The sequence below is a fragment of the Eucalyptus grandis genome, chromosome 8, assembly GCF_016545825.1.
Source record: "Eucalyptus grandis isolate ANBG69807.140 chromosome 8, ASM1654582v1, whole genome shotgun sequence".
Classification (NCBI taxonomy): Eukaryota; Viridiplantae; Streptophyta; class Magnoliopsida; order Myrtales; family Myrtaceae; genus Eucalyptus; species Eucalyptus grandis.
Window position 1 is genome coordinate 58,241,822 of NC_052619.1, and position 70,629 is coordinate 58,312,450.

The 70,629-nt window shown below is 39.1% G+C and overlaps 8 protein-coding genes and 2 pseudogenes across 8 annotated transcripts; 5 read left to right on the forward strand and 5 right to left on the reverse strand.

Annotated features, from left to right (window-relative positions):
- Positions 1–20,467: 20,467 nt before the first annotated feature.
- On the reverse strand, positions 20,468–21,426 carry LOC120286857 (germin-like protein subfamily 1 member 7). Its single transcript, XM_039299432.1, has 2 exons — positions 21,256–21,426; positions 20,468–21,131 (listed from the first exon to the last, which is right to left on the reverse strand). Exons 1-2 carry the CDS (start codon positions 21,365–21,367, stop codon positions 20,578–20,580), a joined length of 666 nt encoding a protein of 221 aa, XP_039155366.1. The 5' UTR covers positions 21,368–21,426; the 3' UTR covers positions 20,468–20,577.
- A 1,286-nt stretch (positions 21,427–22,712) lies between these two features.
- LOC108954638 lies at positions 22,713–23,523 on the forward strand (annotated as a pseudogene).
- Positions 23,524–26,857: 3,334 nt separating this feature from the next.
- On the reverse strand, positions 26,858–27,803 carry LOC104417584 (germin-like protein subfamily 1 member 7). The gene is made up of 2 exons (XM_018860880.2): positions 27,641–27,803; positions 26,858–27,518 (listed from the first exon to the last, which is right to left on the reverse strand). The coding sequence occupies exons 1-2, from the start codon at positions 27,750–27,752 to the stop codon at positions 26,965–26,967; spliced, it is 666 nt and encodes a 221-aa protein (XP_018716425.2). The 5' UTR covers positions 27,753–27,803; the 3' UTR covers positions 26,858–26,964.
- A 1,285-nt stretch (positions 27,804–29,088) lies between these two features.
- LOC104415330 (germin-like protein subfamily 1 member 13) lies at positions 29,089–29,861 on the forward strand. Its single transcript, XM_010026612.3, has one exon. It carries the CDS (start codon positions 29,118–29,120, stop codon positions 29,787–29,789), a length of 672 nt encoding a protein of 223 aa, XP_010024914.2. The 5' UTR covers positions 29,089–29,117; the 3' UTR covers positions 29,790–29,861.
- A 941-nt stretch (positions 29,862–30,802) lies between these two features.
- On the reverse strand, positions 30,803–31,669 carry LOC104415326 (germin-like protein subfamily 1 member 7). Its single transcript, XM_039299425.1, has 2 exons — positions 31,518–31,669; positions 30,803–31,410 (listed from the first exon to the last, which is right to left on the reverse strand). Exons 1-2 carry the CDS (start codon positions 31,620–31,622, stop codon positions 30,838–30,840), a joined length of 678 nt encoding a protein of 225 aa, XP_039155359.1. The 5' UTR covers positions 31,623–31,669; the 3' UTR covers positions 30,803–30,837.
- Positions 31,670–33,568: 1,899 nt separating this feature from the next.
- On the forward strand, positions 33,569–34,575 carry LOC104417587 (germin-like protein subfamily 1 member 13). Its single transcript, XM_018860853.2, has 2 exons — positions 33,569–33,733; positions 33,916–34,575. The coding sequence occupies exons 1-2, from the start codon at positions 33,616–33,618 to the stop codon at positions 34,467–34,469; spliced, it is 672 nt and encodes a 223-aa protein (XP_018716398.2). The 5' UTR covers positions 33,569–33,615; the 3' UTR covers positions 34,470–34,575.
- Positions 34,576–38,440: 3,865 nt separating this feature from the next.
- LOC104417585 (antifungal protein ginkbilobin-like protein) lies at positions 38,441–38,842 on the reverse strand. The gene has a single exon (XM_010028836.2). It carries the CDS (start codon positions 38,840–38,842, stop codon positions 38,441–38,443), a length of 402 nt encoding a protein of 133 aa, XP_010027138.2.
- A 3,214-nt stretch (positions 38,843–42,056) lies between these two features.
- Positions 42,057–43,057, reverse strand: LOC120286793 (germin-like protein subfamily 1 member 7). Its single transcript, XM_039299306.1, has 2 exons — positions 42,928–43,057; positions 42,057–42,808 (listed from the first exon to the last, which is right to left on the reverse strand). Exons 1-2 carry the CDS (start codon positions 43,037–43,039, stop codon positions 42,255–42,257), a joined length of 666 nt encoding a protein of 221 aa, XP_039155240.1. The 5' UTR covers positions 43,040–43,057; the 3' UTR covers positions 42,057–42,254.
- Positions 43,058–47,777: 4,720 nt separating this feature from the next.
- On the forward strand, positions 47,778–48,884 carry LOC104415339 (germin-like protein subfamily 1 member 13). The gene is made up of 2 exons (XM_010026616.3): positions 47,778–47,974; positions 48,157–48,884. The coding sequence occupies exons 1-2, from the start codon at positions 47,857–47,859 to the stop codon at positions 48,708–48,710; spliced, it is 672 nt and encodes a 223-aa protein (XP_010024918.2). The 5' UTR covers positions 47,778–47,856; the 3' UTR covers positions 48,711–48,884.
- Positions 48,885–54,247: 5,363 nt separating this feature from the next.
- Positions 54,248–55,336, forward strand: LOC120286817 (annotated as a pseudogene).
- The last annotated feature ends 15,293 nt before the right edge of the window (positions 55,337–70,629 follow it).

Sequence of the window (70,629 nt, forward strand, 5' to 3'; positions counted from 1 at the left end):
GCAGGCAAATTTCAGGTGCCCACAAATGTTTAGAAAACTTTCTTTTAACACTATATTTATGAACTAATACTTGCATTGTAAAGAATTAGTTAACTTCAGTTGGTGTCAATGGATCTTAACTCTCTATTTATTATGTTAGGCATTTCATATAGGGAAAAGACCATAAAAAACTTCAAACTTTGCCCAAAGTGACAAATTTACCCTAAACTTTTTTTATGACATGAAAAACCTCAAACTTTACCAACTGCGACACATTTATCTCAAACTTTTTTTCGTGACACAAAAAACCCTGAACTTATATCCGTGTGACAAGTTTACCCTCAACTATAGAGCATTTTGGTCTCTTACTTTTTAATTTTTTTTTCCTTTTTTTCTTCTTCTTCGCTCTTCCCTCCGCCGGACATGTCGGAGACGGCGAAGGGAAGCCGGAGTCCGGCAAGGGCTGCCCTCACTGGCGTCAGGCGAGGGTCGCCCTTGCCTGGGCTGGCTAGCGATGTTGATGATGACTCAAAAAAGGGTTTCTTATTTTTTCAGATATATATATATATATATATATATGTGTGTGTGTGTGTGTGTGTGTGGGCGCGCGCGCGCACGCACGCGTAGTTTATTTAATTACAATCATATCGTCTACAAGCTTTTTATTGTATTTCTCCATATCAGCCCTCATATCGGATCATATACTTAAATCACATCGCACCAAATCCGGTTCCCCTCTAAGTACTGAGAAACCAAATGCCGCATTTGATAGATGAACTTATAAATACGTAATGAATACGGATAGAAGGGAAAATGAAAGCAAGTAATAGTAGCTTATACATATAACAACGGAATCGCCCATTATTCAAATAATTGCAATTCAGACTACTAACTTTTATGGATGGTAGCTTATTTGTATGGATACGTAGTAGAAAGGGTTCGATCTCACACCGGGCTTCAAACTTGATCATTCCTGAAATGGATAATCTTCGATTCTCATTCTACAGTCTTGAAGCTGGACTTGAGCTCCACGGCTCCGACCACAGTCACCATATATATAGTCTCGAGCTGCGGCTAGGCAGGTGGTGCAGTCATCTGCTCCCTCAAATTCGTTGCATACTCCATGGCCGTAGCAGGAACCATGTTGGTAGTAATAATTGTTACCTTGGCTTGATGTAACTCCCGTTAATTGGTATACGACAGAATGTTTATCTTTGGCGTAGGCGTCCTGCTCGGAAGGGTAGGTCCTTCCACTGCATATTTTGTACACCAATCTAATATCAGGAGTTTGACACTTGACAACATTGCCCGGGCAAAGTAACCAAAAAAGAAGCAGCAGTTTCACAATATGTTCTAAGAAGGTATTCATGGTTTGGCACTCTCTACACCTTTCACTTTCCTCGTTGATTTTTCTTGAAGTTGAAATGGTTGCATATATATAAGAGAAACTTCTTCTAGGTTTCTCCACCAACTAGTCCTTATTCAAGGGTGAAAAGCCTAGAGAACGTCAAAAAAAAATTATACATTGAAATCTCTTTGTCTAATTCAATTAATTTCTCTAGCTTTGGCGTTTAAATATCCATTTTCCTGGAGCAGATTTCGAGATCAATATTACAGGCAGGACGAATTTGTTGACATCATCTCTTACTTTACAACTAATAAAACTTATTCTCTCTCTCTCTCTCTCTCTCTCTCTCTCTCTCTCTCTCTCTCTCTCTCTCTCTCTCTCATATATATAAGACGAAATTGTGGACATTTTATCTTACCGCTGTGTTTCACGTAATCCTTCCTGTACTAAGGTAAAAAGTCCCGAAGGTTCATTTTGGCTTTTGGGAAGTTACTTTAGTCAATCTTACTAAGATGGATTTTCAGCATTAAAGAATGGATCAATCAAAATTTTGTGCCGATCTTTCCTTCATGGATGACATGCAATATGACATCGATTGTCCGTCAATTGATTTAAGGAATTTCGGCAATCAATATTACATGTTGGACGGCGAATCTGGAGACGTCATCTCTTACACCTATGCTTCCGTTGGATTCTAGTGATTAATCTTGTAAATAAAGCGGGGTGAACATCTCTGTTTTCATTCGCAAGTACTGACATACACATCGAGCGAGACAGATTTCGTGATGTCCTCCCTTATCATGATTGTTTCTTGTTATCCTTGTATTAGAGAAGAAACATCCGCTGGTTATTCCAATGTTGCCAACAAAGAATTCAATTTGTCTTTTATAACAAATTAAACTTTTAATATAGTTTTGGTTGCGCAATAGACGTGATGATATAATTAGCGCGATGTATTCTCAATTTAATTCTTAGGTTATCATGTTAGATACCTTCTTTCTCTCTTTTTATTATTGTTTAAGGTTCATATCAATTAATTAAGGTAAGGTTAATTTTTTTTTTTTTTTAAATCTAGTGAAGTTCTTACAATAATGTACTTAAGAGTTTGAACCGGTTGAATTTGTGACCTAGAATGCTCCCACAATTTCAAGAATGACAGAATCTCCAGATCCGAAGTCTCAAAAATGTAATGTCCTTGATTCATAAGCGTAGATGGAACTCTGCCGAGAAAATTAATGTGGGATAACGAAATTGCAACATTGTTTATTGAAGGTGAAATTCTGCCGATATCGGGGAATTTAACCCTAGAGAAAAAACTTCTTTGAAAATAACGGATTCGTAGGCGAAATTCAGGTGCCAATAAATGAATAGAAAACTTTCTTTTAAAACTATATTTATAAGGTAATGCTTACTAAGAAGCCGAAAAGTCTTTTCCTCTCTTTTATCTTGTCATTGTCTTCTCCAACCTTCAACCATGGGGAGGGTTTGAGCTAGTCTCACCCTCCCCTCCATCTGTTTTGATTTTCTTTGAGCTTTCTGTCTTTTTCTGTACTTTTTTCTTCTTTTTTTCTCTCCCGATTTAGATTTGGGAGTTGTGCTCTCCCCATTTAGTTCTAAATTTGAGAGTTTGAATTTTCCAATTCTAGATATAGATTTAGGAGTTCTTCTCTCCTGAATTAATTCTGGGAGTTTAATAATGTTTTTAGGGATTTGACACCCTCATGCTCTGTCTATGTACAAGTCATTTGTCTCTAGTTTCAGTGATAGAAAATTTGCTCTTCAGATTAGATCTTCTTTTTTTTTTTTTTTTTTTGTGACCCAGGGGAACCCCGCATAGCCGACAGCTGGGAGTAAACCCCTGGGGAGGCACGTAAGAAACCACCACCCACGCACCCCGGGTAAGTAGCCAAGTGTCTCCACCTGCCTCCCTGCAACTTGCGTCGCAGGGGCTTCGAACTCCAGCCTCCAGCGTGGAAGTCTTGGAGCCTACCAGCGGAGCCACCCTCGCGGGTGGTTTAGATCTATGTTTGTTCAACCTATTTTGATTGTCTCCATATGGCAATAGTGTAGAGAAAGCCAAACTTGGGCATCATTGCCACTTGGTAATGCCATAGTTACTGGAGAATGAATTTTCGGTGTGTACTCATTACTGACAATGATATAAGATCCAATGATTGGCCGCTAATTATTTTTCTTGATAGATTTCTTCTTTTGGAACGAGTGTGTGCTTAACTCTACGATCCTCCTTGTTTTCTAGTTTTGGCTTTATTTTGTAGTGGTTTGGCCTTTGCTCTACTTCAATTTACTTTACCATGAAGTTAATGTACTTCTTGTATACCTTTTTGAGCCATGAATATAATTTTTTCCAACCAAAAAAAAACAAGAAAAGTTAATGCTTCCTAAGTGAAGAATTAGTTAATTTTAGTTGGTGTTCATGGATCTTAACTCACTATTTATTATGATAGGCATTTTATAAATTTCGAACTTACGATAAAAAAGTTAAGTTACACAATTGTTTGTATTATTTTAGCTTTGTCCCTAAGGAAGAACTTTAACACTTTTATTAACCTAAGTAGGTACTTTCAAGTTTCTGTCCCGCCATTCTATGTATCTTTCTGTTTTTTCACATTTTGATTACGATACATTCTTTATATCATTCCAATTTAGTCACGTCTTTGAATAGACCTGAATTTTGAAAAATTTGTATTCAGGTAACATGTAAATGATCATGCTCAATGTTAATGGATTGCTTGTGCATCGTATGTGTCGTTGAAAAAAAAATGATTTCATTTACTGTGGATCCTTGTGCGAAGTTTGTTGATTCACAACGCTTTAACAACAAAATAATTTGACACAAAAGTGTGAATAATCGGCTTGAGCTTCACTTATTCAAATCTCTCTCTCTACATGCGATAGAGGTGACCAGCACGGCAACAGTATCCATCGACATTCGACCACCATGGTGGTCACCTGAAGCAGGGGTAGCGATGTCGACAACGGCTCAAAATAGAGTTTTCTTATATTCCCATGTATATATTTTAGTTTATTTAAGTACAATCATATCATCTGCCAGGCATTTTATTGTATTTCTCGCTATCAGCCCTCATATCAGATCAAATACTTAAATCACATCACACCAAATCCAGTTCACCTTTAAATACTGACAAACCAAATGCCGCATTTGATAGATGAACTTATAAATACAGGTAAAAGGGAAAATCAAAGCATGTCACTTATTTAAATAGTAGCTTATACATATAACAGGGGACTCGCCCATCATTCAACTTATTGCAATTCAGATTACTTAGCTTTATGGATGGTAGCTTATTTGAATGGATACATAGTGGAAAGAGTTTGATCTCGCACCGGGTTTCAAACTTGATCATTCCTGAAATGGATAATCTTCGATTCTCATTCTACAGGCTCCAAGTTGGACTTGAGCTCCAATGCTTGTGCCGCACAATACATAAATAGAGTCTCGAGCTTCCGCCAGGCAAGTGGTGCAGTCATCTGCCCCCATAGCTTCGTCGCAGTCTGCATGGCCATAGCAGGAACCATGTTGGTAGTAGTAATCGTTACCTTGGCTTGATGTAACTTCCGTTAATTGGTCTTGACAGCATATTTATCTTTGGCGTAGGGGTCCTGCTCGGAAGGGTACGTCCTTGCACTGCATATTTTGTACTTCAGTCCAATATCAGGAGTTTGACACTTGACAACATTGCACGAGCAAAGTAACCGAAGTAGAAGCAGCAGTTTCACGATATGTTGTGAGAAGGTATTCATGGTTTGGCACTCTCTAACACCTTCACTTTCCTGTTTGATTTTTCTTGAAGTGGTTGTGTTATATAAGAGAAACTTCATATAGGTTTCTCCACCTACTCGTCCTTACTCAAGGGTGAAAAGCCTAGAGAACGTCAAAACCAATTATTCATGAAAATATTTTTTCTTTAATTCAGTTAATCTCTCTAGCTTGGACGTTCGAATATCCATTTTCCTGGAGCAAATTTCGAGATCAATATTAAAGGCAGGACGAATTTGTTGACATCATCTCTTACAACTACTAATTAATCTTGCAAATAAAGTGGGATGAACATATCTATTTTTCTCTCACAAGTACTCAGATATACATTATGCAAGACATATTTCGTGACGTCATCCCTTACCATGATTGTTTCTTGTTATCCTTATATTAGAGAACAAGCATCCGTTAGTTATTCCCATACTAAAAGAATTAAATAATCACCACACACCAAGAATTCAATTTGTTTGTTACAACAAATTAAGCTTTTAAATAATTGGCTGCACACCAGTCGTGACGATATCATTTATGCAAGATTTTCTCAATTTAATTTTAAGGTTATCATTTTAAGATACTTTGTTTTTCTTCTTTTTATATTGTTTAAGGCTCAGATCAATTCATCAAGGTAAGGTTAACTTTTTAAATCTAGTTAAATTCTTCCAAAATTTGTGGTCGGGAATGCTCCCACAATTTCAAGGGACCCTTGAGCATTGACGGGTCGGGCTTGGACCACATAAATGGGCTCTGGGGCTTCCGTCGATTGAAATTTCAGTTGCTGGACCTGAAGTCTTGAAACTGTAATGTCCTTGGTTCGTAAGTTTAGATAGAACTCTGCACTATGCTGAGAAAATGAATTTGGGGTAACGAAATTGCAACATTGTTTATCAACGGTGGAATTCTGCTGATATTGGCGAATTCAATCGTCAAGAAAAGTTTCTTTGAAAATTGATGGATTCGCAAGCGAAATTCAGGTGTCAACGAAGGTGTAGTAAACATTCTTTTAACACTAAAGTTATAAGGTAATCCTTGCTAAGTAAAGAATTAGTTAACTTTAGTTGGTGTTCATGGATCTTAATTTACTATATATTATAAAAAAAAAAAAAAAAAAAACTTAAGAAAGAGAATTAAGTCACACAATTGCTGTGTTATTTCAGCTTTGCTATTGTCCCTAAAGTAAGAACTTCAACAGTTTTTTTTTTTTTTTTTTTTTTTTGTAAAAATATCTCGGTAGATACTTTTAAGTTTCCGTCGTGCCATTCATCTATGTATCTTTCTGCCCTTTCACATCTAGATTACAATAGATTCTCTATAACATCCCAATTTAGTCGGACGTCTCTGAACAGACACGGATTCTAACTCAGGTAAGGTGTTGATCACGCACACAAAGTTGATGGATTGCTCCTGCCCTCATATGTGTCATTGAAAATAATGATTTAGTTACCGTGGGTTCTTGTGCAAGGTTTGATGATTCACAACACTTCAACAATATGAAATTTTAATTTAAAAGCTGCTAAAACTTCGCTTATTCAAAAGACTGGAGCGTGCAATGGAGGTGACTGGCACGGCAACAGTCTTAGATGACATTCGACCACCATGGTGGTGGTCATCGTCGCCATCGGGATCACCTGGAGCAGGGGCAGCGATGTCAACGACAGCTCAAAATAAGGTTTCTATTTTTTTTTTAAATTATATATTTTAGTTTTATTTAAATACAATCATATCATCTATGAAGGTTTTTGTTGTATTACTCCATATCAGCCCTTATATCGAAACGTACATTTAGCGGAGGATTCTTCTTAAATCAAATCAAATCACATCAAATCCTACTCCGCTTAAAATGCCGACAAACCAAATGCTGCTGTTGATTGATGAACTTATAAATACGTACTAATCGCACATAAAAGAGAGAATTAAAGCAAGTCACTTCTTGAAATAGTAGCGTACGCAGATAATAGCGGACTCGCCCATTCTTCAAGTTGCTCTTCAGTTTACTTTATTTTTATGAACAGTAGCTTATTTGTATATATACATAGCAGAAAGAGTTTAATTTGGCACCAGGCATCAAACTTGATCATTTGGATAATCTTCATTTCTCATTCTGCAGGTTCCAAATTAAAGTGCTAGTATGAACACCTAGAGGGGGGTGAATAGGTATAAAAAACAGATTCTGCAAAATGCAGTAAAAACCTTTACTTTTAACCTGAGTCTGAATAACAACAGACTTTTAAAACTGAGTCTGAAGAGCAACGGGCTTTAAGCGAGATCAGACTTTAGCAGTTAAATAGAATTATGAACAAAATAAAGAGATTCAGGTTAGAGAATAAGAAGACAAAATTTATAATGATTCGGCTTAGATCAAGCCTAAGTCTACTTTCCCACGCTAACAACCTTCTTGGCTGGATTCCACTATGCAATCAACAAAAGATTACAACTTTGAGTACAAACACTTAGTAGTATATCACATTATCTCACTAAGTCACTCTTTTGATATTTCTCTCATGATCACAAACGTTTAAGCTCACAAGAGACAAGTGTATGATCGAAGGTCGCTCAGACTTTGGAATTATAAATTATATGCTCCGTCTCTTACTTGCTCATCGGTCCTTCATCTCCTTAAATACTCCTCCACTTCTAAACTAGCCGTTGGATAGTATCTTGAGGATCGTATTCCAATTTACCCATTGGATAGATCTGTATCTAGAAGATTTGGTAGCCATTGAGTGATAGAAATAGAATCCCAAATTGATTCTAATCGCCCATACAAACAAAATCTTGATTTCCATAAGTAGAGCTTCTTCATATAGAAAGTTATTGTCTTCAAGATCCAATTGTTAATTAATTAGATTGAGTCAATCAAATTAATCTTGATACAGAATCCAAACCAGATCCCTAGCTGTTATATGATTGGGGCTTATATTACGTTATGTCGAATCTGGATGTCAAATATGAGTGCAATAGACTTTACAATCTGAGTCTGAGTGCAATAGACTTTACAATTTGGGTTTGAATATAGTCTGAATAAGTTCATAGAGTCCGTCTTCTGGTTCAACTTCAGCATAGAGTCTGTCTTTTGGTTCTTCATTCATGTTCAGTCTGGAAGTCTTTAGACTTTGAAACGGAAGTTTGGAAATCTTCATAATATACGTTACGTTCAGTTTTCTGGCCGTCTTCAGACTTTGATAATATCATTTACATGTTCTATCATTTGCATAATCTATTACTTAACCATTAAACATGTTAGTAGCCTTTGATTTATTTTGTCATCTTCAAAACATCATAAGGGATTTCCCTAATAATCTCCCCATTTTTTATGATGACAAAACAATCTTTAAATATGCAGATTTGTAAACATACTTTTATAGATATTAATTTAAATCAAATGATATCAAAAGATAGCAAATAGATTGAGCATAACAATATATAGAAAAATAATCGTAGCTCAATAATATGCAATAAATAATATTAACCAATCAACACATATGCATATTCATATTCTCTCCCCCTTTTTGTCATAATCGAAAAGCGATAACAAAGAGTCACGTAGAGAATATAAAATGATAAATATATGTCTTGCACAATTTCCAAAAATCAGCTTTTATAAAGTAAATCGAATATTAAAGATATGCAATATAGCTCACTTCGATCATATATATCAGCAAATATCTAATAAAAATCATGGATGCGTTATAAAATTCATTTATCCTTTTTTGTCATAATAAAATGATAATATCAATAAGAGATTTGTTAATGACAAAAGATAATAAAAGATGCACTAACCGGATTTTTTAGAACTTGAATTCTGACACATTTACCTTCTCATTCTTTCCATAATAATCAATATTACGATCGACTCAAAAAGATTTTTCCATAATTGATCAAAGCTCCCCCTCAATTTGTTGCCTTTTTGAGATGATCATGATTTTTTTCCTTTCTCTTGGATTCACTTTCTCCCCCTATCATCATGACAATATTTTCGAATAGCACTAATTGTGGCTTGTACACGTTAAGCAGAATATTTTTCCATTATATCCTTCATAGCAACAATATCCACATTTTGAAATTCGAGACAAAAATTTATTTTCTTCAATCAAACTCTTTTTGAATTCAACCTGCATCAACTTAATAAAATTTTTGCACAAATAAGCTGTAATAATATCCACATAATATATAATGCCTTTTCTTCAAATAAATAAATTGAATAGCATATATAAAATTATCAATTATTAAAATTCAGAACTACTCAACCTTTTGTATGACACATAAGGGATTTCCTCAATAATTTGCAAAAACTTTGCATAAGGAAGGGAATTTTTTAGCCTCCGGAAGATAGTATAGAATCTTTATAATTTTCAGATCGAGCTTTCCAAAATCCATATGGAAAATTCTATTGCCACCTGCAAAATCTTGTATAATAGATAATAATCTTTGCAAAAATGTCATGTAATACCTTCATTTGATTTGCGGATCAAACTTGCTAGATATAATATATCTTCTAAGAATATAGCAAGAATATCCATGAATATGCAATAATATCTTTCGAGATCAAAGAGATTTCCTTGAGCATAAATCTCAGATATATATTATTGATGCATTTTGCAAAAGGAAAATAGATATTTCTCATGTGCCAAAATTGAAATGCCTTATATTTATGACAAAAGATATTTGCAATATAATAAACAATCATCCAAAATTATGATAAATGCACGTAGAAATTTATAAGGCGGGATGATAAAAAAATATTCTCTTACCTATGGTATATGTTTGCAATATACCACTAATTAAAAAAAAATTATCAATCTTCGCATGAGATTCTTTTCTTATTGCACCAAAATCTCCGTAGATTCGCAATCATTCTTGCCTTATTGAATTTCCTGCAATCAACTCATTTTCTTTTTGGTATCCATCAATTTGGATGTTTCCATTTCGTTAGAGTAAAATAGAAAATCTCTATAGATAAACAAATATTCTTTCTTAATTCACCATAACAAAGTATTCAAAGAAAAAATATTATGCACAATGATATTTTGAAAAATAAATTCTCACTTAGTCATAGTACGATAAAAACAGAGATAATAAAATCCTTGATATCTAAGAATATCTTGCATAATAAATTAATATCACATAAAACAGATTTTTCACTTTGCAAAATATGACAATTTGAGAGCATAAAATCAAATCAAATAAATTCAATTGTCTCTAAGCAAAATATCAAAAAATAATCACACGTATCAAATCAAATCTTAGCTTTACAAATCACAAAAACAAATCACACGATTCTTTCTTCAATGAAACAAAATATGATCATTATAAAATTTCAATCAACCAAGGATATATCGAATATCAAGTATAATAAGAAATTTTAAATTGTGTACTCAAACCAAATTGAGAATAAAAAAATATACATTCCTTACCAAACTTTCCTTCTTCTCTTCCTTTATTTATATCCTGGAAAAACAACTCACATTTTCTTAGGTACCCATTTTTTCTTGGGTCCACGAGAGTTAGTAGAATATGTTGTTTTTACCAAATCGATCTTAATAGGTCTCCAGACTTTAGGACATTCTTTTTCAAAGTGTTTCGAATCTACACAATTTGAACACTTGAGGGCATTTCCACCAACAGGTTTGACAAACATTTTTTGAAAATGATTTTTGTAAAATGCCTTTGGAGGTCTTTGTCTAAGTCTCTCCTTGACTTTAGGAAAATCAATTAGAGAATCTCTTTCCTTATTGAAGCCAAGTCCCGACTTGTTATAGTAAGGTACTTGTATGGAAAGAATATGCTCTAATGTTTTTGAACCATTTGAAAATTTTGTCGAAATATTTGAAAATTCTTTCTTTAAAGAATCATTTTCTTTGACAAATAAATCTCAATTTTCTTTTGTTTATAGAAAATCTTTTGCAAAATTTCAAAATTTTCTTTTGAAAAAGATCATGTTACCTAAGCCGAGAATTCTTCTTTTTAAGTTCGAAGATCCTTCTAAGAGAAGATTTGAGATTTAAGCAAAGCTCATTTATATACTTAAGAACTTTGATAGGAATTTTTGAATTACTTACCTCAATTTCCTCATCGGATTCTGAGTCTGTGTCTAAATCAGACTTTGATTCTAAGTTTGTGTCTGAGTCAGACTTTGATTCTAAGTCTGTGTCTGAGTCAGACTCAGATTCTGAATGTGCCATCAAGCATATATTTCCTTGCTCATCATCTTCTTTTATTGTTCTTTTTTGGCTATTCTACTTGTATTGTCTTCTTTCATCGAATTTCCTTCATTTTCTACTCAGCTTTTTGAATTTCTTGATCATAAAGTAAGTTCTTCGTCGTCCATGTCATTTTTTGAGTCTGTATCATCATAATCAGCGTTAGTTTTTAAAGCGATGGACTTTATACCTTTAGGATCTTCATCGTTGAGTTGTTCCACTTCATAGGATTGAAGAGTGCCAATCAATTCATCAACGGAGAGTGGCATAATCTTTTGAGTCTCCCGGATTGAGGTCTTAACATGGTTCCAATATTTTGAGAGATCTCGCAAGAGTTTGTTGACCTTCATTGGGGAGGAAATTGGCTGACCTTGATATGCTAAACCATTTACAATTTTTGTAAAACGGCCGAACATATCTCCAATCGACTCTCCTTGCTTCATCTTGAAGGATTCATATTTGCCAAGCAAGAAGTTTACTTTTGTCTCTTTTACACGATCGGTCCCTTCATATGTAACATGAAGTCTATCCCAAACTTCTTTTGCTGTTTCACATAAAGAGATTCTGTTATATTCAGTAGGAGACAATGCATAATATAAAGAATAAATGGCTTTCACATCAAGCGCTTCTCTTTTAGACATCTCCGTCCGAGACATAGGAGCATGGGGTTTGATTTCTTTGTCTTTGCCATTCTTATTTGATGTAGACGCAGCAGTGGGATTGATTCCTTTTTTCCACAACATCACATTGCAAGGGGTCTCTGCATCTTAGGAATGCTTTCATTTTGTTCTTCCATACTTTTTATTCATTTCCATCAAAATATGGTGGCCTGGTGTTGCTTTGCCCTTCCATAAGTCGTGATGCCAAGATACTAGCCATAAAAGATCTTTAGCTCAACAGTAAAAACACTTTTATAAACCAAGCACTTGGCTCTGATACCAATTGAAAGTGCTAGTATGAATAGCTAGAAGGGGGTGAATAGGTGTAAAAAATAGATTATGCAAAATGCAGTAAAAACCTTTACTTTTAACCTAAGTCTGAATAACAACAAACTTTTAAAACTGAGTCTGAAGAGCAACATGCTTTTGAGCGAGATCAGACTTTAGCAGTTAAATAGAACTACGAACAAAATAAAGAGATTCAATAAAGAGAATAAGAACACAAGATTTATAGTAGTTCGGCTTAGATCAAGCCTACGTCTACTCTCCCACGCTAACAACCTTCTTGGCTGGATTCCACTATGCAATTAACAAGAGATTACAACTTTGAGTGCAAACACTTAATAGTAGATCACACTATCTCACTAAATCACTCTTTTAGTATTTCTCTCACGATCACAAACGTTTAAGCTCACAAGAGACAAGTGTATGATCGAAGGTCACTTAGATGTTGGAATTATAAATTCTACGCTCCGTTTCTTACTTGCTCATCGGTTCTTCATCTCCTAAAATACTCCTCCATTTCTAAACTAGCCGTTGGACAGTATCTTGATAATCGTCTTCCAATCTACCCATTGGACAGATCTGTATCTAGAAGATTTGGTAGCCGTTGAGTGATAGAAGTAGAATCCCAAATTGATTATGATCGCAAATACAAACAGAATCTTGGTTTCTATAAATAGAGCTTCTTCGTATAGAAAGTTCTTGTCTTCAAGATCTAACCGTCAATCAATTAGATTGAGTCAATCAAATTAATCTTGATGTAGAATCCAAATCAGATCCCTAGCCGTTATATGATTAGGGCTTGTATTACGTTCTGTCGAATCTGGATGTAAAGTCTGAGTGCAATCAACTTTACAATCTGAGTCTGAGTGCAATAGACTTTACAATCTGGGTCTGAACATAGTCTAAATAAGTTCATAAAGTCCGTCTTCTGGTTCAGCTTCAGCATATAGCCTGTCTTCTGGTTCTTCATTCACGTTCAGTCTAGAATTTGTCAGAGTTGGTAGACTTCTGATGTAGAACAGACTTTGACACTAAAGTCTGGCAGTCTTCAGACTTTGACATAGAAGTTTGGAAATCTTCATAATATATGTTACGTTCAGTCTTCTGGTTGTCTTCAAACTTTGACAATATCATTTACATGTTCTATCATCTGTATGATCTATTACTTAACCATTAAACATGTTAATAGTCTTTGATTTATTTTGTCATCTTCAAAATATCATAAGAGATTTCCCTAACACCAACCTGGACTTGAGCTCCACGGCTTTGGGCCTCTGGCCACAGTCTTCATTGATGAGACCTCGATATGCATCTAGGCAACTGAAGCGGTTGTCTCTTGACAAAGTTCTGTCGCATACTACATGGCCATAGCAGGAACCATTTTGGTAGTAGTAATTGTAACCTTGGATTGGTGTTACTCTGATCAATTGGTCCATGACAACACCTCTATCTTGGGCGAAGGGGTCCCCAGAAGGGTATGTCCTTACATTGCATATTTCGGACACCATTGTAAATATAGGAATTCCACACTTGACAACATTGCACGAACAAAGTAACCAAAATAGAAGCAGCAGTTTCACAATATGTTGTAAGAAGGAATTCATGGTTCGGCACTCTCTACACCTCTCAACTTTCCTCCTCGATTTTTCTTGAAGTTGAAGTGATTGTGTATACATAAGAGAAACTTCTTATTGCTTTCTCCAACTCGTCCTTACTCATGGGGAAAAAAGCCTAGAGAACGTCAAAAGAAATTATTCACTAAAGTCTTTTTCTCTTATCAATTAATTTATCTAGCTTGGACGTTTGAATATCCACTTCCCTGGAGTAAATTTCTAGATCAATAATAAAGGCAGGACAAATTTGTTGACATCATCTCTTAGAACTATTAGAAGCGGATTTATAATCTCTCTCTCTCTCTCTCTCTCTCTCTCTCTCTCTCTCTCATGCAAGACATTCTATCTGACCGCTGTGTTTTGCGTGATCCTTCTCGTACTAAAGTGAAATGTCATTTCTGTTTAATTACCAAAGGCTGGACGAATTTGCTGACATCATCTTTTGTTAATTTCTCCAGCTTGGATGTTTAGCATTCATTCCCTGGAGCAAATTTCAAAGTCAATGTTAGTGGCAGGACAGATTTGCTGACATCATCTCTAATCGATATCTATAGCTCGGACTATTTTTCTTTTTTTTCAGAAGAAAATTGTATTTATTATTGAAAACGATTCATGAAAAGCATATGAACTTTTATGCTAAAACAAATCAAAGCAGACCAAAGGTCAGAATACTACAAAATAAAGCAAAATCCAGAAAACAATGATGATCAACATAGCACTAGCACCATTAATCATACACTTGTTTCATAAAAATGAATTTGTCAAGCAAAATAAATGACAGGCCAATCATTGGATCTCATATCTTGTCAGTGATGAGTATATGTCAGAAATTTATTCTCCAATAACTACGATATAGCCAGTTGGCAATATGTGCCTAGGTTGGGCTTCCTCTTTACACCATCACCATATATAAATGACCAAAATAAGTTAATTAAACGTAGATCTAATTTTTTGAAAAAAAAATCTTCGTAGTTCAGCAAGATGTCAGAGCTCCTATGGTCATCATTGAAACTAGAGGTGCAAGACCTGTACATGGAGAAGACACGAGAGTATCGAATTCCCAAAAACATTATTAAACTCTCAGAATTTAAAGCAAGAAGAAATCCTAGATCTAAAACTAAATTAGAAGAGATTACACTGTCAAATCTAGAATTAAACTAGGAGAAGAGAGCTCTTAGATCTAGATCAGAAGAGAAGTGTCACGACCCAAACCCCGGACACATGCACATCCATCAATGGTCGATTTTAAATTTGCAACATCCCAAGAACTGTTGCCAACCCATTCATTATTTTGCACATGCAGAAATGTAAAACAATCTCCATACAATAAAGCAGTGGGATAGAAACTTAGGATAATATTTTTTTTTTTACAAGCTACACCTACAATACCGTAGTACTTATGCATATAGACCAATTTAACACCCCAAGATCTGATACAAAAAGGGTGAAGCTGTTCAATTTCCCACGAGCTAAGCTTCTATTTACAAGACTGGGTGTACTACTACACTACCATACTTCTCGATCTCTCTGGGGTGAGCCGTCACCCTGCATCTAGTCTTGACAGATGACCCGTCATCGCTTGGAAGGAGATAACGAGAGTCATACTCTTCCTTTCTTGCAACCGACTGTACACGACCTGGCCTTCTTCCATCTAGGGACCTGAAAAATTTTAGCCCACAACGGAGTGAGATCACATCTCAGCGAGTTAATCCCCTAAATCCCGAGTAGGAGAAGGGTACCCTTACATACAATCTAGTCACGTTTCTTACCACTCTTTTATTGCCAGCAAGTTCCTGCATATTAGTGTCAGTCAAAACACACCTAATAGTATCGGGTTCACATATCATAGGAATACTTTAACATGAGCATATGCAAGGACATGAATATCAATGTAAACATACATGCCACAATCAATGCAACAGATAATAGTCTTCCGGCATAACCGGGCATCGCCTCGCACCGTCGAGCGTGGCAACGTCTACCTCTAGATGGCATTCCGATTAGGAGCATCGGTCCAGCATCCACTGCGACCGGCATCCGTTGACTTGAGGCATTCCCGAAGGAGTATCATCCAGCCCCAAAGGCTCGTGACGAACTCTCATGTCGTGTATGCATTCACTAAATGCCACAATTCAACGCTCAATTGCACGTTTCATTCACAACATCAATTAAATAATTTTACAACAAGAAACATCCCAAAGCAGTTTTAAACTTCCACTAACCAGAATTAATAGAAACTGTCCAATTACGCATTTTCGGGTTCAAGATCAGAAGCCAACTCATATGAGTTCAAAAAATTCTAAAAATTAAACATGTGCTAAAGGATATGTAAACAAACATTTTTCATGAAGACACTAAAGCCCAGATTTCTCTAGATTCGGCCCAGTAATTCACGCAATCCAGCACTAAAATCGGGTCCATTTCCAGCGGTTCTATTTTCCGAAATCAGCTTGGTTTGGGGTCCGAAAAAGGTCCGCTTGATTAGAAATTTGAGTATGTTAAATTAAAATACATAAAAAAAACAACTTTTATGAAGGCATCGTTAGAAGATTCGAACTCTAAATGTTGGTAAAGGCCCGTAGAATCCTTACCGGTCAAAATTTTCAGTACAATCTAACTTTTTGTTTAAAGCAAACGAAGCTAAAATCGTCTTCTTTTTAATTTCTAAAAATCATGAAAATATTATATGTCATACTTGAAGATGTGTAAAACATTTCTTCAGAATGAAATTTCTTCAAAATCATAACACACATCAGTCTACAAAAATAGCAAATCGCGCACGTCCAGAAAACAGTTTTAAGAAACAGCCCCTGTCTTTGGCCGAATCATCCTCTACGGTTCTTATCTTGTCCTTTAAACCACAACTAAGCCTCTCTATGGCTAATCTAACATTTCTAACTAACACCCATCCATATGTAATATCATCTACATCTTTATTACTTGTATAAATTTCTAAATAGAGGTACACAACCCCTAATCCAGTTTTAGAAGACAACTCATCTATTTAAAACTAAAGGCGGCTCTCATTGATGGCTGTAAAGCAACATAGAGACAAGCCTTGGGTCTCTCAGTAATGGTGTTGAGCCGAAACAGCAGAGGGGTGTGCTGCAGTGCGATGGCAATAGCAACACACAGACTTACAAACTTTTCGGTAGAGAGAACCAAACGTGAAGTTTGGTCGGCTGTGATGATCTCCTGCTGGTGAGGGGTTTTTTTCCTCACTTAGACTCCAAGACCAAGAGATAAAACAAAAAAAAAAAACATGAAAGGCAGCCCGGTCGAGCTCCTAATGGTATGCCGGTTTGCTATGCCAAAAACCTGAACTCCTCTAATTCGGTTTACTTGCTGATCGATTCAGCCAAAAACCAGAGGAAAAGAAGCAAAACAGAGGTGCTCGAACACTTAAAGGGGAAAGCAACAGCAACTTTCACAGTCAAGGAAAGAAGAATAAAAAAAAAAAAAGAAAGGACAAAGAAGGGGGAAGTAGCCAACGCTTGCTGCAGCTATTATGCTTCACGAGCAAATAGGAGGGAAAAGAAATGAGGAAAATACTAGGAAGGTTCCCTTTACACTTTCCCCAAGGCCAAGGGGTCATTTTTCCATAGAAATTTTCCCATCCATCACCATCAAGTGTCCCACTACTTTACACAATTCTATCTCCTCCAAATGAGATTCAAATTGAGGTGAAATTCTAAGCCTTAGGCCTTCCTACGAAATTACTTCATTTCTAGAAGCCTTTCCTCTTTTCATTTTACCATCTTACCACTTTAGTTAATAGGGTCAAGTCCCCATTCAAGTTCTTATAGCTCCTTTCCAAATGTCCCACATTAAAGGTCCAAAACCTATTTAAAATGTGGCATTTTCCTTATTCTTTTAATTTGCTACTCTTGCCCCTTTTCCGCTAATAATTCATGTCGTCCATAAACTTTGAAAAGATGCAACAACATTCCCCGGGATTTATTGTGACACGTGAAAGTTCTCAATTTCTGAAATCGGCATCATTTCCTCGGTTAATTTCAATTAAATGTGATTTTAGTGCAATCTAAACTATCGGTTAGTTTTTGGGAATTTTCGATGATGACCCGTGGTCGATTATTCCCGAGTCACAATGTACATCTTCAACGCATTGGTGACTTTTGGTTGTCGTGAAAAATCTTGAGGTTTCATTTACAAGCACAAGGTACCAAAACGACACAAAAATCGGTTTAGTGCCGATCGATGCGAATTTTGTAATTAGGTGGAATCACCCATACCTAATTATATATCTCATTCGAATCGACTTATTTCCGGTCTCTGATAGATTTTCGATTGTGCCAAAATGATCCTTGTAGACTAACACGGTCGAGCAATCGATTCCTAGTCAAATTCTCAAGTCTGTTGCATCAAAATCCTTTAATAACTTTCCCGACTAATCTAGTTATCTCATGAGTGATCAGCTCAGAGAATAGCACTATAGGCACGTCAATGAAAAGCCCGATTTATTTAATTGAAAACAGAAATAGAAAATCAAACTATCACAAGAAGAAAAAGGAAGGAAAAAATAAGAAAACTCAAATAAAATCAACAACAGATGGAGAGGAGAGTGAGACTAGTTCATATGCTCCCACCATGAAGGTTGAAGAATACAATGGAGTGAGAAGAGAGAGAAAGAGAAAAAGACTTTTCAGTTGTGGCTCCTTAGTCCAGCTTGGACGTTTAATAGTCATTGCCCGAAGCAAATTTCAAAATCAATGTTAATGGCGGGACAAATTTGTTGACACCATCTATTATTACCATGTTTTCGGTGATTCCTTGCACAATAGAGAAGCGGATTTACACTCCCTCTTTCTCCGACATATGCAACAAAAATTTGTCGGAGTTCTATCTTACCACTATGTTTTGCTTAATGCTTCTCTGTACTATAGTGAAATGACATGCCTGTTATTTACCAAAGGATCATAGGTATGGAGGGGATTTATTGTTCTTAAACAACTCTTTCATTAGAATCAAGCAAGCTTTGACCATTTAACCCTATCATAGCTAGGGTAACAAGTGATTTGGTTGGTAGAATGAACAATTTGCCTCTGATTCAATAAAAAACAGATATATCTTTTTCTCCATCTCTTATCCGAAGAAAATATGTGTTCAGCAAATCCCTTAATAATGTTTTGAAGATGAAAAAATAATCAAAGGATACTATTATTTGTATTTGAATATGTAGATTAACTTCTATATACACAAGCAATTATGTAAATGGTATCGTAATGGGACGTCTTAAATCATAAAAGAACCCGCTTCCATAGAAGTAGAACGAGCTATTGAATAAGAAATGTGTAAATCTATAATGACTTTTGTCAAAATATGAACAAGTTGTAGCGATGTTTAACTCAAGTAGAGTCATCGTTCTGATTAAAGCGCCTTTTTTTTTTAATCCTTTTTGGCAATCAATGTTGCATGTAGGACGACAAATCTGATGACGTTATCTTTTAACCCTATGTTTTGTTTACTAATTGATATTGTGAATAAAGTGGGATGAATATATTTGTTTTCACAGGCAAGTACTCACGTATACATCATGCAAGACAAATTTGCGTGACGTCCTCCCTTACCATGATTGTTTCTTGTTGTCCTTGTATTAGAGAAGAAGCATCCATTAGTTATTCTCATACAAAAAAACTCGATAATTGCTGCAAAGAAAGAATTCAATTTGTCTATCATAACAGATTCAGTTTTTAAAGTGATTGGTTGCACACTGGATATGATGGTATCATTTGGATGAGGTTTTCTCGATTTAATTGTTAGGTTATCATGTTAAGATACTTTGCTTTTCTTCTTTTTATATCATTGAAATTTATCCGGGAATGCTCCGACAATTTCGAGAATGACGGAATCACCCCAGAGAGGGGGCGCCCAAGGGACCCTTGCGCCGTGGTGGGCCGGGCTTGGACCGCCTTAGTGGGCTGCGGGGCTTTCGTCCGTTTTTCCTATTGATGTCACTACGCAATAAACAATGTTTAGCATCGCGCTTAAGCCTTAAACTTGAGTAGCTTGTTTTGCGCAGCTTCACAGCAAGAATGAAAATGACAAGCACATAAAGATCTTTCTAAATCATGCCTCTGTTTGGTCTCTGGTAATGCCAAAATTTGTGTTTTTACTTTCGCTGAAGAATGCAACTGGTAAACCAAACTGCCACATGACAATTACAAGAGGGTGGACGCCAAAAGGAATCACGAGTTCTAGGAAAACTCCCAAAGTGTCCAGTCAAAAAACCCATTTATGTATGTCCACGGAGTACAGCAATAGGGAGTTTGAGGCACAAGGTCCTTTTAGTCAGTTCATTGTGTGGGTAATTTGCACTGATATTAGCTGGTGTCATGGGAGTCAAACTTATGCCTTTTCAATACAACTGTTAAGTGTTGAGGTATCAGTCTTATCTTCATGCGCATGTTAATACTTGTCATTGCACTAGTATATTGACAGCACACTTCAGCAGCTAGCCCCATGGTGCATGTAAGGGCTAGGAGCCAGAGAGAGAGAAAGAGAGAGAGCGAGCGAGCGAGAGAGAGAGAGAGAGAGAGAGAGAGAGAGAGAGAGAGAGAGAGAGAGTCTACAAGAGAATGATCTTTTATTACTCAGTTCTTTATTGGGAAGAAATTTTTAATGGAAGCTATAATGTATGGAGAATATGGGGCAATCTCTGTCTTGCAGGTGTATCCATTTAGTTGTTGTCATACCAAAATTGCGCTTGAAGGTAGTCAACAACCTTCTTATCCACTTGGAAGGCCTTGGTGAGAACATCAGCCGAAATGGGTGGCTTTGATCCGAACACGGCATTAGCAATGGTAATCAGTCCTGGGTTCTGGCTGCTCAGAGCAGCAAAGGCCAATGCAGGAGTCTTTCCAATGTTCAGCTGGAAGTGGATGAGACCAATTGGGAACACAAACACATCCCCTTTGTACAACACTTTGGTGAAAAAGGTGTTGTTTAATTGGTTGGACGTGACGAAGCCGACAAGCAGTGTGCCCTCAGTAACAACCAGAATCTCGGTCCCACGAGGGTGAGTGTGGGGAGGATTCAGGCCACCCGGAGCGAAGTCAATACGAGCCATGGAAATGCCCAAAGTGTTGAGTCCTGCAAATTGGTCTACGAAAGCAGGTGTGACTTTTGATCCGAGCGGGTTCGCAGTATTACCAGGATATCTAAACCCCTTAAAGAGGAAATCATCTGCTGTAACTTGTTTTGGGTCCTTGCAAAACTTTCCGTTCACAAATACTGCATGAGAAACAGAAAATTCATGTTATTAGGCTTATCTAAGCAGAAACACCCTTCGCATAAATACTTGTAGCATCATTAAACAAAAAGAAAGATACGAATAATGCTTGAGTAGAGCTCTAACCTTTTGGGTCATTGATGGCCACACAGAAGTCCTGGAGAGGACTCGGGTCATAGGCAAAAGTGGTGGCAGTTGCTAGAGCCAAGATGAGAAGGCTAATTGGAAGAAACTTCATTGTGGTGGACAGGGTAGTCTCTGGTCAGGGCTTTGATATCTACCTCTTCTTTTGTTTGCTTGAGATGAGAGTACATGTTTTGCATGAAGATATGACCCCTTTTTATAGATGATGGTGGTGGTGGTGGTGTTGACCCTGTATTTGATGTTCCGTAATAGGCAACGCTTCCCAGATCTATAACTATACCAAGTCTCCTATGTGGTAGTTAATTTCTTATTCCAAGATACGAATTATTCCACAACTGCTCCAACAGAATGCCCCTTTCTTTGACCCATCCTCTTTCCCTGATAAGAAAAGGCATGATATCTCATTTGGAAGTTGACTTCTTCAATAATATGTAAATCTTCGGTTTTCTTTACTGTTTTGATGTCCTACGCATATTCAAGTTCAGCTGGATGGAGCGAGGGCCAATTATTCTCTTGATCGCTTCGTATGACCAAATCAATCTGCCAATTGAAAATGATGGAAGAACAATGTTTTCGCTTGCATCTCCATCCCTTACCATGAAAACACTTGCCAAGTTGCCGATTAAATTCCTATAGATATTGTGTTTACTTTCTTATACAAAGTATGCAAGGTTTTCACACCATCTAGTTGATGCGTACTTCCGTGATAAGATTTATAATCAGAATCTCTTTGATCACAATCATTAGATTGGAGAGGTAAAATGCATGGTTTGACTCATTTTCAAATTTGTTGCCGTGAACGTGTTGTAAACCGATATTTTACAAACTCATATGATTCATCCATCTCTAAATGCTAAATTTTACACCTTATTATAAGGACAACTGGCCTCCACCAAAAGTACAACTTGACAAACTCTTCATTATTCAAACTATTATCGATACAACTCCCCAAGAAGGTTACCAAGAATATCATCAGGTACATAATTTTTCAATGGTCGTCCTAAAGATGGGTTTTTCGAAAACATCCAACAAATGAGGCTAATCCATGGAGATCATGAGAAAAATAAATTGTTCGCTTTATTTCGTTTGATAGCCTAGAGTACAGTGATTCTCCCTCCAATATAATCACAGCAATCAAACAGGGGTAATGAGAATGTAAAATTTAAAATCTGAGAATGTAAAATGACGAAAAGTAAAGTGGGAATGCTTCATCGAATGACTAATTCTCAATAAGACCGGGTTTAGAAACAAGAGGTGGTTGAAGTTAGAGAATTGTTCACCAATCACACGGAAGAATAAACAATTGTTATAGACTTAGCACTGTTCCTTGCTTCAGCTGCTTCCTGCAGGCCTGTTGACTGGGACTAAGTCAAATGACTAAATACTATAAATAGATAAGCAGCGTTTCACAACAATCCTCAACAGAACAGAATTTCCGAGACAGACTAATCGAAGCTCGGAAAATATTCCATGATGAAGTTCCTTCTAACATTTGTCCTCTTGGCTTTGGCATCATCCCATGCCTTTGCCTCCGACCCAAGTCCTCTTTAGGACTTCTGTGTAGCCATCAACGACAGCAACTCGGCGGTGCTTGTGAATGGAAAGTTCTGCAAGGATCCAAAGCTTGCCGTAGCAGATGATTTCTCCTTCACAAAGTTCAGATATCCTGGGAACACATCGAATCCGCTCGGATCCAAAGTAATGACTGCCTTTGTCGACCAATTCCCAGGACTCAACACTCTTGGCATCGCCATGGCCCGCCTTGACTTTGCTCCGTATGGTCTAAACCCTCCCCACATCCATCCTCGTGGCACCGAAATGCTAGTGGTCGTGGAGGGTACGCTCTACGTCGGTTTTGTCACATCCAACCAATTGAACAATACTCTCTTCACCAAAGTCTTGACCAAAGGAGATGTTTTCGTGTTTCCACAAGGCCTCATTCATTTCCAGCTGAATATTGGCCAAGCTAATGCACTGGCCTTTGCTTTCTTGAGCAGCCAGAATCCGGGTCTCATAACCATAGCAAATTCAGTTTTTGGATCGAAGCCACTGATCAATGTTGATGTCCTTACAAAGGCTTTCCAAGTGGACAACAAACTGATCAATTATTTGCAAACACAGAACTGGTTTGACAACCATTAGGCAGATGCTCACAAGAGTTGTTGTGTTTGTTCATTACATTACAAAGAAGAATTCTTTCCAATAACGTGCTGACTTTTGGGTACTAGTACAATTGTTTGTTATCTGATATTTGATAAGGTTCCACTGTTTGTTATATATATATATATATATATATATATATATATATATCTCGTAAATATTTAGAGGGCTCAGATAAAAACTGATTCAAGGTCTCTTTCCATCTTGCTCGCTCCAGGTCTTTGTTTTTCCAAACGAGACATATTACTTGATCACTCCAAACCAATCTCAAATATCAGCTTGTGAATAATTTTGCCTTCATAGCATTGTTTAAGTCACGCAACTTCATGATTCTAATGTAGAGCTGCGTCTTATGTAATTTTCTTCCTCACTTTAGGTTTGTTTATTTTCCGTAAGGATTAATATAACGACCCGGGCCCCACTGTGCGTCTTATGTAATTTTCTTCTCGGGCTCCACCGTGCGTCTTGTGTAATTTCCTTCCTCACTTCCTCACTTTGGGTTTGTTTATTTTCCGTAAGGATTAATGTAACGACCCGGGAACCACAAGCCTTATAAACTAGCCCGGACTCCTCCCTAAGCAATGTAGGACTAGAGAGGACCCCTTCTCCTTCCTTGGGCTGGGACACTCTCCACCCCTTAAGAGCACATCACCATATATTGTCCGCTTTGGCCACTGTTCTCATGGCTTTAAAACGCATCACCCAAGTTAAAAGGACCCCAATCCTTATAAACTAGCCCATGATTCCCTCCCTAAGCAATGTGGGATTAGAGAGGACTCCTTCCCTTTCCTTGGGCTGTCACAATTAAGAGTTTGTTTAAGACTAACCTTGGAATAGGGCCACCAAACATTAGTTCTCTTTATTCCATTCATGCCCATAAGATGTTACAATGACCATGAGTGGTATATCTTGAGGATCTTCATTTATTTATCCAAATAATTCCAATGCAGTAAAGAAATGTTTCACATTGTCCATAGATAGCAGTTTCCCTATTTCACTCGACTTCAACGCAAGAAGAGATGACATGCGCGCAGAGTTCCTTCGAGAGGCAAAGAGAGTCTATATAGGATGCCAAAAAGAATAATGAATTAGCCAGTGTCATGAAATTAAATATATACTTGTTCCCTGTAACATTTAAATGCTAAGAATAGTGTTATTAAAGTTTTTCTGATGTAATATTCTAGCTTGGCCAAACTTCATAGTTTATTTTACGTGTTATTGCACGGGTATATTCAGCAAAATCACTCGAGCAGCTTGCCAAGGTTTGCATGTGGTAACGGTAAGGCAGAACATGGAAACCTTTAAAGCCAACATTGCATGGGGGGGTGGGCGCGTGCGAGAGAGAGAGAGATTCTTATGAAGAATGATCATTTATGTCACACCCCAAAACCACAAAGAATGGGAATGACACGGCCGTCCTTCTTTACACAAGACGCAGCCTCAAACACAACCAACAAACTGATATTAACTTATATATATATCTCAAACCATATATATATATATATATATATATATATATATATATATATATATATCGATGAACCAACAAATTGGTTGCAACATCGAGTTTCTATAATCCACCAAAAGAAAAAAAGAGACATACCTTTAAAACTCAGGCATCCAACTACTAGTAAGTATTATTTGCACCACTTCCTTGAACCATACCAAAAACAAAATAGAACTCCCCAAAAGTTCCCACCGACTACGCACTCGCTCTATTCGCCGCTAGCTGAGGAACTGAAAAGATTAAAGGAGGAATGGGATGAGCAACCACAGCTCGGTGAGTAGTACATATCTTCTAAGCAGAATCGAACAACCACTATGCATGTATACAAAGCAATACCAAATTTCATAACACCAATTCAATATATAAAATACATATCGAATCATATAAAAGTTATTTCTTATCATCAAAAATTTATACTAATATGGAAAACTCATTTGAATCGCCATCAAAAGTCAAGTATCAATGGTCGAATCCATTGAATAATCTCCATCAAAAAACACATATCAATGGTCTATCCATTGATAAATCTTTTGCTCAATAACTAACCATGGTCACGACACAACGCCCTGTGACAAGGCGACCAAGATTCCCCCCTTGGCAAGGTCTCCACCTACAAAGCCGGTGGCTAGGCCCAGAAGGATATCCTAAACCTGGTATGCATACCCCAAAAATCTCTCACTGGGTTCACAGTCATATTGAGCATAAATAACCATTCTCAAATACCAGAAATCCAATCAGAAATCAATATCTTAAACCAAACAAATAACATTTTGCAACATAGCCCATCATCCATTTCATATCCGTTTCTCAAATCATCATAAACCTTTTAATAAATCAGTCGCAAAGCAATTTCATATATGTTTCTCCACAAACCTTGTATAACGTGCTTTTCAAATATTCACAATCAACCAAAGGGTAGCAATTGCTCGATCTGACTTTTATGCAATAAAAATGCTCTTCTTGATTCAATATATATACATACATACTTCAAGACATGATTTTATAAAACCAAAGAAGATATAGTACCACTCACCTCGTCGTCGACGACCAAACGACGAACGATACTCGTATCGTCGAATTCAAGGTCCTATCAAATAACCGAGAAAATGTTAAAATCTAATAAAACACTGTCTCTACTTGAAACAACTAAATTACGCCTTAACTCTAACAAAAGGACTTCTACGCGCTAACAAATCGCATAACCAAAGCGATTGTTCAAGCCATTCGCAACACGAAATTTAAGTGCAAAACTTGATTGCGCCTTAACTTTCTCTTCGAACTCCGATCCAAACGTACTTATATTCAATAGAGAGCCCTTGAAACATATCACAAGAATCCCGACTTGGCCATCCCAAAATCAAGCTGAAAAATGACAAAATACGGGCCCAAAGCTGCTGGACGCGTACTGTTCACTGCGCGCAGGAAACTTTGAAATTTTGTTTCGACAAACCATAAGCTCAAATCACAATCCGTAAAATCCCACGGCTCCACAACACCCTAAATTACCATTCTTGCAAAAATACACGGCTCAACGACTCCAAAATTAGACTTCGCCGCTCAGTTTTCCAAAAATTTCGAATTTAAGTCCTAAATCCAAAAATTACTTCAATCGGACGAACGAGGGCTTGATCTCTTACCGGGTGCTGTGTTATGGAGTCGAGTCAGCTTGGCGAGGCATCCGAGACGTGCACGTGCCAAGATTCCTTTCCTTTCTTCCCTTTCTCTTCTTCTTCTTCTTTTCTTTCTTTTCTTTTTTGGTTGAGGGAACTCTCAGCTTCTATTTAGCCGAGCCCTCTCCCTCTCCTTTTTGCTTTGCTGACTTTTCAATTTCTTTTTCAGTTTCTTCTTTTGGGGCCCACTAACATAATATTACATTATTGCATAATATTACAATTTATGACTCAAAACGTTCACGATCAGTTACAATAAGAAGAATTCTTTTATTGGGAACCAATTATCAATCTCAGCAATCATGTATGGAGAATACAGGGGTAGTTCGACATCTTGGAGTTCAATGCGTCAACCTAATTGTTGTCATACCAAAACTGCGCCTGAAGGTAGTCAACAACCTTCTTATCCACTTGGAAGGCCTTGGTGAGAACATCAGCCAAAATGGATGGCTTTGATCCAAACACTGAATTAGCAATGGTAATCACTCCTGGGTTCTGGCTGCTCAGAGCAGCAAAGGCCAGCGCAGGGGTCTTTCCAATGTTCAGCTGGAAGTGGATGAGACCGATTGGGAACACAAAGACATCCCCTTTGTACAACACTTTGGTGAAGAAGGTGTTGTTTAATTGGTTGGATGTGACGAAGCCGACAAGCAGTGTGCCCTCAGCGACAACCAGAATCTCAGTCCCACGAGGGTGAGTGTGGGGAGGATTCAGGCCACCCGGAGCGAAGTCAATACGAGCCATGGAAATGCCCAAAGTGTTAAGTCCTGGAAGTTGGTCGACGAAAGCAGGTGTGACTTTCGATCCGAGCGGGTTCACAGTATTCCCAGGATATCTGAACCCCTTAAAGAGGAAATCATCTGCTGTAACTTGTTTTGGGTCCTTGCAAAACTTTCCGTTCACAAATACTGCATAAGAAACAGAATTCATGTTAATAGGCTTATCTAAGCAGAAACTCCTTTCACGGAAATACTTATAGGATCATTACACAGAACAGAAAAATATGAATAATGCGTCGGTGAGCTCCAACCTTTTGGGTCATTGATGGCCACACAGAAGTCCTGAAGAGGACTCGGGTCATATGCAAAACTGGTGGCAGTTGCTAGAGCCAAGATGAGAAGGCTAATTGGAAGAAACTTCATTGTGGTGGAGAGGGGAGTCTCTGGTCAGGGCTTTGATATCTACCTCCTCTCTTGTTTGCTTGAGATGAGAGTACATGTTTTGCATGGACACATGACCCCCTTTTATAGATGACGGTGTTGTTGACCCAGTATGTGATTTTCCATGACAAGCAACACTTCCCAGATCTACAGCTATACCAAGTCTGCTATACGGTAGTTAATTTCTTATTCTGAGAGATGAATTGTTCCACAACTGCCGCAACAAAATGCCCCTTTCTTTGACCTATCCTCTTTCCCTATTAAGAAAAAGCATGATATCTGATATGGAAGTGGACTTCTTCAATAATATGTAAATCTTCGGTTTCCTACTGCTTTACTGTTTTGACGTCCTATGCGGATTCAGCTGGATGGAGCGAGGGCCAATTCTTCTGGAGGTGCTTCGTATGATCATACCAAACTGTCAATTGAAAATGATGTAGGTACAGTGTTTTCACATGCATCTCCATCCTTCACCACGAAACACTTGCCAAGCTGCCGATTTACTTCCTAGAGACATTATTTTTACTTTGTCATATAAAACATGCAGGTTTTCACACCATCTGGATGATATAAGATTAATAATCAAAATCTGTTTGAATTGCATCGGAGAGGTAAAATGAATGGTTTGACTCGTTTTTAAATTTGCTGCTGTGAACATATTGTAGACCTATATTTCACAATACTCAGATGGTCCATCCATATCTACATGCCAAATTTTACACCTTATCATTGGGACAACTGGCTTCCACCAAAAGTATGACCCGACAAACTTTTCACTATTCAAGCTACTATCGATATGATTCCCCAAGAAGATTATCGAGAATATCATCAAGTATATAACTTTTCAATAGTAGTCCTGAAGATCGATTTTTCCATAACATCCAACAAATAAGGCTAATCCTTGGAGATCATGTGAAAAATAAATTGTTCTCTTTATGTTGTTAGATAGCCTAGAGTACAGACCGATTCTCCCTCCAATATAATCACAGTAATCAAATGGGGCAGTGAGAATGTAAAATTTGAACATGGCATCTAAAGTTAAAAATCTGAGAATGTAAAAAGACGAGAAGTAAAGAAGGAATGCTTCATCGAATGACTAATTCTCAATTAGAACGGGTTTAGAAACAAGAGGGGATTGAAGTTGTGGAATGGTTCACCAATCACACGGAAGAATAAATAAATGTTATAGACTTAGCACTGTTCCTTGCTTCAGCTGCTTCCTGCAGGCCTGTTGACTGGGACTAAGTCAAATGACAAACTACTATAAATAGATGAGCCGCGTTTCACAACAATCCTCAACAGAACAGAATTTCCGAGACAGACTAATCGAAGCTTGGAAAATATTCCATGATGAAGTTCCTTCTAACATTTGTCCTCTTGGCTTTGGCATCATCCCATGCCTTTGCCTTCGACCCAAGTCCTCTTCAGGACTTCTGTGTAGCCATCAACGACAGCAACTCTGCGGTGCTTGTGAATGGAAAGTTCTGCAAGGACCCAAAGCTTGCCGTAGCAGATGATTTCTCCTTCACAAAGTTCAGATATCCTGGGAACACATCGAATCTGCTCGGATCCAAAGTAACGACTGCCTTTGTCGACCAATTCCCAGGACTCAACACTCTTGGCATCGCCATGGCCCGCCTTGACTTTGCTCCGTACGGTCTAAACCCTCCCCACATTCATCCTCGTGGCACCGAGATGCTAGTGGTCGTGGAGGGTACGCTCTATGTCGGTTTTGTCACATCCAACCAACTGAACAACACTCTCCTCACGAAAGTCTTGACCAAAGGAGATGTTTTCGTGTTTCCACAAGGCCTCATTCATTTCCAACTGAATATTGACCGAGCTAATGCACTGGCCTTTGCTTTCTTGAGCAGCCAGAATCCGGGTCTCATAACCATAGCAAATTCAGTCTTTGGATCGGAGCCACTGATCAATGTTGATGTCCTTACAAAGGCTTTCCAAGTGGACAACAAACTGATCAATCATTTGCAAGCACAGAACTGGTTTGACAACCATTAGGCAGATGTTCACAAGAGTAATTGTGTTTGTTCATTAAATTACAAAGAAGAACTCTTTCCAATAACATGCTGAACTTTGGGTACTAGTACAATTGTTTGTTATCTGATATTTGATAAGGTTCCACTGTTTGTTATCTCTCTCTCTCTCTCTCTCTCTCTCTCTCTCGTAAATCTTTCGAGGGCCGTAGTGAAAAATTAATTCAAGGTCTCTTTCCATCTTGCTCGCTCCAGGTCTCTGACTAACTTTCCAAACGGGATATGTCACTTGATCACTGCATACTAATCTCATGTATCAGTGTGTGAATAATTTTGCCTTGATAGCATTGTTTAACTCAAGTAAATTCATCATTCTGATATTGAAGTACATCTTATTTAATTTTCTGCCTTACTTTGTTTTGTTAATTTTCTACAAGGATTAAGAGTTTGTATAAGACTGACTTTGCAATGGGGCCACCAAATTTTAATCCTCCTTTTATTCCAATGTCAATAAATAGTGGTTTGCCTGTTTCACTCCACTTTTTCCAGCGCAAATAGAGATGACACGCGCTTAGAGTTCCTTCAAGAGGATGGCTCTGCTTGGCCTCTGATAAAGCTCAAAACTGGTATTTGTGCTCCAAGCGTAAGAAATCATGAATTAGCCACTGTGATAGTATTAAACATATGCTTGTTCCCTGTAACATTTAAATGTCAAGACAAAATAATAGTGTTATTGAGGTTCTTCTTATGTAATATTCTAGCTTGGCCAAACTTCATATTTTTTCGTTAGTTGTTATTGCACCAGAATATTTAGCAAACTCAACCGGCTAGCCAAGGTGTGAATGTGGTTGTTGTCAGGCATTACTCGGAATCCTTTCAATGCCTATATTGCCGCAGGGGGAGAGAGAGAGAGAGAGAGATAGATTCTTATTAAGAATCATCTTTTATTACTCAAACATTCATCATTGGTTTCATAGAGAGCAATTCTTTTATTGCAAAGCAATAATCAATCCCAGCAATCATGTATGGAGAATACAGGGGTAATCCAACGTCTTGGACGTCAGTGTGTCAACTTAATTGTTGTCATACCAAAACTGTGCTTGTAGATAGTCAACAACCTTCTTGTCCACTTGGAAGGCCTTGGTGAGAACATCAGCCGAAATGGGTGGCTTTGATCCGAATACTGCATTAGCAATGGTAATGACTCCTGGGTTCTGGCTGCTCAGAGCAGCAAAGGCCAGCGCAGGGGTCTTTCCAATGTTCAGCTGGAAGTGGATGAGACCGATTGGGAACACAAACACATCCCCTTTGTACAACACTTTGGTGAAGAGGGTGTTGTTCAATTGGTTGGACGTGACGAAGCCGACAAGTAGTGTGCCCTCAGTGACAACCAGAACCTCGGTCCCACGAGGGTGAGTGTGGGGAGGGTTCAGGCCACCCGGAGCAAAGTCAATACGAGCCATGGAAATGCCAAGAGTGTTGAGTCCTGGAAATTGGTCGACGAAAGTGGGCGTGACTTTTGATCCGAGTGGATTTGCCGTATTCCCTGGGTATCTGAACCCCTTGAAGAGAAAATCATCTGCTGTGACTTGTTTTTGATCCTTGCAGAACTTCCCATTCACAAATACTGCAAAAGAAACAGAATTCACGTTGTTAGGCTTATCTAAGCATAAACACTTGCCAGGGTAGTTCTTTTATCATCATCAGAACGGAAAGATTCGACCGTTGCTAGAGCAGAGCTCTATCCTTTTGGGTCATTGATGGCCACACACAAGTCCTGGAGAGGACTCGGGTCATAGGCAAAAGCGGTGGCGGTTGCCAGAGCCAAGATGAGAAGGCTAGTTGGAAGGAACTTCATTGCGGTTGCGGACAGGAGCGTTACAGGCTTGGATATCTTCTTCTTTTCTTTGCTTGAGATGGGAGTGAGATGCCTTGCATGGACATATGATTCTTTTTTATAGATGAAAATAGTGCTGACCTGGTATTATGTTCCATGATAAGAAACGCCTGACAGGTACCAAGTCTCCGGTGTGCTGGTTAATTTCTTACCCCAGAAAAGAACTTTTCCACAACTGCTACATCGAAGCACCCATTACTTTGACCTGTCCTCTTTTCCGTTAATCTGATATGGAAGTGGTCTTCTCCGATGGAATTTACGTCTTTTTATTTCTGCTTTACTGTTTCGTATGCCCGGTGCAGATTCACGTTCAAAGAGGTATAATTCACGGTTTGACTTGTGTTTCCAACTCCGTTGGGGTGATGCCAACGTGGTCGAAAGCTATGCTGCGCGACCTTATACGATTCATCCATTCCGACCGTTATCACAAAGGACGACTAGCTATTACCAAGAATTATGATTGGCAAAACTCTTCAGTATTCAAACTATCATAGATAAGATTCTCCTAGAACTTTACTCAAGATAATTTAAAAAGTAAAAAGCAAATCACAATGTCAAGTTAAGAAACTATGGAAACAGAGACTTGTTACAACGAAATTGAGCTCTTCTAGCTTAGTTTCTAAGGAGCAGGTGCCTTTTCACGCTTAGAAAACGTTTGAGTCGTGAGATTCTTCATAATTTCTGTAGTTTTAGTTAACAAAGAAAAGAAAAATTTAAATTGCTGAAGTTTCAGTATTTAAAAAGTGTTGAACAGAGATATGGGCTGTAAGTCACCATAATCGAACCATCTCAGCAATCTCTCCCACTTTAAATTTTTGACCGGGTCTTGCCTATGCGGGCCTCCTTCAGAAGCTAAACTATTGTGCTCCTATTTATCATCGTTCGCCTCGAAACCCCAAAAAAGAAGCAAGTCCATATTCATGAATTTTTGCAGAAAAAAAGAATGCTTGGTTTCTAAGTACATCCCATGTACTTTGGTGCTAATTCGTACATTGCTAATCATTACTAACGGGGATATATCAGCAACTTGAAAGTCTTCATGCTGCAGATGCGGAACATTTCTCCTCAAACAATCTCGATGGCCGCCTCAATCTTCTTCTGATTGACCGTGACAATAAAATATGCAAACCAGAAGAGTAACGGTCACAATCACAAATAAATCAAAATGTGCGATGCTGCCACGTGCATTTTATTGGTGCAGGCGGAGAATGGAGAGTGCAGGAGTAGTTAAGTTCAAAACATGATGCGGAGGGAAGGAAAAAAATAAATCTGTTCTCTGAATGGTTCAGCCATTGAGAAGTTCTGCAATGGACCATTGGCTGGAGCACCAGAGACACCGTTTTAAGAAATCAAACAGGAGAGTGAATCACTGCTATGTGGATTGCTACTGAGTTCAGTGTTTGGGATGTTAAATCAGACGAAGTCCCCTAATTATTACTGATAGGAAATATCTGCACCCTAAAAATTTCCATGGCGAAGATGAGTGTGGAAAGAGTTTTTCCTACTCTAGAAAGGGTCAATTCAATCCACTTTGGACGCATGAAACTGTGTTCAGAAAACAGTCCTTGTTTAATCATGCTGCTCCAAATTGATGCTGAAGAGCTGAAGAAGTGAAGGGGGAATAATGCAAGGTTGTAAAAGTTATGAATGAGCACTTCCATAGCTGATAATATGCATTGTTTAAGCTGGAGATGAGAAAATCAAATTGACTGCCACCCGGTCATAGTGGTTATGGAACGGTTCATTGTTTGGAATTAAGAAAGGGGTAATAAAGATAGAAACATTGAAAACTTGGTCTTCTGCAGGGAAACCTGTTGCATAAATTGTTTACCAGGTCAAGCACTGTCATGTATAAATAGAGACCATGTCATGCAAGGCACCTCACTCCTCCCTCGAGCAATAATACTCTGAGCTAGGAAATAGAACCTGATATTAGCCCCAACTCCCGCCCACAATGAAGTCCTTTCCAGTTAGCCTTCTCATTTTGGCTTTGGCAACTGCAACTGCCTTTGCTTATGACCCAAGTCCTCTTCAGGACATATGCGTGGCCATCAACGACCCCAAGTCTGCAGGTTAAACCTCTATTCTAGTGTTATTGACGTACTGTTTTCTTCTTGTCAATGATGCTATAAACAGAACGTGCAAAAAGGTTTTGTTTTGGTAGCATGACGACATTGTCATCGACTATAACTAGTACAATAGTCATCGCATATTGAGTGATGCATATTAAGATGAGTTCTGTTTTCTTATGCAGTGTTTGTGAACGGGGAGTTTTGCAAGGACTCTAAGCAAGCCAATGCAGATGACTTCACCTTTATGGGGTTCAAAAAGCCTGGGAATACTACAAACCCACTTGGATCGAAAGTCACACCTGCAACCGTCAATGAGTTTCCAGGACTCAATACTTTGGGCATATCCGCGGCTCGCATTGACTTCGCTCCTGGAGGTTTAAACCCTCCCCACACTCACCCTCGTGGCACTGAGGTCTTGGTCGTCATCGAGGGCACACTCCTTGTCGGCTTCGTCACATCCAACCAATTGAACAACACTCTCTTCACCAAAGTCTTGTACAAAGGCGATGTGTTTGTTTTCCCAATTGGACTCATTCACTTCCAGTTGAATACTGGAAAGACCCCTGCGCTGGCCTTTGCCGGTTTGAGCAGCCAAAATCCAGGAGTCATTACCATTGCTAACTCCGTCTTTGGAGCAAAGCCACCCATTTCTGCTGATGTTCTCACCAAGGCCTTCCAAGTGGACAAGAAAACTGTGGACTACCTCCAGGCACAGTTTTGGTACGACAACAACTAAATGGAATGGATGACCAGAAAAACACCAACAGAGTATTGAGCCATTTAACTTACGCAAGCGTTCCTAGTTTCCATGAGAGACTTCCAAGAATAAAAACACTGCTTGATGTCAGTGGTCAATGGGTATTTTTACCTCTGGTATGAGTAATTGATCAGTAAAGTATTATTTACTAAGAATCTCCTGTTTTGACGAAAGTTTCTCATACGGACCGGACCCAAATGCCAAGCAAAGTCATAATAGAAACAAAAAACAGATTTCGATCAGATGCATATAAGCTCAGTGAAAACAATTGCAACGACTTTGGGCACTCGGATCAGCGTCAAAATGATCAATGAAGTGTTGCTTGTCAAATTATCGAGCACAAAAGGTTATTGCACGCTTTCCATTGCGGGACCTGAACTCTCGTATTGATCAGACATCCATCAAGAACGATCCATCCATATTCCATTGGTGTCAAATTTTCATACTCGATTTTGTGATACTTTGGCACAAAGAAGTCCCAATCCACGCTTAGCATGTCATGAAGACCAATGCTTCGTGCTGTCAAGTTGCTGACTTTGTTCCTATTGCCTGGATGTATCGTCGTTCTTGTAGAAAACATGCTGTACTTTCACAGTTCGACATCTGCTACCAATTTGGTGGGAACTCTTACTATTCTTGTATTTCACCGCCCGCTGAATTTCTGACGATTTTCGAAATGATGACTACTATCAATAAAAATCCCAATCTGAAAAACCATTCACTAAGAAATCGTGCTATATGCAAAGAATACTCTCTAAAGTAACTCTAGATAAAGTAGTTGATTAAAAGAAGAATATCAAAAGTTGGAAAAAAAAAAAGTGAGAGACTAAGGATCCATTCATTTCGCATAAAATATCACCTTTTCAGAAAATATTTTCTAGAAAGTCATTTTTTTTTTTTGGAAAATGATTATATCAACTTTGAGTGGAAAATCATAACCATTTTTGCCTTTACCAAAAAAAAAAAAAAAAAAAAAAAACTTTGAGTAGAAAATATTTTTCACCGTTCGTTAACTAATTCAATTGTTTAGGAAAAATTATCAAAAAATTGAATTTTAATATGGTTAATTGACAAAAAAATAGTTTTATTTTAAAAAATGAATTTTCAATTATTTTTATTTTTAAAAAATCGAAAATTTTATTATTTATTATTTTTCTTTCTTTTTCTTTTGGGTTAATACCTGAAAAACCCCAAACTGGTACACTTGTGACAAATTTACCCCAAACCATTTTTTTACCACAAAAAACCTAAACTGGTATACCTTTAACAATTTTACCCCAAACTAGTACACTTGTGACAAATTTACCATCGGTTAATTTTTGTTAAATTTTACCGTTAAAAAATTAAGTTAAATGATACGTGACAGGTTGATTGATATACCAATTTAGGATTTTATGCTCCATTTGTCATAGTTTACAATTTTTGTGATTTTTTTGTGATATTAATCTAATTTAGCGGAGGGTATATTTGTCACAAAATTATTAGTTTGGGGTTTTTTGTGGTTGAAGAAATTAGTTTGGGGTAAATTTGTCATAAATGTACCAGTTTATGGTTTTTTATGGTTAGTCGGGGTAAATTTGTCACAGGTGTATCAGTTTGGAGTTTTTTATGGTAAAAAAAATAGTTTGGGGTAAATTTGTCACAAATGTACCAGTTTGGGGTTTTTCAGGATATTAACCATTTTCTTTTCCTTCCTCCTTCCTCTGCCTTATTACTCCTCCTTCCTTCGCCGCCGTAGGCCTAACAATGGCTGGCTGCCCGACGGCTAACCAAGACGCGGTCGCCAGATCCGGCGAGCTCAAGGCTCAGCCAATCTCACTCGAGCTCGTCGAATCTAGCGGCGAAGCTCGGGCTCGCCTAAATCGGGAGCCCAATATCTACCACAAGATCCGGCAAGCTCGGGCGAGGCCCGACCCCTAAGCCCTGCCTAGCTCGCCGGATTTGGTGAGGCCCGAGCTCCGCCCTAGGCCAGCCACGCTCCACCTCACCTGATTTGGTGAGGCCTAAGTTCGCTAGGCTCGGGCGAGCTCGGCTTCCCCAGATCGAGCTAGGCGGAGCCTCGCTGGGCTAGGGCAAGGCTCGAGCTGGCTCACGGCCGATCGTCGATCGCCACCGTGGCCAACGATCGGCCAAGGCCGAGGAAGAAGATGAAAAGGAAAGAAAGAAAAAATAAAAAAAAAAAAAAACTCGATTTTTAAAAAAGTAAAAAAGAAAAAAAGAAAAAGAAAGCATACAAATAAAATGAAAAGAAGTAAGGTGGAAGAAGTTATGGAAAATGTTTTCCACTTTTGAAAAGTAGAAACATTTTCTCACTTTTAAAGGTCGGTTTTTTTCAATGGTGGAAAACATTTTCTTGACTAATTCATTTTTCATAAAATGAACACTGGAAAATTCGGAAAATATTTTCCTGAAAGTCATTTTCCGTGAAACGAACGGAGCCTAAGACTTACTATAACCAATTGAAGTCCCCTACCGTACTTCAAGTGGAGCGGGTGTTCAGTGCAAAATAGAGACTTAACCATCGAACTTCCCATACTTCGCAAGTAGATACGGACAATTATCTCATAAACTCTCAGCATCGAAAACGGTTTGGATGTGAAGCTCGCAGCAGAGATATCGAAAACGGACAATTATTTTTCTTGATAGATTTCTTCTTTTGGAACAAGTGTGTGCTTAACCCTACGATCCTCCTTGTTTTTTAGATTTGGCTTTATTTTGTAGTGGTTTGGCCTTTGCTCTACTTCGATTTGCTTTACCGTGAAAGTTAATGTACTTCTTGTATATCATTTCAAGCCATCAATATAATTTTTTCCGACCAAAAAAAAGAAGTTAATGCTTCCTAAGTAAAGAGTTAGTTAATTTTAGTTGGTGTTCATGGATCTTAACTCACTGTTTATTATGATAGGCATTTTATAAATTTCGAACTTACGATAAAAAAAAGTTAAGTTACACAATTGTTTGTATTATTTTAGCTTTGTCCCTGAGGAAGAACTTTAGCACTTTTATTAACCTAAGTAGGTACTTTCAAGTTTAAGTTAAGTTACACAATTGTTTGTATTAATTTAGCTTTGTCCCTAGGGAAGAACTTTAGCACCTTATTTTTTTGGTAAGGTGAACTATAGCACTTTTATTAACCTAAGAAGGTACTTTCAAGTTTCTGTGCCGCCATTCTATGTATCTTTCTGTTTTTTCACATTTTGATTACGATATATTCTTTATATCGTTCTAATTTAGTCATATATCTTTGAATAGACCTAAATTTTGAAAAATTTGTATTAAGGTAACATGTAAATGATCATGCTCAATGTTAATGGATTGCTTGTGCATCGTATGTGATATTGAACAAAAATGATTTCATTTACTGTGGATCCTTGTGCAAAGTTTGTTGATTCACAACGCTTTAACAGCATAATAATTTGACACAAAAGTGTTAATAATCGGCTTGAGCTTCACTTATTCAAATCTCTCTCTCTACATGCGATAGAGGTGACCAGCACGGCAACAGTATCCATCGACATTCGACCACCATGGTGGTCACCTGAAGCAGGGGTAGCGATGTCGACAACGGCTCAAAATAGAGTTTTCTTATATTCCCAGGTATATATTTTAGTCTATTTAAGTAAAATCATATCGTCTGCCAGGCATTTTATTGTATTTCTCCATATCAGCCCTCATATCAGATCAAATACTTATATCACATCACACCAAATCCAGTTCTCCTTTAAATACTGACAAACCAAATGCCGCATTTGATAGATGAACTTATAAATACAGGTAAAAGGGAAAATCAAAGCATGTCACTTATTTAAATAGTAGCTTATACATATAACAGGGGACTCGCCCATCATTCAACTTATTGCAATTCAGATTACTTAGCTTTATGGATGGTAGCTTATTTGAATGGATACATAGTGGAAAGAGTTTGATCTCGCACCGGGCTTCAAACTTGATCATTCCTGAAATGGATAATCTTCGACTCTCATTCTACAGGCTCCAAGTTGGACTTGAGCTCCAATGCTTGTGCCGCACAATACATAAATAGAGTCTCGAGCTTCGGCCAGGCAAGTGGTGCAGTCATCTGCCCCCATAGCTTCGTCGCAGTCTGCATGGCCATAGCAGGAACCATGTTGGTAGTAGTAATCGTTACCTTGGCTTGATGTAACTTCCGTTAATTGGTATATGACAGCATATTTATCTTTGGCGTAGGGGGCCTGCTCGGAAGGGTACGTCCTTGCACTGCATATTCTGTACTTCAGTCCAATATCAGGAGTTTGACACTTGACAACATTGCACGAGCAAAGTAACCAAAGTAGAAGCAGCAGTTTCACGATACGTTGTGAGAAGGTATTCATGGTTTGGCACTCTCTAACACCTTTACTTTCCTGCTTGATTTTTCTCGAAGTGGTTGTGTTATATAAGAGAAACTTCACATAGGTTTGTCCTCCTACTCGTCCTTACTCAAGGGTGAAAAGCCTAGAAAACGTCAAAACCAATTATTCATTAAAATATTTTTTCTTTAATTCAGTTAATCTCTCTAGCTTGGACGTTCGAATATCCATTTTCCTGGAGAAAATTTCGAGATCAATATTAAAGGCAGGACGAATTTGTTGACATCATCTCTTACAACTACTAATTAATCTAGCAAATAAAGTGGGATGAACCTATCTATTTTTCACTCACAAGTTCTCAGATATACATTATGCAAGACAGATTTCATGACGTCATCCCTTACCATGATTGTTTCTCGTTATCCTTGTATTAGAGAAGAAGCATCTGTTAGTTATTCCCATACTAAAAGAATTAAATAATCACCACACACCAAGAATTCAATTTGTTTGTTACAACAAATTAAACTTTTAAATAATTAGCTGCACACCGGTGGTGACGATATCATTTATGCAAGATTTTCTCAATTTAATTTTAAGGTTATCATTTTAAGATACTTTGTTTTTCTTCTTTTTATATTGTTTAAGGCTCAGATCAATTCATCAAGGTAAGGTTAACTTTTTAAATCTAGTTAAATTCTTCCAAAATTTGTGGCCGGGAATGGTCCCACAATTTCAAGGGACCCTTGAGCATTGGCGGGCCGGGCTTGGACCACATAAATGGGCTATGGGGCTTCCGTCGATTGAAATTTCAGTTGCTGGACCTGAAGTCTTGAAACTGTAATGTCCTTGGTTCGTAAGTTTAGATAGAACTCTCCACTATGCTGAGAAAATGAATTTGGGATAACGAAATTGCGACATTGTTTATCAACAGTTGAATTCCGCTGATATTGGCAGATTCAATCCTTGAGAAAAATTTCTTTGAAAATTGATGGATTCGAAAGCGAAATTCAGGTGCCAACAAAGGTTTAGTAAACCTTCTTTTAACACTAAAGTTATAAGGTAATCCTTGCTAAGTAAAGAATTAGTTAACTTTAGTTGGTGTTCATGGATCTTAATTTACTATAGATTATAAAAAAAAAAAATTAAGAAAGAAAATTAAGTCACACAATTGCTGTGTTATTTCAGCTTTGCCATTGTCCCTAAGGAAAGAACTAAAGTTATAAAGTATCTACTTTCCCTAAGGAAAGTAGATACTTTTAAGTTTCCGTCGTGCCATTCATCTATGTATCTTTCTGCCCTTTCACATCTAGATTACAATAGATTCTCTATAACATCCCAATTTAGTCGGACGTCTCTGAACAGACACGGATTCTAACATATTTGTACTCAGGTAAGGTGTAAATGATCACGCACACAAAATTAATGGATTGCTTCTGCCCTCATATGTGTCATTGAAAATAATGATTTAGTTATCGTGGGTCCTTGTGCAAGGTTTGATGATTCACAACACTTCAACAATATGAAATTTTAATTTAAAGGTGTGAATAATCTGCTTAATGCTTCTCTGTACTATAGTGAAATGACATGTCTGTTTATTTACCAAAGGACCAAAGATTTGGAGGGGATTTATTGGTCTTAAGCAACTCTTTCATTAGAATCAAGCTTGATTAATCAAGCAAACTTTGACCATTTAACCCTATCATAGCTAGGGTAACAAGTGATTTGGTTGGTAGAATGAACAATTTGCCTCTGATTCAATAAAAAACAGATATATCTTTTTCTCCATCTCTTATCCGAAGAAAATATGTGTTCAGCAAATCCCTTAATAATGTTTTGAAGATGAAAAAATAATCAAAGCATACTATTATTTGTATTTGAATATGTAGATTAACTTCTATATACACAAGCAATTATGTAAATGGTATCGTAACGGGACGTCTTAAATCATAAAAAGAACCCGCTTCCATAGAAGTAGAACGAGCTATTGAATAAGAAATGTGTAAATCTATAATGACTTTTGTCAAAATATGAACAATTTGTAGCGATGTTTAACTCAAGTAGAGTCATCGTTCTGATTAAAGCGCCTTTTTTTTTTTAATCCTTTTTGGCAATCAATGTTGCATGTAGGACGACAAATCTGATGACGTTATCTTTATACCTGTGTTTTGTTTACTAATTGATATTGTGAATAAAGTGGGATGAATATATTTGTTTTCACACGCAAGTACTAACGTATACATCATGCAAGACAAATTTGCGTGACGTCCTCCCTTACCATGATTGTTTCTTGTTGTCCTTGTATTAGAGAAGAAGCATCCATTAGTTATTCTCATACAAAAAAACTCGATAATTGCTGCAAAGAAAGAATTCAATTTGTCTATTATAACAGATTCAGTTTTTAAAGTGATTGGTTGCACACTAGATATGATGGTATCATTTGGATGAGGTTTTCTCGATTTAATTGTTAGGTTATCATGTTAAGATACTTTGCTTTTCTTCTTTTTATATTGTTTAAGGTTCAGATCAATTTAATTGAGGTAAGGTTAACTTTATAAATCTTTTTAAACTCTTCCACAAATGTACCCGGAGTTTTAACCGGTTGCCTATAGTCCTCCATTGAAATTTATCCGGGAATGCTCCGACAATTTCGAGAATGACGGAATCACCCCAGAGAGGGGGCGCCCAAGGGACCCCTGAGCCTTGGTGGGCCGGGCATGGACCGCCTTAGTGGGCTGCGGGGCTTTCGTCCGTTTTTCCTATTGATGTCACTACGCAATAAACAATGTTTAGCATCGCGCTTAAGCCTTAAACTTGAGTAGCTTGTTTTGCGCAGCTTCACAGCAAGAATGAAAATGACAAGCACATAAAGATCTTTCTAAATCATGCCTCTGTTTGGTCTCTGGTAATGCCAAAATTTGTGTTTTTACTTTCGCTGAAGGATGCAACTGGTAAACCAAACTGCCACATGACAATTACAAGAGGGTGGACGCCAAAAGGAATCACGAGTTCTAGGAAAACTCCCAAAGTGTCCAGCCAGAAAACCCATTTATGTATGTCCACGAAGTACAGCAATAGGGAGTTTGAGGCACAAGGTCCTTTTAGTCAGTTCATTGTGTGGGTAATTTGCACTGATATTAGCTGGTGTCATGGGAGTCAAACTTATGCCTTTTCAATGCAACTGTTAAGTGTTGAGATATCAGTCTTATCTTCATGCGCATGTTAATACTTGTCATTGCACTAGTATGTTCACAGCACACTTCAGCAGCTAGCCCCATGGTGCATGTAAGGGCTAGGAGCCAATGAGAGAGAGAAAGAGAGAGAGAGTCTACAAGAGAATGATCTTTTATTACTCAGTTCTTTATTGGGAAGAAATTTCTAATGGAAGCTATAATGTATGGAGAATATGGGGCAATCTCTGTCTTGCAGGTGTATCCATTTAGTTGTTGTCATACCAAAACTGCGCTTGAAGGTAGTCAACAATCTTCTTATCCACTTGGAAGGCCTTGGTGAGAACATCAGCCGAAATGGGTGGCTTTGATCCGAACACGGCATTAGCAATGGTAATCAGTCCTGGGTTCTGGCTGCTCAGAGCAGCAAAGGCCAATGCAGGGGTCTTTCCAATGTTCAGCTGGAAGTGGATGAGACCAATTGGGAACACAAACACATCCCCTTTGTACAACACTTTGGTGAAGAAGGTGTTGTTTAATTGGTTGGACGTGACGAAGCCGACAAGCAGTGTGCCCTCAGTAACAACCAGAATCTCGGTCCCACGAGGGTGAGTGTGGGGAGGATTCAGGCCACCCGGAGCGAAGTCAATACGAGCCATGGAAATGCCCAAAGTGTTGAGTCCTGCAAATTGGTCTACGAAAGCAGGTGTGACTTTTGATCCGAGTGGATTTGCCGTATTCCCTGGGTATCTGAACCCCTTGAAGAGAAAATCATCTGCTGTGACTTGTTTTTGATCCTTGCAGAGCTTCCCATTCACAAATACTGCAAAAGAAACAGAATTCACGTTGTTAGGCTTATCTAAGCATAAACACTTGCCAGGGTAGTTCTTTTAGCATCGTCAGAACGGAAAGATTCGACCGTTGCTAGAGCAGAGCTCCAACCTTTGGGGTCATTGATGGCCACACAGAAGTCCTGAAGAGGACTTGGGTCAAAGGCAAAAGCGGTGGCGGTTGCCAGAGCCAAGATGAGAAGGCTAGTTGGAAGGAACTTCATTGCGGTTGCGGACAGGAGCGTTACAGGCTTGGATATCTTGCATGGACATATGATTCTTTTTTATAGATGAAAATAGTGCTGACCTGGTATTATGTTCCATGATAAGAAACGCCTGAAAGGTACCAAGTCTCCGGTGTGCTGGTTAATTTCTTACTCCAGAAAAGAACTTTTCCACAACTGCTACATCGAAGCACCCATTACTTTGACCTGTCCTCTTTTCCGTTAATCTGATATGGAAGTGGTCTTCTCCGATGGAATTTACGTCTTTTTATTTCTGCTTTACTGTTTCGTATGCCCGGTGCAGATTCACGTTCAAAGAGGTATAATTCACGGTTTGACTTGTGTTTCCAACTCCGTTGGGGTGATGCCAACGTGGTCGAAAGTTATGCTGCACGAGCTTATACGATTCATCCATTCCGACCGTTATCACAAAGGACGGCTAGCTATTACCAAGAATTATGATTGGCAAAACTCTTCAGTATTCAAACTATCATAGATAAGATTCTCCTAGAACTTTACTCAAGATAATTTAAAAAGTAAAAAGCAAATCACAATGTCAAGTTAAGAAACTACGGAAACAGAGACTTGTTACAACGAAATTGAGCTTTTCTAGCTTAGTTTCTAAGGAGCAGGTGCCTTTTCACGCTTAGAAAATGTTTGAGTCGTGAAATTCTTCATAATTTCTGTAGTTTTATTTAACAAAGAAAAGAAAAATTTAAATTGCTGAAGTTTCAGTATTTAAAAGGTGTTGAACAGAGATATGGGCTGGAAGTCACCATAATATAACCATCTCAGCAAGCTCTCCCACTTTAATTTTTTAACCGGGTCTTACCTATGTGGGCCTCCTTATCATCGGTCGCCTCGAAATCCCCCAAAAAAAAGCAAGTCCATATTCATGAATTTTTGCAGAAAGAAAGAATGCTTGGTTTCTAAGTAAATCCCATGTACTTTGGTGCTAATTCGTACGTTATTAATCATTACTAACGGGGATATATCAGCAACTTGAAAGTCTTCATGCTGCAGATGCGGAACATTTCTCCTCAAACAATCTCGATGGCCACCTCAATCTTCTTCTGATTGACCGTGACAATAAAATATGCAAACCAGAAGAGTAATGGTCAAAAACAAATCAAAATGTGTGATGCTGCCACGTATATTTTATTGGTGCAGGTGGCGAATGGAGTGCAGGAGTAGTTAAGTTCAAAACATGATGCGGAGGGAAGTATAAAAATAAATCTGTTCTCTGAATGGTTCAGCGTTTGAGAAGTTCTGGAATGGACCATTGACTGGAGCACCAGAGATACCGTTTTAAGAAATCAACCACAGTGTGAGCACTCTCGACATCTATTCCCCTTCTTCTCCAATTGACCAGTCTGCTTTACAGGGGCCATGAGTAAATTTCTTATTCTAGTGACGAATCGTTCTGCAACTGCTTTGACAAAACTCCAATCAGATTGAATTTCCTCCGTTCCAGCTGAGAGATGCATGAATCTGATATGGCAGCAATCTCCAGGATTGACTCAGCAGCGGGATTGAGGGTTGACCGTTTCTTTAGAAAGAGCAACATATCCTGAAAAGATCAAATAATTCATTTACTAGGTGTTTTAAATATACCAATGGGCGTGTTTGGTAATGCTTTTATTCTCAGAAACAATTTCTGATCCGATCAGAAATGATTTTTTTTTATTATACTCTTAGGAACAATTTCTAAGCATTTTAAGCCGTTTGATAACTGTTCAAAATTTCAATTTTCAAAATAGAATTGCGTTTGATACCATCTTTAAATTTCTATTTCAAATCATTTTTTTATTTTTTAAATAATTTTATTACTTTTTTTCTTCTTTTTTATTTCCTTTTTCCTCTTCTTCTTCAAGGGTTGCCAGTCGCCGGCTTTGAAATGACTAGCGACTAGCCAAATAAGGGCAGCTGACCTCGCCGGCCCTTGCCGAGGTAATGCCTCGTTGGCCAAGCCTCACTAGTAGCTGGGCAAGGCTTAGCCGAGCTTTTGCTAGGTGATCGGCCTCACCCAAATTTGGTGACTCGCGCCTCGTCGGCCAAGCCTCACTAGCAGCTAGGCAAGGCTTGGCCGAGCCTTTGCTAGGTGAGCGGCCTTGCCCGGCATCTAGCGAGGCGGAGCTTGCCCGGCGGCGACCTCGCTAGATTTGGGCGAGGTCGAGCCTCTCCCAACCTTGGCTCGGCCAAGCCTCACCCGATCGGGCGAGGCTCGCCGATGGCCGGGGGAGGCCCAGGCGAGCCTTTGGCGAGATTGTCGGACCTCACCGGACTGGTCATCGGCGACTAGTGGCGGTGGACAACGGTGGCGGCAATGGTTGAAGAAGAGAAGAGAGGAAAGAAGAACAAGAAAAAAGAAGAGAAAAGAGAAAACATAGGTTGCTTGATTCTAAAATTGTTTTTGAGAATAAAGAATCAGCTTCTTTTTTTTTTTTTACTTGTCGGTTCTATTTCAAATCTACTTCTGTAAACTAAAAAATAGAAATTTGTTCGCGGATATAAAAGTTTTACCAAATGAATTTTTGTTTCAAATTTACTATTGGGAACAAAAAAAGAAATTGTTACTATTTGGCAAGTTGCCAAACGCACCCTAAAAGATTTGCCTAGTTGGTGATTTGCTTCCTATTCTTCAGTATATCATGCCATTGTTACATAGAGCATTGAGAATGTTCACACTATTTGGTCACCTGCTGTGTACTTGTGTCATGATAACAAGAGCAAATGGAGCAAGTATCTTAATATCAAGGAGGTAAAAAGCCTACCGGCCGAAAGTAAGATATGAAAACTAACGAGTATTCAAACTTCTGTATGTAGATATTACTTCTCATGAAGAAAACTCAAGATTTTTAGAAATAAAAATTTGATATGTTGAAGGTAAGGGCCTATTTGGCAATGTCCCTGCTCTTTTGTTTTTTTTTTTTTTTTTAAAGAATAGAAATTCTTTTGATAATATAAACTAATTTTTATATTTTTTGAAATAGAAAAATGGTTAGGGAATAAATTAACAATAGAAAAAAAAAAATAGAAAAAAATAATTTCTTATTCCTAGAAATAATTTCTAGAAATAAGTTATTTCTTCTTCTTCTTCTTTTTATTTTCTTTTCTTCTTCCTTGTTGCCCCCACCCCGAGCCACCGCCCCATGTTGTTTGGCCACCACCAGCCGACCACCATTGCTCGATGCTCACTGTTGCCGCTTGCTAGCCAACCACCGCCACCACCGATTGCTAACCACCGTTGGTAGTGGTGGCGGTCGGCAGGCAGGCGGTGGCGGCAAGGAAGGCAAGGAAGAATGTAAAATGAAAAAAAAAAAATTCCAAAAAATTATTAAAAAATTAAAAATATAGGTTATAAAAGAAAATTTGTGGATTGTACCAAACACATTTCTATTCTTTTTTCACTCAGAGAATAGAAACTTTGTGGAGTTACTAAATGTTCTATTACTCAGAAATTGTTTTGGAGAATAGAAATAGAAAAAAAAAAAAATTTGAAAAGAAATTGTTTTTCGGAACAGAAGTGTCACCAAACGGACCTAAGAAACCGCGGAAGGAAGACTCGCTATTACTGACTTAAAAGTCTCCTAAACTTATTTTTGGGGAGCAGCTGCGCATTGGAATATCATATAGCGTAAAATTAATCAAATAGATTTGTGCTTCTAGCAATCTTATTACTCAAAGATATAAGGTAGCGGGACTGTCTTTTCAACTTTTGTCTCTTAAAATGGTTAGCACAAAATCTATCAAGACAATTACGATAGGAAAGTTGCCTTCATCATCTACCCATCTTTAACAACTCTCCCACTTCTCTGAGAAAATCTGTAGAGGAGCTTCGAGGTTAGAAACAATAGAGGGATATTTGGTAATTTCAAGGAAATTAGCTAAAATTCTTCGGTGTTGATAGCAAAAGCCTCTTTTGAATTATAACCTTCCGTAGCTTCGTTTTTCCAACAGAATTAGGTGACTTAATTAATATCCACCAGCTCAACATGGAAACAATCACACCCTTGATCCTCAAGTAAGTGATGTCATATAAGTTCTAGAAGCCATTGGAATTTGGAATAAGATATTGCTTACAAGTTCTAACTTTCGTAAAACCTTTCTGCTCATAAGGTTGTAGAGCAGTCGCAGCTTTGGACAACAGCATCTTATTTCTGACCTCCCATGAATTTGTGTTCCCAAAGGTACTTAATGAATCAAGTTTTGTGCAACAGAAGAGTGAATCACTGCTATGTGGATTGCTACTAAGTTCAGTGTTTGGGATGTTAAATCAGACGAAGTCCCCTAATTATTACTGATAGGATATATCTGCAGCCCAAAAATTTCCATGGTGAAGATAAGTGTGAAAAAAGTTTTTCCTACTCTAGAAAGGGTCAATTCAATCCACTTTGGACGCATGAAACTGTGTTCAGAAAACAGCCCTTGTTTAATCATGCTGCTCGAAATTGATGCTGAAGAGCTGAAGAAGTGAAGGAGGAATAATGCAAGGTTGTAAAAGTTATGAATGAGCACTTCCATAGCTGATAATATGCATTGTTTAAGCTGGAGATGAGAAAATCAAATAGACTGCCACCCGGTCATAGTGGTTATGGAACGGTCCATTGTTTGGAATTAAGAATGGGGAAATAAAGATAGAAACATTGACAACTTGGTCTTCTGCAGGGAAACTTGTTGCATAAATTGTTTACCAGGTCAAGCACTGTCATGTATAAATAGAGACCATGTCATGCAAGGCACCTCACTCCTCCCTCGAGCAATAATACTCTGAGCTAGGAAATAGAACCTGAGATCAGCCCCAACTCCCGCCCACAATGAAGTCCTTTCCAGTTAGCCTTCTCATTTTGGCTTTGGCAACTGCAACTGCCTTTGCTTATGACCCAAGTCCTCTTCAGGACATATGCGTGGCCATCAACGACCCCAAGTCTGCAGGTTAAACCTCTATTCTAGTGTTATTGACATACAGTTTTCTTCTGGTCAATGATGCTATAAACAGAACGTGCAAAAAGGTTTTGTTTCAGTAGCATGACGACATTGTTATCGATCATAACTAGTACAATAGTCATCGCATATTGAGTGATGCATATTAAGATGAGTTCTGTTTTCTTATGCAGTGTTTGTGAACGGGGAGTTTTGCAAGGACCCTAAGCAAGCCAATGCAGATGACTTCACCTTTATGGGGTTCAGAAAGCCTGGGAATACTGCAAACCCACTTGGATCGAAAGTCACACCTGCAACCGTCAACGAGTTTCCAGGACTCAATACTTTGGGCATATCCGCGGCTCGCATTGACTTCGCTCCTGGAGGTTTAAACCCTCCCCACACTCACCCTCGTGGCACTGAGGTCTTGGTCGTCATCGAGGGCACACTCCTTGTCGGCTTCGTCACATCCAACCAATTGAACAACACTCTCTTCACCAAAGTCTTGTACAAAGGTGATGTGTTTGTTTTCCCAATTGGACTCATTCACTTCCAGTTGAATACTGGAAAGACCCCTGCGCTGGCCTTTGCCGGTTTGAGCAGCCAAAATCCAGGAGTCATTACCATTGCTAACTCCGTCTTTGGAGCAAAGCCACCCATTTCTGCTGATGTTCTCACCAAGGCCTTCCAAGTGGACAAGAAAACTGTCGACTACCTTCAAGCACAGTTTTGGTACGACAACAACTAAATGGAACAGATGACTCAAGATATGCTGACAGAGCATTTGAGCCATAGTACTTATGAGATCATTGCTACTTTCCAAGATTGCTAAGAATAAATGAATAATTTTTCTCAATGTTTATAGGGTTGTTATATACCTTGTTGTATGAATCATTGAGCAATAAAGATCATTTACTAAGAACCTCTTTCAACCCAAACCCCCCGGGCGCTTTCTTCCCTCCCTCCCTCCCTCACTGTTTGAGGATAATTTCTCATTCGAAAGGAGCCAAATCCCAAGCAAAGTCATTCCTCACATTTAATTACGGGGCGAGGATCCATAAAAATTCCATCGATGTCACCTTTTTCAAGCTCTAATTTGGTGGAAGCACAGGAAAGGAAGTCCCAGTCCACACACCGCTTGTCATCAGGATCATTGCTTTGTGCTGCCTAGTTGTCTACTTGTTTCCTACCAACCACGATGTATCGTCACCTTGTAGAAAGCATGCGGTATTATCGCAGTTCAACATCTGCATATCTGTGAAAACTGTCCTATGGCAATTACGTGGGAGCTCTTACGATTCATGTGTTCCACTCCATGCTGAATTTCAGGCCATTTTTGAAAACATGACTAGTTTCAACCAAAAGCCCGATTTGGAAAACCATTCACTAAGAAACTGCGCCACATAGCCAAAGAATACTCCCTAAAATAACTCAAGATAGAGTAGTTGATTAAAAGCAGAATATGGAAACTTAAAAGACGAAAAGAAGTGGGAGACAGAGACTCACTATAACCAAATTGAAGTCGCCTACGATATTTTATATGGATCAGGTGTTCGGAAAAGAATAGCGAGCACATTAAGTCGTAGAACTTTCCGTTCTTCGCAAGTAGAGAAGGACAATTACCTATTAAACATTCACTACCGAAAACGGATTGGATGTGAAGCTCACTACAGATATGGAAATTAAGTAGTCGCCATCATCTACACATCTTCAACAACTCTCCCATTTCTCCATGTTATATTAAGAAGTGTAAACTGCGTTTAAACCTCTCTGCTCCTCTTGCAATTTCCTATAAGCGAGTCCTCGTTAGCAGAAGTCAAAAAATAACTTTCTTTTTTCCGAGTATAGGTTTTTTTTCTTTCAATCATCGTCCGCAGTACATACTCGTTTTGGTAGGCTTCTGATTGATGCTGCGGTTTTTACATCCTTGGAATGGATAAAAAACAGCTCAAAAATGGAAGTACATGATTGAATCGTAATGCAATGCATACGCCTGGCAAAGCGATGAAGTTCCTGCGTATTTCCCTTTTAAAAACGCTTCATGTGATCCAATTTACTTCATCAAGAGGACTGGCTGACGTGTCGTATGCCGGAAAAGTCAAACAAAAATTACAAAAATTTGCAAACTCCCAAGGTCTGATTGTTGTGACTTACATCATTTGAGGAAGGTGAAGCACAATCCAAAAATTGAAATCATTAATTTTCAAAGTACTTTTTTAGGAACCAAACACGAATGGACCTATGGCATATTCAAAGCTTTTTCAAGTAAAAAACTAGTAAGCGCTTTTCTTAATTAAACCAAAGCATAACGGTGTCAAGCAGGATGAACTGGATATCAAATTGTGTTTTTCTAATCGAAATGCCATATCTCTATTCAATTTGACTAGGGTTAGTGTTCCGCCTGATTCCTTGATCTATTCCCAGCATAGTTCTCTCACTTGTACATTAATCAATGCATGCTTGCTAGATAATCCTTGCTCCAAGGACTTTTGAACTTTCAACAAAAACATAAAAACCAAAGTAAAGATCATGTTAATCCTCAAGTTCGCTGGTCTGAACAAGTCCATTCTAGAAACTACGAGACCATCTAGAAATCCATTCAACAGAATATGAGATAACCTTATTAACAAAGCCTAGCTATGTGAAACGACCTTAAGAAATGCTTTAGTCCAGGATGAGATATGTTTTTGGTCTAACATATAAAAGTGCATTGCAAGCAAGCATATGCTCTAAATATTCTTTTTAGTTTCCTCCAAATAACAGAGTGGATCAAATTTTCTAATTTAACGAAGGAGAACATCAGCAACTCTAAACTATTTCTTTGGCAAATGTAAAAGCAAATGCTCGGGAGATACGGAGATTGACCCTTTCAACAACATTTGCAGAGACACTATTGTATGTCTTTACACAAACAAGTTGAGCTTGAAAAGGCGTCAGATATCAATTATATAAGACAAACAAGGGTGGACTCAATTACTTGGCTCAGTTTTAGGCCCCTAGATCACGTCAAATCACGCTCATTGGTACATGTATGGTCGTGACAAAGACCCATCACGCGAACATTCCTTGTCAAGACTTGGCCTCCATTGATTTAGTCTCGGCTCGTCGCGTCACTTCATGAAAGTTGCTGTTCATTTCCTTTTCGTAGGAATATAAAATCAAAGTAATGGACACGTGCTTGTAGTTGTTTTGGAATAACCCGTCCATCGCGTCTAAAACCAAACTTGCATAATATCCGAAGATTTTCAATGTTGACTATCACGCAGAAAGCGCTGTACTTGGTCAACAATCTGCATTTATATATAGAGCACTTGTCGCCATGCCTCGTCAAGTAGATTACCTGGAGAGAGACTAAAATCTTACTACTAATTTATTTAACAGGACTCACCTTTAACAAAAATTTAAGCCAACAAATTTAGTATCAACCAAATAAATCAATTGCTCTTAACCGTGATGTGCATCCGACGAAAACCAAAATCACTAATACTCTTAATTGTAACCCTTAAAAAATTAGCTTGTTAGTACTTTATGTGGGACATAATTATAGTTATTCCTTTAAATGTCCTTGTTTGAGCGATATGATCCATTGACAATTTTATTGTGCAGTGTAGTCTCCAACGTAAGATATGGGCTGTAAGTCACCATAATCTAACCATCTCAGCAAATCTCTCCCACTTTAATTTTTCAACCGGGTCTTGCATATGTGCACCTCCTTCAGAAGCCGAACTATTGTGCTTCTATTTATCATCGTTCGCCTCGAAACCCCAAAAAAGAAGAAAGTCCATATTCATGAATTTTTGTAGAAAAAAAGAATGCTTGGTTTCTAAGTACATCCCGTGTACTTTGGTGCTAATTCGTACGTTATTAATCATTACTAACGGGGATATATCAGCAACTTGAAAGTCTTCATGCTGCAGATGCGGAACATTTCTCCTCAAACAATCTCGATGGCCACCTCAATCTTCTTCTGATTGACCGTGACAATAAAATATGCAAACCAGAAGAGTAATGGTCATAATCACAAAAAAATCAAAATGTGTGATGCTGCCACGTATATTTTATTGGTGCGGGCGGAGAATAGAGAGTGCAGGAGTAGTTGAGTGCGGACCGTTTCTTCAAAAAGAGCAACATATCCTGAAAAAAAATCAAATAATTCATTAACTAGGTGTTCCAAATACATCTTCACCACTAAAAGACTTGCCTAGTTGGTGATTTGCTTCCTGTTCTTCAGGATATCATGCCATTGTTACATAAAGCACCCAGGATGTTCACACTATTTGGTCACCTCCTGTGTACTTGTGTCATGATAACAAGAACAAATGGAGCAAGCATCTTAATATCACATAGGTAAAAGGCCTATCAGTCGAAAGTATGATCTGAAAACCAATGAGTATTCAAAATTCTGTATGTAGATACTACTCCCCAGGGAGAAAACTCAAGATTGTTAGTAATAAAAATTTGATATGTGGAAGGTAAGGGCTTGTTTGGTAATGTCCTACTCTTTCGTTTTTCTAATTTTTCGTTCCTGAAACAAAAAAAAAAAAAAAAAAATTATTTGATAACGTCAACTAATTTTTATATTTCTTGAAATAGAAAAGTGGTTGAGGAATAGATTTGTAATAGAAATAAGAACTAGAAAAAAGCATTTTATTGTTTCCGAAAGTAATTTCTAGAAATAAGTTATTTCTTCTTTTTTTATTTTCTTTTCCTCTTCCTTGTCGCCCCCTCGCCCTTGGCCATTGCCCCCTGTTGTCCAACCAACATTGGCCGGCCGCCGCCACCCACCTTCCGCTGTTGGCAGTAGCAATGGCAAGGAAGAATAAAAAAAGAAAAAAAAGAAAAAAATCTTAAAAATTAATAAAAAATTAAAAGAAATTATACGTTACAAAAAAAAAAAATTGTGGATCATACCAAACACATTCCTATTCTTTTTCACTATGAGAATGGAAATTTTGTATAGTTATCAAATGCATTATTTTATTTAGAAATTATTTTGAAGAATATAAATAAAAAAGGCTATTTTTGAAAGGAAATTGTTCTCCGGAACAGAAATGTTACCGAACAGACCTAAGAAACCACGAGAGGAAGACTCACTATTACTAACTTAAAAGTCTCCTAAACTTATTTTTGGGGAGCAACTGTGCAATGGAATATCATATAGCGTAAACTTAATTAAATAAATTTGTGCTTCTAGCAATCTCAATACTCAAAGACATAAGGCAGCGGACTGTCTTTTCAACTTTCGTCTCTTAAAATGGTTAGCACAAAAATCTATCATGACAATTACGATTGGAAAGTTGCCTTCATCATCTACCCATCTTTAACAACTCTCCCACTTCTCTGAGAAAGTCACTAGAGGAACTTCGAGGTTAGAAACAATAGAGGGACATTTGGTAATTTCAAGGAATTAGCTAAAATTCTTTGGTGTTGATAGCAAAAGCCTCTTTTGAATTATAACCTTCCGAAGCTTCGTTTTTCCAACAGAATTAGGTGACTTAATTAATATCCACCAGCTCAACATGGAAACAATCAGGCCCTTGATCCTCAAGTAAGCGATGTCATGTAAGTTCTAGAAGCCATTGGAATTTGGAATAAGATATTGCTCACAAGTTCTATTTTTCGTAAAACTTTTCTGCTCATATGGTTGTAAAGCAGTCGCAGCTTTGGACAGCAGCATCTTATTTCTGACCTCCCATGAACTTGTGTTCCCAAAGGTACTTAATGAATCAAGTTTTGTGCAACAGGAGAGTGAATCACTGCTATGTGGATTGCTACTAAGTTCAGTGTTTGGGATGTTAAATCAGACGAAGTCCCCTAATTATTACTGATAGGATATATCTGCAGCCCAAAAATTTCCATGGTGAAGATAAGTGTGAAAAAAGTTTTTCCTACTCTAGAAAGGGTCAATTCAATCCACTTTGGACGCATGAAACTGTGTTCAGAAAACAGCCCTTGTTTAATCATGCTGCTCGAAATTGATGCTGAAGAGCTGAAGAAGTGAAGGAGGAATAATGCAAGGTTGTAAAAGTTATGAATGAGCACTTCCATAGCTGATAATATGCATTGTTTAAGCTGGAGATGAGAAAATCAAATTGACTGCCACCGGTCATAGTGGTTATGGAACGGTTCATTGTTTGGAATTAAGAAAGGGGAAATAAAGATAGAAACATTGAAATCTTGGTCTTCTGCAGGGAAACTTGTTGCATAAATTGTTTACCAGGTCAAGCACTGTCTGTATAAATAGAGACCATGTCATGCAAGGCACCTCACTCCTCCCTCGAGCAATAATACTCTGAGCTAGGAAATAGAACCTGAGATCAGCTCCAACTCCCGCCCACAATGAAGTCCTTTCCAGTTAGCCTTCTCATTTTGGCTTTGGCAACTGCAACTGCCTTTGCTTATGACCCAAGTCCTCTTCAGGACATATGCGTGGCCATCAACGACCCCAAGTCTGCAGGTTAAACCTCTATTCTAGTGTTATTGACATACAGTTTTCTTCTGGTCAATGATGCTATAAACAGAACGTGCAAAAGGTTTTGTTTCAGTAGCATGACGACATTGTTATCGATCATAACTAGTACAATAGTCATCGCATATTGAGTGATGCATATTAAGATGAGTTCTGTTTTCTTATGCAGTGTTTGTGAACGGGGAGTTTTGCAAGGACCCTAAGCAAGCCAATGCAGATGACTTCACCTTTATGGGGTTCAGAAAGCCTGGGAATATTGCAAACCCACTTGGATCGAAAGTCACACCTGCAACCGTCAACGAGTTTCCAGGACTCAATACTTTGGGAATCCGCGGCTCGCATTGACTTCGCTCCTGGAGGTTTAAACCCTCCCCACACTCACCCTCGCGGCACTGAGGTCTTGGTCGTCATCGAGGGCACACTCCTTGTCGGCTTCGTCACATCCAACCAATTGAACAACACTCTCGTCACCAAAGTCTTGTACAAAGGTGATGTGTTTGTTTTCCCGATTGGACTCATTCACTTCCAGTTAAATACTGGAAAGACCCCTGCGCTGGCCTTTGCCGGTTTGAGCAGCCAAAATCCAGGAGTCATTACCATTGCTAACTCCGTCTTTGGAGCAAAGCCACCCATTTCTGCTGATGTTCTCACCAAGGCCTTCCAAGTGGACAAGAAAACTATCGACTACCTTCAAGCACAGTTTTGGTACGACAACAACTAAATGGAACAAATGACTCAAGATATGCCGACAGAGCATTTGAGCCATAGTACTTATGAGATCATTGCTACTTTCCAAGATTGCTAAGAATAAATGAATAATTTTTCTCAATGTTTATAGGGTTGTTATATACCTTGTTGTATGAATCATTGAGCAATAAAGATCATTTACTAAGAATCTCTTTCAACCCACCGCTTGTCCTCAGGATCATTGCTTTGCTAATGTTGTCATGAATTCCACAAAATTCAATCAGGAAATCTAGGAAAGCTTGAAGATTGTAGGCTATTTGTTTCCTAATATATTTCCTAGATTAAAGTTTCAAATTTCATAATATCTTTATGGTGGAATTCTTTTCCTATTAGATTTAGGAAAATAGGGATCTAAAAATCTATTTATTTCAGCATTGTACCTTGTACTCTTGCGATACACTCAAATAAGAAATCATCTCTCTCTCCCGTGGATGTAGGCGGATTTTTTCGCCGAACCACGTAAATCTCCGTGTTCTTGATTATTCTTGTTTTCTTTCTCATCTAGTTAGGGTTTCTTCTGCACAACAATTGGTATCAGAGCAATCCAGGTTCTCCATTCCTGTATTGCGACTTTGAACTAGATGGATGGAAAAGGTTCAACCATTCAATTTGATATTGAACGATTCACCGGGAAGAATAGTTTTACACTATGGCGGAAAAGGATGAAGGATCTATTGATTCAACAAGGTTTATCAAAGGTTCTTCTGGGAAGATCAAACAAGCCAAACACCATCACTGATGATGATTGGGCTGACATAGAGGAGAGGGCGTGCAGCGCAATCCGATTGAACCTATCGGATGAGGCCTTCAATATGTAGCGGAAATTGAATCTGCTCTGGAGGTATGGCTCAAACTCGAAAGCATTTACATGACGAAATCTCTTACGAACAAGTTGTTCTTGAAGAAGAGATTGTATTCACTTTAGATGAGTGAAGGAGGAGATCTGTTGGAACACCTCAACGTGTTCAATAAGATGATTAGTGAACTTACAAGCTTGGAGGTAAAGTTTGAGGATGAAGACATAGCACTTCTACTATTGGCATCGTTGCCGGATTTGTTTGACCATTTGGTGACTACGCTCCTTTATGGCAAGGAAACCCTGGAGATCGGAGAGGTGATTGCTGCCCTAATTTCAAACGACACCCGGAAAAGGGCAAGTAGTTCATGTTGGAATTTTGTTTGTTAAAACAAAATGAGTGCCTTTTACTTTGTCCCACATAGAAAAGGTGGGAGCAGGAGGGTCAGTTTATTAATGTGGGATTTCCCCTTTGTAGTTAAAGGAGTGATTAGGTGGGGCTAGACCGCACCATACCCGCGTGCGGGTACGCGATTTTGGCGCACTTAGCACTTAGCACTTAGCACTTAGCACTTAGCATGCTTGCATGCCCGCGGTTTAATTAGCATTAATCCCTTGCTTTTTATTTATTTATCTTTTATTTTATTTTATATTTTAGTTCAAAGGTTGCCTTTTAATTTGAGAATTTCGGAAATGAAATATAAAGGAAAATTCGAAATTCTATTTAAAAAAATTTATTCCGAATTTTATTTGTGTCTTTTCAAGACAACCTTTGGAAAATTACTTATTCGGTTTTAATTTTTCCGAAGGATTGCAATTGTTCGTTTTCGACTTCTTCCGAAGAGTCGCATTTGTTTATCCGAACAATTTTCTAAAAATGTGTTTGTTCGCAATTTTCACAAAGAGTTGCAAGACTGTTTCATATATATACTTGTCATTTTTCGGAAAGAAAAGTGTATGGTCATTTTTCGAGTTTTCTTTCTGAAAAACTGCAACCAATTTTCGATTGTTTCTTAGAGAGACCCTGGAGAAATACTAAAATTGCTATTTGGTATTCTCATCCGAGACTTTGTTGTATCCTGGAGGATTTTTGCCGGTGACCATTAGCAACGTTGTGGGGCAAATAAATCCTTAAAGAAAGTGATATCACGCCTCAAAGTCTGAGTTGTTTTTACTCGATCTGATTTCATTGTTCAACCCATTTCGAAGACATATTTTACCAACAGTTCAAAATCTTCGAGAGAGGGACTTTTTGCAAAGGAGAAAAGAAATCAAGGAAGAGGAAGATCAACGAATCGAGGATCGAGCAGTAGGGGTCGATCAAAATCCAAGGGAAAGTTCAAAGGAAGATGCTACGGGTGCAATCAAGAAGGGCATACCAAGAGATTCTGTCCAAATAAGAACGAGAAAAAGAAGAAGAGCTCGGATGAAGCAAGTATAACCGACATCGTTGAGACCAATGATGAGGACGTCTTGTCCATATCGTTGGGGAATGACATCTTTGAAGATTCGTGGATCATGGACTCCAAATGCACTTTAAACATGTGTCCTCATCAAGAAGCCTTCGATGAGTACAAGGCATATGATGGTGGTTCAGTTCTCATGGGGGATGATACTTCGTGTAAGACTGTGGGTGTTGGAATCGTGAAAATCAAGATGTTTGATGGCATGATTAGAACCTTGGTAGACGTGCATCATGTTCCGAGTCTAAGGAAGAATTTGATCCCATTGGGAGCACTTGAATCCAATGGATGCAAGTACACGGCTCAAGGTAGAGTCTTGAAGGTGATTAAGGGAGCTTTGGTTGTTCTTAAGGGACAAAGGTACGGGAACCTATATCGACTTATAGGAACCACAGTGCAAGGTGGAGCAAATGTGTCCACGGATGCTAGCACGGAGATAGATAACACATATCTATGGCATATGCGTCTCGAGCATATGGGAGAAAGAGGATTGATGGAGCTTCAAAAGAGGAATGCACTCAAAGGTATAAAAACATGCAAATTAGATTTCTACAAATTTTGTGTGTTTGGAAAACAATGCAGAGTACGGTTCAATGCTGCAACTCATACAAGCAAAGGCGTGCTTAAGTATGTACACACGAATGTATGGGGTCCTTCACCGGTAAAGTCAAAAGGAGGGAAGGAATACTTCGTGACATTCATTGACGATTTCTCTCGCAAAGTTTGGGTCTACTTCATGCGACACAAAAGTGAAGTCTTTGAAAAGTTCAAGGAATGGAAAGCTGAAGTTGAGACTTCAATGGGGAAGAAGGTTAAGTGCTTGAGATTGGACAATGGAGGAGAGTACAAATCGACACTATTCATGGAGCTTTGCAAGAATGAAGGGATTAAACGTCACTTCACAGTTCCAGATACGCCCCAATGGCGTAGCGGAAAGGATGAACCGGACCTTATTAGAGAGAGCTCGAAGCATGAGGCTACATGCGGGACTAAGCAAGGAGTTTTGGGCAGAAGTTGTCTGCATGGCATGTTATCTTGTAAATCGGTCTCCATCAACTGCAATTAAATGCAAAATTCCCGAAGAGGTATGGACTGGTAAAATTGTCGAGTATTCTAATTTAAGAATATTCGATTGTCCTACTTTTTATACATGTGTAGAGCTCGAAGCACTCGAAGTTGGATCCAAAATCAAAACAATGCATATTTCTCGGTTATAAGAAAGGAATGAAAGGCTACAAATTATGGGATCCAAGTGAGAAGAAAGTTCTGACGAGCAAGGATGTTATATTCGATGAATCTGCAATGTTGAAGTCAAGTTGCGTGCCACGCGCGGCTGCTAGAGAGGAGAGCGATAAATCTATCGTTAAGGCAGAGCTTGAAATCAGAGAATCTGCAAAGAATGGTGAGTCATCTGATGAGGCTCCGAAAGTCAAAGAAGCGGTAGAAGTTCCTCGTACCATTGCGACGAGTTAAGGAAGGTGCACTCCCAAAGCATCAGAGAGGTACGGTTTTGAGGATATAGTTGCTTATGCTCTTACCATAGGCTCTGGCGATCCAAGCTCCTATCATGAAGCTTTGAAAAGTGATCACAAAGAAAAGTGGATGACCACAATGATGGAGGAGATGGAGTCGTTACAAAAGAATGAGACATGAGAACTTGTGAAGAAGCCCAAGGATCGGAATGTCATTGGTTGCAAATGGGTTCTTCGAAGAAAGGAAGCAGCAATGGAGAAAGAGCAAGAGAGATACAAGGCCTGACTTGTTGCTAAGGGCTATGCACGAAGGAGGGGATTGATTACAACGAGATATTTTCCCGGTTGTAAAACACACATCAATTCGTGTTTTACTAGCTATGGTAGCCATGTATAACTTGGAGCTTGAGCAGCTAGATGTGAAGACGGTATTCCTTCATGGTGACTTGGAGGAGAAAATTTATATGGAGCAGCCCGAAGGCTTCAAGGTGGAAAGGAAAGAGGATCATGTTTGTTTGCTCAACAGATCACTTTACGGTTTGAAGCAATCTCCGAGGCAATGGAATAAAAGGTTTGATTCTTTTATGCTTCGTATTGGCTACATGAGGAGTGTGCATGATTCTTGTGTTTACTACAAGGTTTTGGATGATAAGTCGCTTATTCTGTTGATACTCTATGTTGATGACATGTTGATTGCTGCAAGAAAAATGAGAGACATTATTTCCTTAAAGTCTCAGTTAAGTAGTGAGTTCGATATGAAGGATCTTGGTGCTGCAAAGAGGATCCTTGGCATGGAAATCTTTCGAGATAGACATGCAAGTAAGCTTTGGGTAAATCAAAAGAAGTATATTGAGAAGGTCTTGGAGTGGTTCAACATGGGTAAAGCTAAACCGGTTAGTACACCTTTAGCAAATTACTTCAAATTATCTAAGAAACAACACCCTGTTTCACATGAGGAAGTTGTAAAGATGTCTCGAGTACCATATGCCAGCACAATAGGGAGCCTCATGTATGCTATGGTTTGTAGCAAACCATATTTGGCTCATGCAATGAGTCTCATCAGCCGATACATGAGCAATCCGGGTAAGGAGCATTGGGAAGCTGTTAAGTGGATCTTTCATTATTTGGCTAGAACTGTCGGAATGGGTTTAATGTTCAGTTCCAAGGGAGGATCGATCGATTTAGCAGGTTATGTTGATTCAGACTTCGCTGGTGATTTGGACAAGCAAAGGTCCATCACGGGATATGTCTTTACTCTTGGCGGTGGAGCTATTTTGTGGAAGGCAATGCTTCAACCGACTGTAGCATTGTCTACAACTGAAGTTGAGTATATGGCAATAACTGAGGCTGTGAAGGAGGGAATATGGCTGACTAGTTTGGTTATAGAGTTGGGTATAAAGCAAGAAAGTGTTACATTATATTGCAATAGCCAGAGCGCAATATGTCTCGTGAATAATCAAGTGTTCCATTCTAGAACGAAACACATTGAAGTTTGATATCACAAAAATCGAGAATTTGTGGAGAATGGTAGCATTGCTTTGAAGAAAATTGGCAAAAAAATGCTTTAAGTGTCATAACTTTACACAAAGGGACACTTAAGTGCCATAACTTACGAAATGTACACTTAAGTGCCACATTCGAAGAAAAACGAATCACATAAGTGCCATTCCAACAAAAATGCCGACGTGACATTTTTCCGATGAAGTAAGCTCAAAACGACGCTTTTTTGCACGCTGACGTGGCCAAATAATGCAAAAACGGCGTCGTTTTGGGTTGACGCGGTAAAAAAAATTATATAAAAATTAATTTAATTAAATTTAAAACTAAATTTAGTTAATATTAAAAAATAACTATTTTAAAATTAAATTTAGTTAAAATATTAAAAAATAATAATTCTAAAATTTAAAAAAATAAAAAAGGAAAGGGGGAGGCGGGCGAGGGATTAGCCCTCGGCCGCCGCCACCGCCTCCCCGCCGTTGCCGGGAAGGGCCGCCAACGGCGGGGGGAGGGTTGGTCGGGGTCGCCGGGCCTTGGCCAGGGGCTGGCGACCCCGGCTGATTGACGGCGAGGGCTAGTGAGCTCTCGCCGAATCGTGACCGGTGGTGAGGGCTCGCGGCCCTCGCCCGGTCGGGCCAAGGGCCGCCGCCGTCGCTAGGGCGACCCCCGGCAGGCAGTGGCCTTTAGCCCGGCTAGGCAAGGGCCCGTGACCCTCACCAGATCTGGGCAAGGGCTGCGACCCTCGCCCCGATCTGGGGCGAGGGCTCGCGAGCCCTCGCCGCTAGTCAGCCGAGGTCACCGGCCCCTAGCTAGGGCCCAGGCGACCCCGGCCGACCCTCCCCCACCGTCACCGGCCCTTCCCGGCAGCAGCGGCTGAGGGCTGATCCCTCAACCGCCTCCCCTCATTTCCTTTTTTTCCACGTCAACGTGCAAAATGGCATCGTTTTGGGCTCGCTTTGCCGGAAAAATGACATGTTTGCGTTTTGGCTGAACTTTGGCCGGATTGGCACTGAAGTGATCCCTTTTGGCACTTAAATGTACATTTCATAAGTTATGGCACTTAAATGTCCCTTTGTGCAAAGTTATGGCACTCTAGGGGTCCGGACGTCGAAGAAAATCCATACTAAAGATAATCCTGCAGATATGCTCATAAAGACGGTTACTACAGAGAAGTTCAAGTCCTACTGGGACTTGATTTCTCTCACTCATCATTGAAGTTGATGGAGGCCACATCGATCCAGGTGCGGGCGTACCTTTGCGAAGGTATGATGGAGGGAGAGATATATTTGTTTTCTTGGTTCAAGTGGAGGCGTGTGGTTTATTCAAGCCAAAGGTGGAGATTTGCTGATGTTGTCTTGAATTCCACAAAATTCAATCAGGAAATCTAGGAAGGCTTGAAGATTGTAGGCTATTTGTTTCCTAATATATTTCCTAGATTTGGGTTTCAATTTTGATAATATCTTTATGGTGGAATTCCTTTCCTACTAAGTTTAAGAAAGTGGGGATCTAAAGATTTATTTATTTAAGCATTGTACCTTGTACTCTTGTGATACGCTCAAATAAGAAATCGTCTCTCTCTCCCCATGGACGTAGGTGGATTTTTTTCCGAACCACGTAAATCTCCGTGTTCTTAATTATTATTGTTTTCTTTCTCATCTAGTTAGGGTTTCCTCCGCACAACATGCTTTGTGCTACCTAGTTGTCTACTTGTTTCCTACTAACCACGATGTATTGTCATTTTGTAGAAAGCATGCGGTATTATCGCAGTTCAACATCTGCATATCTGTGAAAACTATCCTACTGCAATTACGTGGGAGCTCTTACGATTCATGTGTTCCACTCCATTCTGAATTTCAGGCCATTTTTGAAAACATGAATAGTTTCAACCAAAAGCCCAATTTGGAAAACCATTCACTAAGAAACCGTGCCACATAGCCAAAGAATACTCCCTAAAATATCTCAAGATAGAGTAGTTGATTAAAAGCAGAATATGGAAATTTAAAAGACGAAAGTGTGACATCCTAAAATTCGAGCCCTTTGTGGGATAAATGGATGTGAGTTTCGTTAATGTATTGTTGGTTGATCTCACTTGGAATTGATCACTCCTGAGATATTGATCTTGAGGGGAAAGGCTAATGAGAACAGAACTCGTACGACTAAAGAACTTGACCGTGAGACTTGCGAGAGGATGATCCTATAAATAAGTAGGCCAATTTCAAGGACAACTAGAGGTCGATTCGTGGATAGAACATAATGGAACGACGGGTGATTTTGTTTACAGTTATCGAGCCCGCGAACGACCCTAGGTCGATCTTCAGTAATCGTGTACTTTGAAATAAGAATCTATCCTCCGCAATTTCAGTTAGTCAAAGACGTCCATGTGTCAAGATGTCTTGAACGTGGTTTGGCACGAGTCGGTTACGCGTGAACCCTCAAAGCCGTCTATCAGTCTGAGTTGTACCTAAAATGGCATTATGGCGAAATTGATATGGCATGAGAACCCAAGATTAGACTTCGAATTATCGGGAATGTCGAGGACGAACTTTGGGTGATGCTACTTCGACAGTCAACAGTGCAAGGCAAGCCAAGGGTGAGGAAAAATGGCTTACAAATCGAGAAATCAAGCCTATGAAGAAGTGGGCTGAGCAAAGCTAGTGTGGGCCTTAGGCCCAAGGTGGGACAGCCACCATGGTAGGCCCAAGGCAAGCAAGCGAGCCCATAGGGCCCAACCAACTATTTCTTCTTTCAAGCCTATTAGTAAACCTTAAGCCCATTTGAGCCCAATCAATTCCCAAGTCCATTTCTATTTATGTCCAACCCATTTCTTAGGCCCATACATCAATTTCAGTCCAAGGGCAGATGGGGAAATTGTGCAAGGTGGAAATGACCAAATTGCGCCTAAAAGCATTTGGATAAGGGCAACAGAAGAGAGAGAAAGATGAGGTCATCTTTGCATGGGGATTTGAGGCATACTTGATAGCCTTCTAAAAGGGTGCAGCCAGCCCTCCAATCACCCTCGCTCTCCCTCCTTCAACCCTCTCTCGACCAACCTCTCTCTCTCTCTCTCGTAGTTTTTCCTTTCTTCTTCCTTTTACTCCTACAAACTTTCTTGTGAAAAGCTGAATTGATTGTTGCCTTCCCGAAGAATCAACTCTCGTGCCACCCACCACCGTGCTCAAGATATCCAGACCATCCGCCCTGATTTGGCCGTTCGCCAGTTGAAGTCGTCGGATGACTCGCTGGTCGGCCAGAAGCCAACGCAAGTCTAACCGTTTAGCCTTGTTCTGCTCCAGCTGACCTTTCTCCAAAAACCTGAGTTAAAAGTTGTCTTCCAGTGAGAATTAGCCTTTGTGCCACTATGTCCAGGAGAGCCAATCCGTACGGACTGACTTGGCTGCTCACCGAACGGAGCCGCCGGTTGACCCGCTCGCAGGCAAGAAGCCATCACTTGCTAGATCGCCTAGCCTGGTCCACCTATTTCGTGATTTCAGCCCGTTTTCTCCCATTTCAACCAAGCTTTCACCCAGCTCAGCTACCAACCACTCCCCCTTGACCCCTTGGTGCCGCTGGTTGCCAGCCAACCCCTTGCCGGAGCTTTGATCAGTTGCCCAACTTCTTTCCCACCTTTGTAGTCTAGTTTTTGGGAGTTTTAATGGGAGTTTGAGCTGTTGTTGCTGTTCTGAGCTTGGGATCACCTTGGATCGTCGTGGTTGAGGTCCCAATGCGTCGCCTTCATCGTTGCCGCCGCGTCTGTGTCTTTAGCCCATTTAACGGGTGAGTTTAGCTCATAATCTCTTGATTGGTGCCTAAACTTGCTTAGGATTGGTTTAATTAGTGTCAATTCTAGCTTATGAGGTTTAATTAAGTTATATTAGTCCTAAGATAGATGGTTAGATTAATGGTTAAGATTAGATTAGTTTAATATTGCTTTACTTGCTTAATGTGGTTAATTAAACATGTTTAGCTTTAATTGATTGGTTGTTTAATTTAATTATTGTTTTATTGATTTTTGGATTTAATTTATTAGTTATTAAATTCTGAAATCTTACTGTTCACGTGGTACTGTTCATGAGCACTATTCACCCGAGAATGAAAAGTGCCTAATTTCATGTATTTTGAACTTATAAGGTGATTTGAGTGTATACATACATGAGCATCCGTATGAATTGAGTGATTTTCATCAAAAGGGGAATATGCCTAGTCTAAGGGACATTAGAGATGGACCGTCTTTATGAGAGAAGGATTTGAGGAGGTATGTTTGCATGATCAAATGTTGGACTGTCACCCAACGGGAGTTTAGGGGCGATACCCGGCGGGAGTTAGAAGCCGGTCGCAATAGATTATAGACCGATATCCCTTTTTGGGAAACTGTCTAAATGGGAGTTCTAAACGTAGCTGTGCTTGACAGGGTTGGACAAAGCCCGATCTTTTTATCGGTAGCCCAGCAAAATTCGGATGATCACTGATTGGAAAGTTAGCCATGGCTGGGAGGTCATTAATAACTAGAGCACGCATGAGTGTTAAGGTGGATGAGCACTAATCAAAAAGTTAGCTATGGCCGATAGGTCATTAGTAACTGGAGTACTCATGAGGGTTGTGTTAGTTGGGCCTTATTATGGGGTAAAATTGTGTGGCGCGGTATGGGTCATGTCATGACGATTTTATCTTATAATCGGGACCCGTGTGATTGATTGATGCATGATAGGTGGCGCACTAAAGTGCAAGAGGATATGAGAATCATGGCATCATTAGTTTTGGTTATACATGTTGATCATATTATTTATGGCACACACGCATTAATTGATAACGTCCAGGGTATAGCAATGGCCAGGTGAGATTGCTTGTGACGCAACTCGTATATGATTGATGAACTGTATCATCTAATGGCCATGTGCATTGCGTGTATTATACTGAGATTCAACGTGCATGGTATGGAATACCAAGTAAGGTTGCATGTGAATCGACTATGTAGTTGGTGGTTGACCCTTGTTGTTGTGATTTGTTGGTTGTTGGTTGTTAGTCGTGGCTTGTTTGTGGGGTGGTTACGGAGAGATACCTTGAGTTGAGTTGTGTTAGAGTTCTAATCGGGGGCTTAGGGAGGATTCGCTGAGATTTATATTTCACCGGTTATTGTATAACCACTTTCAACTCCTTAGAATGACACTTTCGTCAATGAGGTTCGGTATCCCCAAGGATTGGGATACTGTCGTGACGTACCACCGCTTTCCGAGTCGGGCATATCTGTACGAGAAGTATCTCTCCACCATCTGGATGGATGAGGGACCCGGGCAATGGATACCCCATAGGTTCTTGGCATGGTTCATTCAGAAATGGAGATATGCTGATCGGTCCTCTGCAAGGCCATGACGGGCCGCCGAGTAGGGGCCTTAAGGACGCCAACTGGGATCCCATGGAGTTGGACCCTCCTGACGATGCAGTGGAGAATCCTGGCCCCGCTTCACCAGCAACTGACCCGTATAGCTCCATATCTGAATTGATGGAGTCTGAGTCCACCGGATCCAAGTGACTATAGTGTCGAGCCTGAGGGTTCTTTTTGGTGTATAGTTGAGTTTGCCTAGCCTAGCTTCTTTTTGGTCTGGCTTAAAGGATGAATCGGCCCTTTGTCCGGCTTGTAAATCAGAAACGATCCTCCGTAGGTTAATCTAATATGAAAAATGTAAAAATGTGTAAATATGAGTAGATGTTGTGTTTTTTCTATTCATCACACTATCCCTGTTTTCTTTCTTGATTGTTTGTTGATGGGGAGATGGTTCGCTTTCCGCTTGTGCATAATGAAAGATTAAAAAATGAAGGGTTGGCGATGAGTCCTGGGATATCGCTTTCTATCGACCAAGGAAAGGGTTGTTGTGTGCACGGGGTTCGGGGTATGACAAAAAGAAGTGGGAGACAAAGACTCACTATAACCAAATTGAAGTCGCCTATGATATTTTATATGGATCGGTGTTCGGAAAAGAATAGCGAGCACGTTAAGTCATAGAACTTTCCGTTCTTCGCAAGTAGAGAAGGACAATTATCTAATAAACATTCACTACCGAAAACATATTGGATGTGAAGCTCACTACAGATATGCAAATTAAGTAGTTGCCATCATCTACACATCTTCAACAACTCTCCCATTTCTCCATGTTATATTAAGAAGTGTAAACTGCGTTTAAACCTCTCTGCTCCTCTTGCAATTTCCTATAAGCGAGTCCTCGTTAGCAGAAGTAAAAAAATAACCTCTTTTTTTTTTCTTTTTCTTTTTTTCCGAGTATAGGTTTTTTTTCTTTCAATCATCGTCCGTAGTGCATGTTCATTTTGGTAGGCTTCTGATTGGTGCTGCGGTTTTCACATCCTTGCAATGGATAAAAAACAGCTAACAAATGGAAGTACATGGTTGAATCATAATGCAATGCATACTCTTGGCAAAGTGATGAAGTTCCTGCGGATTTCCCTTTTAAAAACTCCTCAGGTGATCCAATTTACTTCATCAAGAGGACTGGCTGACGTGTCGTATGCCGGAAAAGTCAAACAAAAATTGCAAAAGTTTGCAAACTCCGAAGGTCTGGTTGTTGTGACTTACATCATTTGAGGAAGGTGAAGCATAATCCACAAATTGAAACCATTGATTTTCAAAGTACTTTTTAGGAACCAAACACGAATGGACCTATGGCATATTCAAAGCTTTTTCAAGTGAAAAACTAGTAAGCGCTTTTCTTAATTAAACCAAAGCATAAAGGTGTCAAGCAGGATGAACTGGATATCGAATTGTGTTTTTCTAATCGAAATGCCATATCTCTATTCAATTTGACTAGGGTTAGTGTTCTGTCTGATTCCTTGATCCATTCCCAGCATAGTTCTCTCACTTGTACATTAATCAATGCATGCTTGCTAGATAATCCTTGCTCCAAGGACTTTCGAACTTTCAACAAAAACATAAAAACCAAAGCAAAAATCATGTTAATCCTCAAGTTCGCCGGTCTCAACAAGTCCATTCCAGAAACTACGAGACCATCTAGAAATCCATTCAACAGAATAGAAGATAACCTTATTAACAAAGCCTAGCTATGTGAAACAACCTTAAGAAATGCTTCAGTCCAAGATGAGATATGTTTTTGGTCCAACATATAAAAGTGCATTGCAAGCAAGCATATGCTCTAAATATTCTTTTTAGTTTCCTCCAAATAACAGAGTGGATCAAATTTTCTAATTTAACGAGGGAGAACATCAGCAACCCTAAACTATTTCTTTCGCAAATGTAAAAGCACATGCTCGGGAGACACGGAGATTGACCTTTTCAACAACATACACTATTGTATCAGTCTTTACACAAACAAGTTGAGCTTGAAAAGGCGTCAGATATCAATTATATAAGACAAACAAGGGGGGACTCAATTACTTGGCTCAGTTTTAGTGTTGCGCCCCGAACCCCGAACGCATGCCCATCCCTCTCTAGTCAATAATATTTTGCGACTTCCCAGGACGAGTCGCCGACCCATTCATTTTTAAGCACATGCGGAAGCGAAAATAAATCCCCTGACAATAATCATCTTGGGATAGAAAAACATGACATCAATTCACACAAGCACACTTTTATAAGCAACGAGATTTAGGTACGAAATGAGTCTAGTCGAAAGCCTACAAAAAGGTCGACTCTCAAAAGAGGTTGTCCTATGACATACTAATAGGACACATCCACCGATCCTCCATACTCCTCCTCCTCAGACTTCGGGGCCTTGGTCCTCCACGACCACCTTCTAAGAACCTGAAAATGGTTATTCAATAACCAGTAAGACAATGTCTCAGCAAGTCCATGCTCTAAGCCCCGATTAGGAGGGTAATACACCCAGAGGCATCCTAACCACACAATCACGCATTTTGTATAAAGGACTTACCTCGCCTCAAATCCACCCTACAAGTCAGTACAGTTTAAATAGGCACCCACACAAATTCACATAGATCGAAGTATCAATCAAATCGATCTAGTCGATTACATGTCAAGTGTATCGTTCCTAGGTCAATCAATCAGTACCATACATTCTCCACAATGTATATCTAGTCATCGAGCACACGTGCATTATCTTAGGCACCAGTTCACCAAAGTTATGCATCAAATCACAAAGCCCACGTGTCTCTTCCAAGATGCCACACTTGATTCCCTGGGCCCACGTGCATTCTCTTAGGCACTAGTTCGCCAAAGTGATGCATCAAATCACCAAGCCCACGTGCCCTTTTTACGATGCCCGGGCCGACGTGCCTTCCCTTAGGTGCTAACTCACTAAAGTGACGCATCAGATCACCGAGCCCCCGTGCCCATTTTACAATGCCATACTCTGTCACCAAGCCACGTGCATTCTCCTGGAGGACATACCGAGTCTATGAGCCATGTGCATTCTCTAAGGTGACCCCTTCGCCAAGATAACATATTCAACCACCGAAGTCACGTGCATTCTCCAAGTGATATTCCAATTCACCGAGCCCACGTATTTTCTTTCAGATGATAACCAACTTACTTTTGATACCAATAACCAATACCCAACGATTTCTCAATCAAATAATTAACAATCAACTCAATAGGAATAAATCCTAAAATTCATAATTAAATCAATTCCATACAAATTGAAGCTCAATTAAATAAACGGACTACACCACGACAATTAGCATGAAATTCCGGTCATCGGTCATCCCAGTTGAATTTCCGGAAAAATTAAATAAATAATTAATTAATTTCGAAAATTAATAAATAAATACTAAAAATCCAATTTATGCCCATAATGCCTAATTGAAGCCCAATAAGGATCAGGAAAAATCCTGAGAAGCATTCAGTAAATACTATAGGCAATTCTTTAACTAAGTACACTAACCACCTAACTAATATGCAATGCAATTAACTACTAATCACTAATACATTCTCATCTAACCATCTAATTACACTTAAATAAATCTAAACACCCCTTAAACGTTATTAGCCTACTAAGAAGATTTTAGTGTATAAACTCACCGGTTTAGCACAACAACCGGTACACGGCGACAACAACACGATGGCGAGAGGTTCGGAAGCTCGCGCTTTCATGGACGCGGTTGAGGCTGTGGGACGGCTGGATCAGCACGATGGGGACGGCGGCTGTGCATACACGACGAAGGGAGCAGTCCCTTTCTTTTCTCTCGCCACTCATTCTCTCGCGCCCTCTATTCTCTCTCTCAGTTTCTCTCTTCTCACTTGCCGCTCTCTCTCTTTCTCTCCCTCTGTTTTCTCTTTCTTCTACTGGCGGTCTTGTCCTTTCGAAGATTGGCTTGTTGACTCTTCTAGTCAACAGCCGAAGACACCGAGGCAGCAAGAGCTGCGGGCTGCTTCCACGTTGATCATGGCATGCAGACGTGTCTCCCTGCATGGGAGGTCTTCGACCGCTGGCCATTATTCGGGTCTTCTCTTACCAGCGCAAGAAGGGCTGATGCGTGGCTTCCATTTGATCGACATCCCCGGCTTCGCTTTCCAGCTGAAGAGAAGCCAACCTTCATACAGAGCACACGCCACCTTGCTCCCTCATGCAAGGACGTGGCAGCCTGGTCAACTCCCCTCCAATTGTTGACCCACGAAGAGGAGAACGTGCACGGAGCATCTCGGTTCCACGGCCCTCATTCGTGTGGGCCACATACGTGGGCTTCAATCACCGCATGGAGAAGGGAATTTTACGTGGATGCATGGCCGAAAATGTGGTCATCGGTGAGCCGTCTAAGAAGAAGGACGGTGGTGGCAGGGTGGTACAAAATTGAGGTCTTCGACTCCGTTGATTTTTTAGGCCGCTCGGGGTTAACGTGTCGTCATAGCTGACTGTGTTAAGCGAGAAATTTAGACGAGGAGCTATCACGAGAACGTTACAAAACGTGACGTTTCATTATGGCGAGTGTGATGATGAAGCGGGGTCGTAATTGGTGTCAGCAACGTAGTCTGATGACAAATTCGTCAACCCATCACAAATCATTACATGCTCGAGGTCCGGTGAAATTCGGATGTCACATTTGGGCCCCTACATCACGTCAAATCAAGCTCATTGGTACATGAATGGTCGTGATAAACACCCATCACGCGAACATTCCTTGTCAAGACTTGGCCTCCATTGACTTAGTCCCGGGCCGTCGCGTCAATTTATGAAAGTTGCTGTTCATTTCTTTTTCCTAGGAATATAAAATCAAAGTAATGAACACGTGCTTGTAGTTGTTGT

Excerpts from the sequence above, each read along its gene's own strand:
- LOC120286857 (XM_039299432.1), bottom strand. The coding sequence starts at position 21,367 with ATGAAGTTTCTTCCAATTAGCCTTCTCATCTTGGCTCTAGCAACTGCC. Across the intron at positions 21,132-21,255 it reads GGCCATCAATGACCCAAAAG|TATTTGTGAACGGAAAGTTT; the intron begins GTTAGAGCTCTA and ends TTTCTCATGCAG.
- LOC104415330 (XM_010026612.3), top strand. The coding sequence starts at position 29,118 with ATGATGAAGTTCCTTCTAACATTTGTCCTCTTGGCTTTGGCATCATCC.
- LOC104417587 (XM_018860853.2), top strand. The coding sequence starts at position 33,616 with ATGAAGTCCTTTCCAGTTAGCCTTCTCATTTTGGCTTTGGCAACTGCA. Across the intron at positions 33,734-33,915 it reads CAACGACCCCAAGTCTGCAG|TGTTTGTGAACGGGGAGTTT; the intron begins GTTAAACCTCTA and ends TTTCTTATGCAG.
- LOC104415339 (XM_010026616.3), top strand. The coding sequence starts at position 47,857 with ATGAAGTCCTTTCCAGTTAGCCTTCTCATTTTGGCTTTGGCAACTGCA. Across the intron at positions 47,975-48,156 it reads CAACGACCCCAAGTCTGCAG|TGTTTGTGAACGGGGAGTTT; the intron begins GTTAAACCTCTA and ends TTTCTTATGCAG.
- LOC104417585 (XM_010028836.2), bottom strand. The coding sequence starts at position 38,842 with ATGAATACCTTCTCACAACGTATCGTGAAACTGCTGCTTCTACTTTGG.
- LOC104415326 (XM_039299425.1), bottom strand. The coding sequence starts at position 31,622 with ATGAAGTTCCTTCCAACTAGCCTTCTCATCTTGGCTCTGGCAACCGCC. Across the intron at positions 31,411-31,517 it reads TGTGTGTGGCCATCAATGAC|AATTCTGTTTCTTTTGCAGT; the intron begins CCAAAAGGATAG and ends CCTAACAACGTG.
- LOC120286793 (XM_039299306.1), bottom strand. The coding sequence starts at position 43,039 with ATGAAGTTCCTTCCAACTAGCCTTCTCATCTTGGCTCTGGCAACCGCC. Across the intron at positions 42,809-42,927 it reads GGCCATCAATGACCCCAAAG|TATTTGTGAATGGGAAGCTC; the intron begins GTTGGAGCTCTG and ends TTTCTTTTGCAG.
- LOC104417584 (XM_018860880.2), bottom strand. The coding sequence starts at position 27,752 with ATGAAGTTTCTTCCAATTAGCCTTCTCATCTTGGCTCTAGCAACTGCC. Across the intron at positions 27,519-27,640 it reads GGCCATCAATGACCCAAAAG|TATTTGTGAACGGAAAGTTT; the intron begins GTTGGAGCTCAC and ends TTTCTTATGCAG.